This window comes from Hemitrygon akajei, chromosome 25 (assembly GCF_048418815.1).
Source record: "Hemitrygon akajei chromosome 25, sHemAka1.3, whole genome shotgun sequence".
NCBI classification, from domain to species: domain Eukaryota; kingdom Metazoa; phylum Chordata; class Chondrichthyes; order Myliobatiformes; family Dasyatidae; genus Hemitrygon; species Hemitrygon akajei.
In genome coordinates this window covers 44,743,216-44,815,304 of record NC_133148.1, presented here as the reverse complement: position 1 = coordinate 44,815,304, position 72,089 = coordinate 44,743,216, and the positions used below count along the sequence as shown (strand labels likewise).

At 55.5% G+C, this 72,089-nt stretch overlaps 2 protein-coding genes and 1 pseudogene across 3 annotated transcripts in view; all 3 read left to right on the top strand.

Annotated features, from left to right (window-relative positions):
- thtpa (thiamine triphosphatase) overlaps positions 1-9 on the top strand; it is a 6,291-nt gene extending 6,282 nt beyond the window's left edge. For both annotated transcript variants that reach the window (XM_073029437.1, XM_073029438.1), the window contains exon 3: positions 1-9. This exon is cut by the window's left edge and continues 581 nt beyond it. The gene's annotated coding sequence lies outside the window, so the exon portion shown is untranslated.
- Positions 10-724: 715 nt separating this feature from the next.
- LOC140716279 (CCAAT/enhancer-binding protein epsilon-like) lies at positions 725-9,969 on the top strand (annotated as a pseudogene).
- A 27,675-nt stretch (positions 9,970-37,644) lies between these two features.
- On the top strand, positions 37,645-64,994 carry pck2 (phosphoenolpyruvate carboxykinase 2 (mitochondrial)). The gene is made up of 10 exons (XM_073029436.1): positions 37,645-37,802; positions 39,382-39,651; positions 43,551-43,735; positions 46,693-46,899; positions 50,779-50,969; positions 56,487-56,649; positions 57,326-57,544; positions 59,606-59,743; positions 59,986-60,081; positions 64,333-64,994. The coding sequence occupies exons 1-10, from the start codon at positions 37,780-37,782 to the stop codon at positions 64,782-64,784; spliced, it is 1,944 nt and encodes a 647-aa protein (XP_072885537.1). The 5' UTR covers positions 37,645-37,779; the 3' UTR covers positions 64,785-64,994.
- The last annotated feature ends 7,095 nt before the right edge of the window (positions 64,995-72,089 follow it).

Below are 72,089 nucleotides of genomic sequence, written 5' to 3'. Positions count from 1 at the left end.
CGATGACTAGTCCGTATCTTTTGTGTCATGTTCTTGTTAGTGGCTCTCCTGCTGATGGAAACAACCCAGCCTCTTCTCCTCCCCTCACCTTCTGTTCCTGCTGAAATACAAGCCCCAGTCTATCTGGTAGGACAACTTCGTCGTCACAGTGAACTTGTGTTTCTACTTTCTCCGGTCATCGGGCTACCAGCCTGGTACAACACTGATTTTAACTGGTTGATTTGATGACGAACTCTGCCATCTTCACTGGGGATGATGCCTTCGATGTCTAGTCCGGTGCTCCTGCCGTCCGTCCCACCTGATTGGGCAGTGAAATAGAACTGGAGGAGAAGAATTTTAACAAAGATGAAAGTCTCGCTCTAACTAAGAACTGGAATTTGATTGTAAACTAGGTGAGAGAGTGGAAACCTGATTGGTTGGGGACTAACCAATCAGGAGGGACGGATGAGAGGAGTTACGTATACATACCACCTGACTAGACATGCAGTGGCATCATCCCTGGTGAAGATGGCATCGAAACGTTGGTTAAAATCGATACCTGTACCCAGCTGGAAGCCCGAGGAGAGTTTATTTGTCATATACGAAGGGAAAGCACTTGATCCTTGTCCAGTTTCGTTTTGTAGGTAAGGGGACCAAACTGGCTGTCTGTATGTCTGCACAACTGCAGCTAAACATCCCTAATTTTAAACTCCAACCCCCTTTGAGATGCAGGCCAAACTACGACATGCCTCCCGAATTCCTTCCTGCTAACTTCTGTGATCTGTGCACGGACACACCCAGATCTGGTGATCTCACCCAGATCAGAGATCTCTCTGTACCTCACGCGCTGGTGGGCTCGGGCAATAAATCTACTTTGATTCCTCTACCCAAAGTTCATGGAAGGGCGATGCTGAAAGCTCTCGCTAAGCTGGGGTGCAAAGACTGGGAGATTGTGTTGCAGTTGGTAAGGCCGCACCAGAGTTATGTTCAGTTTTGGTCTGCCAGCTGCCGTTGTGCTGGAATTTGTGCGGTGGAGACCTATGAGAATGTTGCCAGGACTTGAGGAACTGAGCTACAAAGTCAAGTTATGCACGGGTTACTTGCCACAGCATCACAGACCCAGGGCATCACATGATCCTCATTCACAAAAGAGACAAAAATTAATCATAAATCGTTCACAATTTTTACGAGAAAACAAATTGGAGCCAAAGGAAGTCCAGATGAGTGCAAGGTGGTCCCAGTGGTGCTGAACTCCAGTGATTGTGGTCAAAGCAACACACACAAAACACTGGAGGAACTCAGCAGGCCAGGAAAAGGGTCAACAGTTGACGTTTTGGGCCGAAACCCTTCAGCAGGACTGGAGAATAAAAAAGATGAGGAGTAGAGTTAAAAAGTAGTCTTTTTTTTTTACCTCCAGTCCTGCTGAAGGGTCTCGGCCTGGGACGATCGGCGTTGCCTGCCCTGCCGAGGATTTTGTGTGTGTGTCGCTTGGATTTCCAGCATCTGCAGATCTGTCAGTGATCAGGGTCGTTCCGGTTGGTTTGAGCACTGAATAGCCGGCGGTGTGGGAGGTGATGCTGGACCTCGGCATCTTGAGCCGGTGCCACTGTCGGTGGGGGGAGATGGTTTGGGGTGAGTCCACTACTCCCTGCAGCTTCTCACCATACCAGACCGTGATGCAACCAGTACACCTGCTTTCAACAACACACCTGTAGCCGCGTGTAGTCCTACAGAGAGTTTTCACTGCACCTTGGTACAAACCAATTTACCACGTTAGAACATAGAACAGTGCAATACAGCAACAGGCCATTCGGCCCACAATGTTGTACTGACCCAGCTAAAAAGCAAATCAAAACCACCCAAACACTGACCCTTCCCACCTACACAATATGCATATCCCTCCACCTTCCTCAGACTGATGTGCCTATCTAGACGTCTCTTAAAAGCCTCTAATATATTTGCCTCTACCACCATACCAGGCATCCACGACCCTCTGAGTAAAAAAAATCCCTCTTGAACCTACCCTCTCTGGTAATAGATATTTCAACCCTGGGAAACAGATACTCCATGTCCACTCTATCTCTGCTTCTCATAATCTTGTAAATCTCCGTCAGATCTGCCCTCAGCCACCAAAGCTCCAGAGAACACAACCCGTTTACCCAGCCTCTCATGATAGCACATGCCCTCTAAACCAGGCAGCAGCCTGGTAAACCTCTTCTACACCCTCTCCAAAGCCTCAACATCCTTCCTGTAGTAGGGCAACAAGAACCATACACAATACTCCAGGTGTGACCTAACGTTGAGTTTCCAGGCAGCATCCTCACTTTTGAATGCAATGCCTTGACTAATAAAAGCAAGAATTCCATAAACTTTGTTAGCCACCTTATTGACCACTGCAGCCAGTTTCAAGAGTCTGAACTTGGATCCCAAGATCTCTCTGCACAGCAACACTGTTGAGGACCTTGCCCTGTACTGTCTCCTTGCATTTTCCCTCCGGAGGTGTCACACCTCACATTTATCTGTGTTAAACTCCATCTGCCATTTCTCAGCCCATATCTGCAACAGATCTATATCATGCTGTATTCTTTGCCAGTCTTCTACATTATCCACAACTCCACCAATCTTGGAATCATCCACAAATTTACTAACCCACCCACGTGCATTTTCATCCAGATCATTTCTATACATTACAAACCACAGAGATCTCTATAGAACGGCACTAATCATCCTTCGGAGTGTTGGAGGCGAGGGCCACAGATCGGGTGCACGCACTCAAGTCATCTTCTCCCCCCCAGCGTTGGTGAATCAGTTTAAGGCGAGAGGGGAGAGATTTACAGGAATCTGAGAGGCAAACTTTCCCCCCAGACGGTGGTCCGTATTTGGAACGAGCTGCCAGAGGACGTGGCTGAGGCAGGAACATTAACGATGTTTAAAAGACACTTGGGTGGGTGCACAGATAGGAAAGGTGTCAAGGTTCAAGTGTATTTTGTTATGTGTATGTGGAAACACACAGTGGAATGCACTGTTTGTGTTACCAACCAGCAGAAGCTGAGGATGTGCTGGGGGCCGCCCGCAGGTCTTGTGGCCATGCTTTCCACTGCCAACATTGTGGACCCACAGGGCAGAAAACATTACTAAGAAACAAACAAGCTCCTTTCCTCCCTCCCGTGCACAATACACACAGTCCTTTAACAACACCCCCCACCCCAGCTCCAGACTCCAACGGACACGGACCAGGGACTGCACACACCAGGCTTCGACCTCCCCGCCCGAATGGCAGAGGTGCACGGGCCTCGGCCACCGATTTGTTCCCGGGCCTCGATCCTCAGCATCGGGCACCAAACTCCAGTCCCACCGATCTGCAAACCTGGGGGCGGGGGTCCACCACACACCTCGTTCCTCCGACTCCAAAGCTCACCGGCAACTCTCTGGCCTCGGGAGGAGGGAGGCTCGACCGCGCGGGTCTGCTGGACGATGTCCGACCTCTGACCACGGGTGCCATTCATCTAATGCTGAGCCGAGCTTTAGACCCCGGACTGACCTCGATTTCCCCACAAATCCCAATACCACTCTCTGTACCTATAACAATACGAATCTGAGTTTACAGAGGTGCGGACCAATGGACTATCTTAGAAGGAATCGCAGTTGAGCAGCCTGTTCCTGTAACTTCACAGTTGCCACTTACTCATACTGTTATATCCCTTGCAGAATCTCAGAGTCTGTGTTACGACAGTTCTCTACCCGGTCTAACGCACTTCCTCCCATCTCGTGGGGTCTTGGTTTACGCAACAGCCTCTAATGTTGTTTAAGAGGCTCTCAGAGAATGGAGTGACATGGGCACAGTGCCAGAAGAAGGGATTAGTTCATTAGCAGCTTGTTTCTTGGGCCGAACGGCCTGTTCCTGTGCTGTACTCTTGTCTCCTTGCTGGAAACCTAAATACCCTACGTCAATAGGTACACCCCAGTTGATGCTCTCTGCCACTTCATCAGCGGTCTTCATAGAACACGCTTATTAACCTTCTCTTCCCCAATCCCCTGACCCCCGCAAATGCCCCCTGTAATCTCCCACCCTCCCCTCCAGTATTTCCCCATTCTCCATCTACCACCCCCACCTCTCTCGGCTCCTCTGCAAACCCTCCCTCTCTCCCCCTCCCCTTCCCTTTTCCTCTCACTGTGTCTGGCCCCTCCCCCTCATATCCCCCCAAACCCCCTTCTACCTCTGCCCCACCCCTCTCACTCCCTCCCTCTCTTCCACATTCCCTCACTCCCACCTCTCTGCGGTCCCTCTTGCTCCCAGCTCCCCTCGTCCCATTCGCTCCCTCCCCTTCGTCCCCCTCCGCATCCTCCTCTCTCTCTCTCTCCTCCCTCCCTTCCTCTTTCTCCCTCCCGCCCTCCCTCTCTTGGCTTTCTGTTGAACAGGAAGGTGTAGGAGGGGTTTGGACGATGGGTGGGGTGTTGACGTGGGTCAGTCACCCTCTCTCTGTTGGATGCTCCCCTGCAGGACCCTGCTGACCGCAGCCCCAGGGGGATCCCGCTCCCATCGCCGGACCCGGCCGGTTGTAGCTCGCAGGGACCCACGGGTGGGACGGGGCGACAGCCCCCCTCGAGAGCTCCTGGCCGCAGCCCCAGCCCTCGCCATCAGCAGCAAGTTCCCCTTCCTGGGGCGTTGGAGGAGGTGAGCGAGTGGTGGGGTGTCGCAAGACGCCTCGCCGGATAGAGAAGGAAGGACGGGGGCTTGATACTGACCGATGTCCCAGAGAAGAAATCACACTGCCTGTTGTTAACTCAGCTGGTGCCCGACTGGAGAGTAAAATAGGACAGAGAAACAAAGAGAGATTGAGACATTGGCAAAAGAAAGAAAGCAGGAGATTAGACAGCAGATCGCAATAGAAAGAGAAGTAGAGGGGGGAGAGTGAGAGAGAGGACAGGAGACAGTGAGTGAGACAGAAGGAGGGAGAGGGGTAGAGAGTGACAGATTGGTCTGGGCCCTGCCCCCACCCGTGTGACCTTTGCACCAAGGAAGGGAGTGTTGAGCCCCACACGGGACAGGGCACGAGGGCAGGGGACAGGATGTCCACCTCCGAGCCCCACCTATACAACTGCAGCCGGGGGCCTGGGACACCCCAGCATCCCTTTGGGACGAGGGGGGCGAGGCAGGGCTGGGCGAGGCCGAGGCCTCCATCGACTTGGCGGGCTACGTGATGGAGGGCAGCGAGGAGTTCCTGTCCGACCTCTTCTCCAAGCAGGAGCGGCTGAAGGCTGAGGTCCCCCCCTTCCACTACCCATTCTCCTCAGCCCCTCAGCCCTACTACGCCCAGCCCTACGGCGCCGAGCGCAAGGCAGGGGGTCGCTTGGCCTACGAAGCAGGCCACCCCCCGTGAAGGAGGAGCCGGCTGACGGGGGTGCACACAGCCTGACACCGGCCTACCAGGCCCTGCACTACCAGGTGGCCCATGTGGGGCAGACCAATGTTCAACTAGGCCCAGGATCCATGATGAGCCATTCAGCCAACCGGCTTTACAAGGTGAGGCTCCTTTCTTCCCTCCTCAATCCTCCTCCCTCCTTCCAACTGTCCGACTTTACAAGGTGAGGCTCCTCACCCCTCATTTTCAACACCTCCCTGCTCACCACACACCTTCCCATTTCCCCAACCTACTCACCACACACTCCCACCCTCACTCCTACTAGCCCCTACTCTCCTCACACCCTCATTCCCTCAGCTCCAACACCTCTACCCCTCAGCACCTCCACTCCCCACCTGCCACTCTCCCCTCCCCTCATTCTCCCAATTCCTCTCCATTCCCCCTCTACCTGCACACCATTCCCATTTACTCTCCTTTCCCTCTTCCCACCCTCATACCCCTCCTCTGTTCTGTCCCTCACACCCCTCACCTGTCCACCCCTTCCTTCTCCTATCCTCCCCCTCACTTTCCATCCTCACCTCATCACCCTCTTTCTCTCTCCCTGTCTCCCTCCCCATCCCCCTATCCTCCCCTTCCCTTCCCCCTCACCGTCCCCTTCCTCTACTCCTTACCACCCTCCCCTCCCTCCGCTATGCTCCTCTTTCCCTATTATTCCCCATCCTCCTCCCCTATCCTTTCCCCTCCCTGTACCCTCCTTGTCCCTCCCATCACCCTCTCACTCCTTTCCTCCCTCCCCTATCATTCCCTTTCCCTATTCTTCCCCATCCTCCTCCCCTCCCATCCCCTCCTCCCCTTCCCCATCCCCTTCTCCCCTTCCCATCCCCTCCTCCCCTCCCCTTCCCAACCCCTCCCTCCCCACCCCATCCCCTCCCCACCCCCATCCCCTCCCCACCCCATCCCCTCCTCCCCTCCCCAACCCATCCCCTCCCTTCCCACCCCCATCCCCTCCTCCCCTCCCCTCCTCCCCCCTCCTCCCCTCCTCCCCCTCCCCTCCTCCCCCTCCCCTCCCTATCCCCTCCTCCCCTCCCCTCCCCTTCCCATCCCCCCTCCTCCCCTCCCCTTCCCATCCCTCCTCCCCTCCCTTCCCATCCCCTCCTCCCCACCCCCATCCCCTCCCCTTCCCACCCCATCCCACCCCCTCCCCTCCCCACCCCCATCCCCTCCCCCTCCTCCCCAACCCATCCCCTCCCCTTCCCACCCCATCCCCTCCTCCCCTCCCCACCCCATCCCCTCCTCCCCTCCCCTCCCCATCCCCTCCTCCCCTCCCCTCCTCCCCCTCCCCCTCCCCTCCTCCCCCTCCCCTCCCTATCCCCTCCCCTCCCTATCCCCTCCCCTCCCCCTCCCCTCCTCCCCTCCCCTCCCCCTATCCCCTCCCCCTCCTCCCTATCCCCTCCCCCTCCTCCCTATCCCCTCCCCCTCCTCCCTATCCCCTCCCCCTCCTCCCTATCCCCTATCCCGCTCATTCCCCTCCCACTCACTCCACCACCCTCTCCCACCTCCTCTCCCCTCTCTCAGCTCCCCTCCCCTCACCCTCTTCCCCTCCTGCACCTCACTGTCTTCTCCCTCCCTCCCCCTTTCAACCCTCCCTGTCCCCCTCATCACCTCCTTCTCGTTCCCCTCTCTCTCTCTCCCTCCCACCTCCCCCACTCCATCTCCCCCTCCCTCGCCCCTCAATGTAAAGTGGGTAAAACCCATCGCCGTCTCTCTCATGGCTCCCGTGCGCCTCCTCTCCACAGGCTCCGGTGTCGGTCAGCAGCGCGGTGGGTCACTGTCCCCCGGGCCTGCGGGAGCGCTTGCCGCTCGGCGGTAAGACGAAGAAGGCGGTGAACAAGGATAGCATGGAGTACCGTCTCCGCCGGGAGCGCAACAACATCGCGGTGCGCAAGAGCCGCGACAAGGCGAAGCGCCGGAACCTGGAGACGCAGCAGAAAGCGCTGGAGTTCATGTCGGAGAACGAGCGGCTGCGGAGCCGGGTCGAGCAGCTGACCCAGGAACTGGAGACCCTGCGCGGTCTCTTCCGCCAGCTGCCCGAGGCTGGGGCCACCCATTCCCGGCCCTAGGCTCCGCCGTGGCGGCGGAGCAGGGGCGCAGGGCGGGGAAGGGGTGGGTGGGTTTATCCGGGTCGGGGTTCCCCCGAAGGGTGTTTGCGAGCTGCTGGGGTGGGTGGGTGCGGGTCCCCCGGCAGCCGGGACGGGGCCCCCTCCTGGGTTTCTGTGACCGCGGTCTGGCTCGGCGGTTCATCGTGGCGACTCCGCTGGGCTGCGGCGGATTTCGGTGGACGAGGTGCGGTTTGTGATATAGCTTCGGTGGGGTTCGGGAGTTCGAACGGTTTTTCATTTGTGGTGCTGCGGTTCGGTAGTCGAGAAGGATGATATTTGGTTAACGATTGACACATTTACCAAGGTACAGTGAGAAAAGCTTGTCTTGCAGATTGTGCAAAAGCTTGTTGGTGCAGATCAGATCATTACTCGCACTTTGAGGCAGAGCGAGGGCAAAGAGTAACAATGCAGAATGAAGTGTGAAAGTCACAAGCTGGAGGTAAGGATCATAACGAGGTAGACCGTGAGGTCAGGAGTCTGTCTGAAGTACAGGTCCCGATGACAGCGGGGGTAGAAGCTGCCCATGAGCCTGGTGGGACCTGCTTCGGGCCTTTGTGTCTTCAGTGGGGAGAGGAGCGAATGTCCTGTGTGGCTGAGATCTTCCAGGAAGCAGAGGTGTTGGCGGAGTCAGAGGCTGGTTTCCAAGTGGCCCCGAGTCACGGCCACGGTTTCTTGTGGTGTTGGATTTGCGTTGGGCTCTGGTTGCGTTTTGGCAGTGCCTTTTTTTGGGGGGGGGCGGTGGTTTGGTAGGTGGGGTGGACTTGTGGCTCACTGGCTCCGTAGATGGTTTGTTGAGTTCAGTCATTAGAAGGTTTACTTCAGTGATCAAGTTTGGTGGAGTATTTTGTTGGGTCGTGGTTGTGTTTGGTAATTAGAATAGTTTTGCATAATGGTTGGTTTCCATAGGTGGTTGTGTTGGGTTATGCTTGGTTCGGTAGTTGGAATGGTTGTGTTGGGTTATGGTTGGTTTCGGTAGTTGAATGGTTTTGTTGGGTTGTGGTTGGTTTCCATAGTTGGTTTTGTTGGGTTATGGTTGGTTCGGTAGTTGGAATTGTTCTGTTGGGTTATGATTGGTTTCCATAGTTGGTTTTGTTGGGTTATGGTTGGTTTCGGTAGTTGGAATGGTTGGGTTGGGTTATGGTTGGTTTTTGTAGTTGGAATGGTTTTGTTGGGTTATGGTTGAATGGTTTTGTTGGGTTATGGTTGGTTTCGGCAGTTGGATTGGTTTTGTTGGGTTACCACACAAACACGAGGGTCTGAGTCCTGACGAAGGGTCTCGGCCCGAAACGTCGACAGCGCTTCTTCCTATAGATGCTGCCTGGCCTCTGTGTTCCACCAGCATTTTGTGTGTGTTGTTGGATTACGGTTGGTTTCGGTAGTTGGAGTGGTTTTGTTGGATTATGGTTGGTTTCGGTAGTTGGAATGGTTTTGTTGGGTTATGGTTGGTTTCAGTAGTTGGAATGGTTTTGTTGGGTTATGGTTGGTTTCGGTAGTTGGAATGGTTTCGTTGGGTTACCACGCAAACACGAGGGTCTGAGTCCTGACAAAGGGTCTTGGCCCGAAACGTCAACAGCGTTTCTCCCTATAGAAGCTGCCTGGCCTGCTGTGTTCCACCAGCATTTTGTGTGTATTGTTGGATTACAGTTGGTTTCGGTAGTTGGAGTGGTTGTATTGGGTTGTGGTTGGTTTCGGTAGTTGGAATGGTTCTGTTGGGTTATGGCTGGTTTCGGTAGTTGGAATGGTTGTATTGGGTTGTGGTTGGTTTCGGTAGTGGAAGGGTTCTGTTGGGTTATGGTTGGTTTCGGTAGTTGGAGTGGTTTTGGGCTGTGGTTGGTTTCAGTAGTTGGAATGGTTGTGTTGGGTTGTGGTTGGTTTCGGTGGTTGGAATGGTTGTGTTGGGTTATGGTTGGTTTTCGTAGTTGGAATGGTTGTGTTGGGTTGTGGTTGGTTTCGGTAGTTGGAATGGTTGTGTTGGGTTGTGGTTGGTTTCGGTAGTTGGAATGGTTGTGTTGGTTTCGGTAGTTGGAATGGTTGTGTTTGGTTATGGTTGGTTTCGGTGGTTGGAATGGTTGTGTTGGGTTATGGTTGGTTTTCGTAGTTGGAATGGTTGTGTTGGGTTGTGGTTGGTTTCGGTAGTTGGAATGGTTGTGTTGGTTTCGGTAGTTGGAATGGTTGTGTTGGGCTGCGGTTGGTTTGGAGGGACTGAGGTGGGCACTGGTCAGTCAGTAGCTGATTGCCCTGTGGATCAGGCTGACCTCACTGGGAGGAGGCTTGGAGCTGTGCCTACCTCCTCCCAATAATTAAACGGTTAATTCTTAGCTTGGATTGGAGATGCTCTCTCTCAATTCAGCTGCCAGGGTCCCCGGGAGTGGTGCTGCCCGCAGGGTGGGGACCCGTGGCAGCAGACTGGCAAACGGTTTTAATCTTTCACCTTTGACCTCGGGCGCCGGTTGGGTGGGGAGGAGAGGTCACGGGGAGGGGTGGGGGGGTTGTCACAACATAACTGAAGCTGTGAAATAAACAATGTCATTGTTCGAAGATTGTGCCCAAGGCTTGTGACTTCCATAGCGCCAGGCGGCTTTGAGGGTGACAGAGCAAAGCTCCCTCTCCTCCCAACCCTTCCCTTCACATCCTGCCCCTGTGCTGGGCTGACCTCAAGGCAAGGGCCAAAACTGCTGACCCTTCACCTCCCCGCTTGCTTCATTGATCACACAGTTGACCCGTGACCTACCAAGCTTTGTGAGCGTTCTCTGGTACAGCTACACAGATAGAAACTTCACCACAACACAGGGGGACTGCTCTCTGGACTGTGTGGGGGGGGGGAGTACCAAGCAAGCGACCCTCCAGCTCCTCGCTGGCAATATAGGAAGAAGGGCAGCCCTCTTGCGCAGGAAAGTGTTGGGGAGATCAACTGGCCCAGTTCCCAATCCTCGGTGCATTGTGGGAAGAAGGGCAAGTGGCCGCCGGCATGAGGTGAGGGCAACAGGCCCAGTTTCTAATCCCTCCCCACTGCATTGTGGGCAGAAGGGCACACCTGGTGAGGCAACTGAACCATGGGCACAGCGTGCATCCCTGTCTCCCTGTCCTTCCCACGGCTCAGAGCATCAGGGTGCCAAGAGATTAAGTTAATTGGTTTCCTACTAATGGGCACCTAGTGCATTTGCAAAGAAGGGCACCAACTAATTGGCCTGGTTTACTATCCATCCCATAGGTACCAGGGTGCATTGTGGGAAGAAGGTCATTCACATTGGGTGCCCACATCAGGAGGGGGGGCATCCCCACGGCAAGAGAAGATGTTATTGTAGTGGAAGTGGGGAGAGGGATACCAGAGAGTTACCAGAGAGGTGGGGGCTGAGGGGAGGGAAGAACACAGCCTATTTATTGTACTCACACAGGGATGTTCTCTGAATTGTCTCAACATGGTGGCCTCTTCCTCCTTTCAGCTCAGCTTTCTGTGATTGGCTTTCTACCCCCCCCCCCCCCTGCAAACAGCCTCGTGCTCCAAGACCTCTTCCCGGGGCCATGACCTGCCACCTGTCCCCCTCTGCCGGTCTCTCCCCATGACAGGGCCCCTAGCACCCCGACCAGACGTTGCTCAGGGAACCCTGCGTTCTGCTTTCCGCACACTCGATCCTCGTCCCAGTGAACACCCTCTCCTCGTTCCACCGACTTGTCGTGGTTGCTGTAATTCCATCGCTCTGCCAGCCATCCCTGTTGGCGGCGGGGATCGAATCGAATTAGAGTGGGGTTGGCGTATCGTCACCCGTGGGGAGGTTCAGTGAAAATCTTTTGTCTTGGCTGAAATCATTTCAACGGTGTTTCATTGCAGAATGAAGTGTGACCGTAAGATATAGGAGCAGAATTAGGCCCGTCGAGAAAGTGCAGGTAGAGAAGGGTCTCGATGAAGTAGATTTGAGAGTTTGTCTTGTCCTACGAGAGCCCAATAGCAGTGGAGAGGAGGCCGCTCGAGCCTGGTGGTACGTGCTCCTGCCGGCCTGCCTGACGGGACGGAGGGAGGGAGGGAGAGTGGTTTGATCATGCTGGCCGGGGCAGTGAAAGGTCCGCAGAGGGGAGGCTGGTTTCCGTGCTCTGCCGAGCTGCGTCCACAACGTCCCCTCGCGGTTGTCCTTCCAGGCCAGGATGCTTCCTGTGACGCCCGGGTAAAAGTTGGGGAGGGTCCATTGGGCCGTCCCGAACTCGGTCAGCCTCCCGGGGAAGTGCTGAGCTGACTCGGTGGTTGGTCCCGGTCAGGCTGTGGTGAGCCTGTGGGCTCAGGGCTGAGGGGGCAGATGCTGAGCCAGAGGTACGGCCGGGACAGCAACTGCCCTGCAGCTGACCCTCGCCCCACTTGCTACTGGGCACCTGGGGCAGGAATCAAACCGGCGTCCCTGAACATGTTTCCTCCCCTTCCTGAGGCCCTACCCTATCTGGGGAGGGCGAGGCAGAGGCTGCTTTTGCAGTGAGTGGTGAGGTGGGGTTGTGGGCGATGAGTCTCTTCGTGTTGTTACATCAACAGGAGAGAGTGGGGTGAGGGAGAGTGGAGGAAGGGGGTAGAGAGGAAGGGAAAGAGGGGCGGAGGGAGGGAAGGGGTGAGCAGAGAAGGGAAGAAGGCAGACAGAGAGGAAGAGAGATGGCGGGTGGTGAGGTTCTGTGTTTGGGGAGATGAGCGAGTGGTGGAGAGGGGAGGGATGTGGAAAGAAAGGGGTAAAGGGCAGAGGGAGATGGAGGCAGAACATGAGGGCAAGGAGAGTCTTGGGGGGGGGGAATACTTTCCTCATTCCACTCACCCCACGTTCCTCCGTGACCCTCCAGCTCCCCCACCCACTCCTGTTCAATGCTCCAGGACCCCTCACCCAGCCCCCACCACCTGAGGCTTGGACAGCGTCAGTTGGAGGGGAGGCTAACATCCCGATCACATATCACTCTCTCCCTCCAGAGTGAAGGTCCCTCCACACCGTCCCATCACACACTCCCGGGGTCAGACACAGAGTGAATCTCCCTCCGCACCGACCATTCACACACTCCCGGGGTCGGACACAGAGTGAATCTCCCTCCACACCGTCCCATCACACACTCCCGGGGTCAGACACAGAGTGAATCTCCCTCCGCACCGACCATTCACACACTCCCGGGGTCGGACACAGAGTGGAACTCCCTCCGCACCGTCCCATCACACACTCCCGGGGTCAGACACAGAGTGAATCTCCCTCCACACCATCCCATCACACACTCCCGGGGTCAGACACAGAGTGAAACTCCCTCCACACCGTCCCATCACACACTCCCGGGGTCAGACACAGAGTGAATCTCCCTCCACACCATCCCATCACACACTCCCGGGGTCAGACACAGAGTGAAACTCCCTCCACACCGTCCCATCACACACTCCCGGGGTCAGACACAGAGTGAATCTCCCTCCACACTGCCCCATCACACACACCCGGGGTCAGACACTGAGTGAATCTCCCCCCACACCGTCCCATCACACACTCCCGGGGTCAGACACAGAGTGGAACTCCCTCCGCACCGTCCCATCACACACTCCCGGGGTCAGAAACAGAGTGAATCTCCTCCACACCATCCCATCACACACACCCGGGGTCAGACACAGAGTGAAACTCCCTCCACACCGTCCCATCACACACTCCCGGGGTCAGACACAGAGTGAATCTCCCTCCACACCATCCCATCACACACTCCCGGGGTCAGACACAGAGTGAAACTCCCTCCACACCGTCCCATCACACACTCCCGGGGTCAGACACAGAGTGAATCTCCCTCCACACCGTCCCATCACACACTCCCGGGGTCAGACACAGAGTGAAACTCCCTCCACACTGCCCCATCACACACACCCGGGGTCAGACACTGAGTGAATCTCCCTCCACACCGTCCCATCACACATTCCCGGGGTCAGACACAGAGTGAATCTCCCTCCACACCATCCCATCACACACTCCCGGGGTCAGACACACAGTGAAACTCCCTCCACACCGTCCCATCACACACTCCCGGGGTCAGACACAGAGTGAATCTCCCTCCACACCGTCCCATCACACACTCCCGGGGTCAGACACAGAGTGAAGCTCCCTCCACACCGTCCAATCACACACTCCCGGGGTCAGACACAGAGTGAATCTCCCTCCGCACCGACCATTCACACACTCCCGGGGTCGGACACAGAGTGAATCTCCCTCCGCACCGACCCTTCACACACTCCCGGGGTCAGACACAGAGTGAATCTCCCTCCGCATCGACCATTCACACACTCCCAGGGTCGGACACAGAGTGAATCTCCCTCCACACCGTCCCATCACACACTCCTGGGGTCAGACACAGAGTGAATCTCCCTCCACACCATCCCATCACACACTCCCGGGGTCAGACACACAGTGAAACTCCCTCCACACCGTCCCATCACACACTCCCGGGGTCAGACACAGAGTGAATCTCCCTCCACACCGTCCCATCACACACTCCCGGGGTCAGACACAGAGTGAAGCTCCCTCCACACCGTCCCATCACACACTCCCGGGGTCAGACACAGAGTGAAGCTCCCTCCACTCCGTCCCATCACACACTCCCGGGGTCAGACACAGAGTGAATCTCCCTCCACACCGTCCCGTCACACACTCCCGGGGTCAGACACAGTGGAACTCCCTCCACACAGTCCCATCACACTCTCCCGGGGTCAGATGCAGAGTGAATCTCCCTCCACAACATCCCATCACACACTCCCGGGGTCAGACACAGAGTGAATCTCCCTCCACACCGTCCCGTCACACACTCCCGGGGTCAGACACAGTGGAACTCCCTCCACACAGTCCCTTCACACTCTCCCGGGGTCAGATGCAGAGTGAATCTCCCTCCACAACATCCCATCACACACTCCCGGGGTCAGACACAGAGTGAAGCTCCCTCCACGCCGTCCCATCACACACTCCCGGGGTCAGACACAGAGTGAATCTCCCTCCACGCCGTCCCATCACACACTCCCGGGGTCAGACACAGAGTGAAACTCCCTCCACACTGTCCCATCACACACTCCCGGGGTAGGACACAGAGTGAAGCTCCCTCCACACCGTCCCATCACACACTCCCGGGGTCAGACACAGAGTGAATCTCCCTCCACACTGTCCATCACACACTCCCGGGGTCAGACGCAGAGTGAAGCTCCCTCCACATCATCTCATCACACACTCCCGGGGTCAGACACAGAGTGAATCTCCCTCCACACCGTCCCATCACACACTCCCAGGGTCGGACACAGAGTAAAACTCCCTCCACACCGTCCCATCACACACTCCCGGGGTCAGACACAGAGTGAATCTCCCTCCACACCGTCCCATCACACACTCCCAGGGTCGGACACAGAGTAAAACTCCCTCCACACAGTCCCATCACACACTCCCGGGGTCAGACGCAGAGTGACTCTCCCTCCACAACATCCCATCACACACTCCCGGAGTCAGTCACAGAGTGAATCTCAATCCACACTGTCCATCACACAGTCCCGGGGTCAGACACAAAGTGAATCTCCCTCCACACCGTCCCATCACACACTCCCGGGATGAGACACAGAGTGAATCTCCCTCCACACTGTCCCATCACACACTCCCGTGGTCAGACACAGAGTGAAACTCCCTCCACACCATCCCATCACACACTCCCGGGGTCAGACACAGAGTGAAACTCCCTCTACACCGTCCCATCACACACTCCCGGGGTCAGACACAGAGTGAAACTCCCTCCACACCGTCCCATCACACACTCCCGGGGTCAGACACAGAGTGAAGCTCCCTCCACACCGTCCCATCACACACTCCCGGGGTCAGACACAGAGTGAAGCTCCCTCCACACCGTCCCATCACACACTCCCGGGGTCAGACACAGAGTGAAGCTCCCTCCACACCGTCCCATCACACACTCCCGGGGTCAGACACAGAGTGAAACTCCCTCCACACCGTCCCATCACACACTCCCGGGGTCAGACACAGAGTGAATCTCACTCCACACCGTCCCATCACACACACCCGGGGTCAGACACAGAGTGAAACTCCCTCCACACCGTCCCATCACACACTCCCGGGGTCAGACACAGAGTGAAGCTCCCTCCACACCATCCCATCACACACTCCCAGGGTCAGACACAGAGTGAAGCTCCCTCCACACCGTCCCATCACACACTCCCGGGGTCAGACACAGAGTGAATCTCCCTCCACACCGTCCCATCACACACTCCCGGGGTCAGACACAGAGTGAAGCTCCCTCCACACTGTCCATCACACACTCCCGGGGTCAGACACAGAGTGAATCTCCCTCCACACCGTCCCATCACACACTCCCGGGGTCAGACGCAGAGTGAATCTCCCTCCACATCATCTCATCACACACTCCCGGGGTCAGACACAGAGTGAATCTCCCTCCACTTGCTCCCATCACACTTCCGGGGTCAGACAGAGTGAAACCCCCTCCACACCGTCCCATCACACACTCCCGGGGGTCAGACACAGAGTGGATCTCTCTCCATACCGTCCCATCACACACTCCCGGGGTCAGACACAGAGTGAAACTCCCTCCACACCATCCCATCACACGCTCCCGGGGTCAGACACAGTGTGAAACTCCCTCCACACCGTCCCATCACACACTCCTAGGGTCAGACACAGTGTGAATCTCCCTCCACACCGTCCCATCACACACTCCCGGGGTCAGACACAGAGTGAATCTCCCTCCACACCGTCCCATCACACACCCCCGGGGTCAGACACAGAGTGAATCTCCCTCCACACCGTCCCATCACACACTCCCGGGGTCAGACACAGAGTGAAACTCCCTCCACACCGTCCCATCACACACTCCCGGGGTCAGACACAGAGTGAATCTCCCTCCACACCGTCCCATCACACACTCCCGGGGTCAGACACAGAGTGAATCTCCCTCCACACCGTCCCATCACACACTCCCAGGGTGAGACACAGAGTGAAGCTCCCTCTCTACTGTCCTGTCACGTGTGTGGGGCAGTCAGTGTGTCTGTTAGAGTTCAGGAAACTGCCGACCACAGGAGGCCGATTGAGAAATCTCTGACCATCCTGAACTGCTCTGGCAGGCGGATGTTTATCAACGGACTGGCAGGGAGTGGGGGGTGGGGGTGACCTAGAAGGGCACAGGCTCCCCACACCCACCCGATAGAAAGCAGGCCCTTCATCCGCCCCCGGACTGTGGAGGCAGAAACAGCAGCATTGTGCACCAGCTCTGTGGGTCTAAATTGCTAAATAGTTCTCGGGTTCCCTCCTCCCACACTCCCTCAACGCAGAGCCCCACCCCCACACCATCCCTACATGCCTCTGTCTCCAACCCCTGCTCCATCCCAACTCCAACGTGTTTCTGCTGCTGCCTCTAATCCCCTCCCTACCCCATTCCACCCCCCCGTCTCTATCCCCACCCCCACCCAGTCTCCACATCCCACCACCTCCCTACCCCATCCCACACCTGCCCCCACCCCCACCCAGTCCCTACCCTTTGCTCTACCTAGTCTGTAACGCCAGCCCCACCCCATTCCTGTCTCTCCCCCTCCCCATCCCCGTCTGCACCCTACCACGTCAGCACTACCACCACGGCTCTGACCCTGCCCCATCCTGTCCCTGTCTCTACCCTCATCCCATCTCCACCGTCACTAGCACCCACACCACCGCCTTCTTCCCCAAACCCTGCCCCTTCTCTACCCCACCATCACTAAACCGACCCCACCTGTCCCTGTCTCTACCCCATCCCACCCCTCTCTACCCCATCCCACCCCTGCCCCCACCCAGGCTCCGCATCCCACGCCCTCTCGACCCCATCCCACTCCTGCCCTCACCCTGTCTCCACATCCCACCCCCTCCCTACCCCATCCCACTCCTGCCCCCACCCAGTCTCCGCATCCCACCCCCTCTCGACCCCATCCCACTCCTGCCCCCACCCAGTCTCCACATCCCACCCCCTCCCTACCCCATCCCACACCTGCCCCCACCCTGTCTCCACATCCCACCCCCTCCCTACCCCATCCCACTCCTGCCCCCACCCAGTCTCCACATCCCACCCCTCTCTACACCATCCCACTCCTTCCCCCACCCAGTCTCCATATTCCACCCCTGTCTACCCCATCCCACTCCTGCCCCCACCCCCTCTCTACCCCATCCCACTCCTGCCCCCACCCAGTCTCCACATCCCACCCCCTCCCTACCCCATCCCACACCTGCCCCCACCCCCTCTCTACCCCATCCCACCCCTCTCTACCACATCCCACTCCTGCCCCCACCCAGTCTCCACATCCCACCCCCTCTCTACCCCATCCCACCCCCTCTCTACCACATCCCACTCTTGCCCCCACCCTGTCTCCACATCCCACCCACCTTTCTACCCCATCCCACTCCTGCCCCCACCCTGTCTCCACATCCCACCCCCTCTCGACCCCATCCCACCTGCCCCCACCCTGATTCCACATCCCACCCCCCTCTCTAACCCATCCCACTCCTGCCCCCACCCAGTCTCCACATCCCTCCCCTCTCTACCACATCCCACTCCTGCCCCCACCCTGTCTCCACATCCAACCCCTTTCTACCCCATCCCACTCCTGCCCCCACCCTGTCTCCACATCCCACCCCCTCTACCCCATCCCACTCCTGCCCCCACTGTCTCCACATCCCACCTCCTCTCGACCCCATCCCACTCCTGCCCCCACCCTGTCTCCACATCCCACCACTCTCGACCCCATCCCATTCCTGCCCCCACCCTGTCTCCACATCCCACCCCTCTCTACCACATCCCACCTGTCCCCACCCTGTCTCCACATCCCACCCCTCTCTACCCCATCCCACTCCTGCCCCCACCCTGTTTCCACATCCCACCCCCTCTCTACCACATCCCACTCCTGCCCCCACCCTGTCTCCACATCCCACCCCTTTCTACCCCATCCCACTCCTGCCCCCACCCTGTCTCCACATCCCACCCCCTCTACCCCATCCCACTCCTGCCCCCACTGTCTCCACATCCCACCTCCTCTCGACCCCATCCCACTCCTGCCCCCACCCTGTCTCCACATCCCACCACTCTCGACCCCATCCCATTCCTGCCCCCACCCTGTCTCCACATCCCACCCCTCTCTACCACATCCCACCTGTCCCCACCCTGTCTCCACATCCCACCCCCTCTCGACTCCATCCCACTCCTGCCCCCACCCTGTCTCCACAACCAACCCCTCTCTACCCCATCCCACTACTGCCCCCAACCTGTCTCCACATCCCACCCCCTCTCTACCCCATCCCACTCCTGCCCCCACTGTCTCCACATCCCACCTCCTCTCGACCCCTTCCCACTCCTGCCCCCACATCCCACCACTCTCGACCCCATCCCATTCCTGCCCCCACCCTGTCTCCACATCCCACCCCTCTCTACCCCATACCACCCCCTCTACCCCATCCCACTCCTGCCCCCACCCAGTCTCCACATCCCACCCCCTCTCGACCCCATCCCACTCCTGCCCCCACCCTGTCTCCACAACCAACCCCTCTCTACCCCATCCCACTCCTGCCCCCACTGTCTCCACATCCCACCTCCTCTCGACCCCATCCCACTCCTGCCCCCACCCAGTCTCCACATACCACCCCTCTCTACCCCATCCCACTCCTGCCCCCACCCTGTCTCCACATCCCACCCCTTTCTACCCCATCCCATTCCTGCCCCCACCCTGTCTCCACATCCCACCCCTCTCTACCCCATCCCACTCCTGCCCCCACCCTGTTTCCACATCCCACCCCCTCTCTACCCCATCCCACTCCTGCCCCCACCCTGTCTCCACATCCCACCCCTTTCTACCCCATCCCACTCCTGCCCCCACCCTGTCTCCACATCCCACCCCCTCTACCCCATCCCACTCCTGCCCCCACTGTCTCCACATCCCACCTCCTCTCGACCCCATCCCACTCCTGCCCCCACCCTGTCTCCACATCCCACCACTCTCGACCCCATCCCATTCCTGCCCCCACCCTGTCTCCACATCCCACCCCTCTCTACCACATCCCACCTGTCCCCACCCTGTCTCCACATCCCACCCCCTCTCGACTCCATCCCACTCCTGCCCCCACCCTGTCTCCACAACCAACCCCTCTCTACCCCATCCCACTCCTGCCCCCAACCTGTCTCCACATCCCACCCCCTCTCTACCCCATCCCACTCCTGCCCCCACTGTCTCCACATCCCACCTCCTCTCGACCCCTTCCCACTCCTGCCCCCACATCCCACCACTCTCGACCCCATCCCATTCCTGCCCCCACCCTGTCTCCACATCCCACCCCTCTCTACCCCATACCACCCCCTCTACCCCATCCCACTCCTGCCCCCACCCTGTCTCCACATCCCACACCTCCCTACCCCATCCCACACCTGCCCCCACCCTGTCTCCACATCCCACCCCCTCTCTACCCCATCCCACTCCTGCCCCCACCCTGTTTCCACATCCCACCCCCTCTCTACCCCATCCCACTCCTGCCCCCACCCTGTCTCCACATCCCACCCCTTTCTACCCCATCCCACTCCTGCCCCCAACCTGTCTCCACATCCCACCCCCTCTCTACCCCATCCCACTCCTGCCCCCACTGTCTCCACATCCCACCTCCTCTCGACCCCTTCCCACTCCTGCCCCCACATCCCACCACTCTCGACCCCATCCCACTCCTGCCCCCACTGTCTCCACATCCCACCTCCTCTCGACCCCTTCCCACTCCTGCCCCCACATCCCACCACTCTCGACCCCATCCCATTCCTGCCCCCACCCTGTCTCCACATCCCACCCCTCTCTACCCCATACCACCCCCTCTACCCCATCCCACTCCTGCCCCCACCCTGTCTCCACATCCCACCACTCTCGACCCCATCCCATTCCTGCCCCCACCCTGTCTCCACATCCCACCCCTCTCTACCACATCCCACCTGTCCCCACCCTGTCTCCACATCCCACCCCCTCTCGACTCCATCCCACTCCTGCCCCCACCCTGTCTCCACAACCAACCCCTCTCTACCCCATCCCACTCCTGCCCCCAACCTGTCTCCACATCCCACCCCCTCTCTACCCCATCCCACTCCTGCCCCCACTGTCTCCACATCCCACCTCCTCTCGACCCCTTCCCACTCCTGCCCCCACATCCCACCACTCTCGACCCCATCCCATTCCTGCCCCCACCCTGTCTCCACATCCCACCCCTCTCTACCCCATACCACCCCCTCTACCCCATCCCACTCCTGCCCCCACCCTGTCTCCACATCCCACACCTCCCTACCCCATCCCACACCTGCCCCCACCCTGTCTCCACATCCCACCCCCTCTCTACCCCATCCCACTCCTGCCCCCACCCTGTTTCCACATCCCACCCCCTCTCTACCCCATCCCACTCCTGCCCCCACCCTGTCTCCACATCCCACCCCTTTCTACCCCATCCCACTCCTGCCCCCAACCTGTCTCCACATCCCACCCCCTCTCTACCCCATCCCACTCCTGCCCCCACTGTCTCCACATCCCACCTCCTCTCGACCCCTTCCCACTCCTGCCCCCACATCCCACCACTCTCGACCCCATCCCATTCCTGCCCCCACCCTGTCTCCACATCCCACCCCTCTCTACCCCATACCACCCCCTCTACCCCATCCCACTCCTGCCCCCACCCTGTCTCCACATCCCACACCTCCCTACCCCATCCCACACCTGCCCCCACCCTGTCTCCACATCCCACCCCCTCTCGACCCCATCCCACTCCTGCCCCCACCCTGTCTCCACATCCCACACCTCCCTACCCCATCCCACACCTGCCCCCACCCTGTCTCCACATCCCACCCCCTCTCGACCCCATCCCACTCCTGCCCCCACCTCCTCTCTACCCCATCCCACCCCCTCTCTACCCCATCCAACTCCTGCCCCCACCCTGTCTCTACATCCCACCCCTCTCTACCCCATCCCACTCCTGCCCCCACCCTGTCTCCACATCCCACCCCCATCTACCCCATCCCACTCCTGCCCCCACCCCCTCTCTACCCCTTCCCACTGCTGCCCCCACCCAGTCTCCACATCCCAACCCCTCTCGACCCCATCCCACTCCTGCCCCCACCCTGTCTCCGCATCCCACCCCCTCTCGACCCACCCCTTTTCTACACCCACCCTGACCGTACCACCACCCAGTCTCTCCAACCCCACCACATCACTGCCCCCACCGTCCTCTTCCCCAACCCCGCCACCTCTCTACCCAACCCCCGCTTGTCTCTCTCACCACCACATCTCTGTCTCTTTGCCCATCCCATCTCTGCTCCTCTCCCACCCGGTCTCTGCCTCCAGGTTGCCTCCCCCCCCCCGTCTCTGCCCCCACCCCCACCCAGTCCCTACCCTTTGCTCTACCTAGTCTGTAACGCCAGCCCCACCACATCCCCGTCTCTCCCCCTCCACATCCCCGTCTGCACCCTACCGCGTCAGCAATACCACCACGGCTCTGACCCTGCCCCATCCTGTCCCTGTCTCTACCCTCATCCCATCTCCACCGTCTCTAGCACCCACACCACCGCCTTCTTCCCCAAACCCTGCCCCTTCTCTACCCCGCCGTCACTAAACCCGACCCCACCTGTCCCTGTCTCTACCCCATCCCACCCTTGCCCCCACCCAGTCTCTGCATCCCACCCCCTCTCGACCCCATCCCACCCCTGCCCCCACCCAGTCTCTGCATCCCACCCCCTCTCGACCCCATCCCACTCCTGCCCCCACCCAGTCTCCACATCCCACCCCCTCTCGACCCCATCCCACTCCTGCCCCCACCCAGTCTCCACATCCCACCCCCTCTCGACCCCATCCCACACTTGCCCCTACCCAGTCTCCACATCCCACCCCCTCTCGACCCCATCCCACACCTGCCCCCACCCTGTTTCCACATCCCACCCCTCTCTACCCCATCCCACTCCTGCCCCCACCGTCTCCACATCCCACCCCCTCTCTACCCCATCCCACTCCTGCCCCCACCCAGTCTCCACATCCCACCCCCTCTCTACCCCATCCCACTCCTGCCCCCACCCTGTCTCTGCATCCCACCCCCTCTCAACCCCACCCCTTTTCTACCCCCACCCTGACCATACCACCACCCAGTCTCTCCAACCCCACCACATCACTGCCCCCACCGTCCTCTTCCCCAACCCCCCCACCTCTCTACCCAACCCCCGCTTGTCTCTCTCACCACCACATCTCTGTCTCTTTGCCCATCCCATCTCTGCTCCTCTCCCACCCGGTCTCTGCCTCCAGGATGCCTCCCCCTTCCGTCTCTGCCCCTGCCCCCACCCCCACCCCCAGCCTGTCTCTAACCCACCCCCACCCAGTCCCTACCCTTTGCTCTACCTAGTCTGTAACCCCAGCCCCACCCCATCCCCGTCTCTCCCCCTCCCCATCTCCACGCTACCCCCGTCAGCACTACCACCACGGCTCTGACCCTGCCCCATCCTGTCCCTGTCTCTACCCTCATCCCATCTCCACCGTCTCTAGCCCCCACACCACCGCCTTCTTCCCCAAACCCTGCCCCTTCTCTACCCCGCCGTCACTAAACCCGACCCCACCTGTCCGTCTCTACCCCACACTGTCCTTGACCCAACCCATTTCAAACCCCACACATCTCTATCCCCCAATGAGTATCCACTCCCACCCCTTCTGTATCCCATTCCTACCGCAGTTTCTGCCCCTAATCAGCCCATCTCTGTCCCACCCTACCTTGGCCCTAACCAAACACCACAAACCCCACCCCTTCTGTATCCCATTCCTACCGCAGTTTCTGCCCCTAATCAGCCCATCTCTGTCCCACCCTACCTTGGCCCTAACCAAACACCACAAACCCCACCCCTTCTGTATCCCATTCCTACCGCAGTTTCTGCCCCTAATCAGCCCATCTCTGTCCCACCCTACCTTGGCCCTAACCAAACACCACAAACCCCACCCCTTCTGTATCCCATTCCTACCACAGTTTCTGCCCCAAACCTAGCCCATCTCTGTCCCACCCAACCTCCACCCTAACCAAACACCTCAAACTCCACCCAGTCTCTGCCCCACCTCGTCTGTCTCTGACCCCGTCTATTCACCCCACCCCGCTCTGTCACACCCTGTCGCCGTCTCTACCCCCCCGCTGTCTCTACCCTCCACTGTCTCTACCTGCCACGCTGTCTCTACCCACCTCGCCATCTCCATCTCCCCCATGCCGTCTCTACCCTCCACTATCTCTACCCCCCCTCGCCATCTCCATCCCCCGCTGTCTCTACCCTCCACTGTCTCTACCCCCCTTCGCCATCTCCATCCCCCCTTCGCCGTCTCCATCCCCCCTTCGCCGTCTCTACCCTCCACTGTCTCTACCCCGCCCCCCATAGTCTCTAGCCAACCCTATCCCATTTCTGTCCCACCTGTCACTGTCTCCACATACATCCCATCTCCAACCTAAACCTCACCCTGTCTCTAACCCACCTCTACCCGGTCTCTGCCCTACCCCGCCTGTAAACCCAGCCCCACCCCATCCTCGTCTCTATGCCCATTCCATCTCCACCCACAAACCCCACCCCGTCACGACCCTCGCCCCATCTCTAACCCCTCCCCGTCAGCACCACCACCACGTCTCTAACCCTGCCCCATCCTGTCCCTGTCTCTAGCCCCCTCTGCCCCAGACCCCACCCCAAACCCTGCCCCATCTCCACCCCCCACCATGTCTCTGTCTCTACCCCACTCCCCACCCCGTCTCTAGCCCACATAGCTTGTGACCCCACCCATCTCTGTCCCACCCCGTCTCTGCCTCACCTGTCCCTGTCTCGAGCCCCCTCTGCCCCAGACCCCACCCCAAACCCTGCCCCATCTCTACCCCCACCATGTCTCTGTCTCTACCTCACTCCCCACCCCATCTCCACCCTTCACCTGTCCCTGTCTCTACTCCCAACCCATCTTGACCATTTATACCCCACACCTCTCTACCCCACGTATCTATCCCCACCTCTTCTGCACCACATTTCTACCCTCACCCTGTGTCTACCCCATTCAATTCCAAACCCTACCCTGACCTACCACCAGCCAGTGTCCACCCTGCCCCTCTCTACCCCTAGCCCACATTACTTCTGCCCCCACCTGTCCTTGTCTCTTCCCCATTCCATCTCCACCCCACCCAGTCTCTACCCCACATTGTTCCTGACTCCCATTTCAAACCTCACACCTCTCTACCCCAACCCCATCTCTGTCTCTACACACATCCCACCTCCACCTCAAACCCCACCTCATCTCCAACTCCCACAATGTCTCTACCCCAACCCCATCTCTGTCTCTACACACATCCCACCTCCACCTCAAACCCCACCTCATCTCCAACTCCCACAATGTCTCTACCCAACCCCATCTCTGTCTCTACACACATCCCACCTCCACCTCAAACCCCACCTCATCTCCAACTCCCACAATGTCTCTACCCCAACCCCATCTCTGTCTCTACACACATCCCACCTCCACCTCAAACCCCACCTCATCTCCAACTCCCACAATGTCTCTACCCCACCCCCATCTCTGTCTCTACACACATCCCACCTCCACCTCAAACCCCACCTCATCTCCAACTCCCACAATGTCTCTACCCCACCCCGACTTTAACCCTACACCCTTCTGCACCCCGGTCTCAACCCCAAACCTAGTCCATCTCTGCCCCAAACCTAGTCCATCTCTACCCCAACCCCATCTCTGTCTCTACACACATCCCACCTCCACCTCAAACCCCACCTCATCTCCAACTCCCACAATGTCTCTACCCCAACCCCATCTCTGTCTCTACACACATCCCACCTCCACCTCAAACCCCACCTCATCTCCAACTCCCACAATGTCTCTACCCCACCCCCATCTCTGTCTCTACACACATCCCACCTCCACCTCAAACCCCACCTCATCTCCAACTCCCACAATGTCTCTACCCCACCCCGACTTTAACCCTACACCCTTCTGCACCCCGGTCTCAACCCCAAACCTAGTCCATCTCTGCCCCAAACCTAGTCCATCTCTACCCCAACCCCATCTCTGTCTCTACACACATCCCACCTCCACCTCAAACCCCACCTCATCTCCAACTCCCACAATGTCTCTACCCCACCCCGACTTTAACCCTACACCCTTCTGCACCCCGGTCTCAACCCCAAACCTAGTCCATCTCTGCCCCAAACCTAGTCCATCTCTGTCCCAAACCTAGTCCATCTCTGCCCCAAACCTAGTCCATCTCTGCCCCAAACCTAGTCCATCTCTGTCCCAAACCTAGTCCATCTCTGCCCCAAACCTAGTCCATCTCTGCCCCAAACCTAGTCCATCTCTGCCCCAAACCTAGTCCATCTCTGTCCCAAACCTAGTCCATCTCTGCCCCAAACCTAGTCCATCTCTGCCCCAGTCCCACCTCTGCCCACCCTAAACGCCAACCAAACACCACCCTGTCTCCACCCGGTCTCTGCCCCACCCCATTGACAACACACCTCATCTGTGCCCCCACCTCGTCTCTGAGCCCAACCAATATCTGTTCCACGCTCACCCCGTCTCTGCCCTATCTTGGTTTGACCCCACCCTGCTTCTTTCACCCTGTCATCATCTACACCCATCCAATTCACCCCCTACACCCTCTACCCCCCACAGCATCTCTAGCTCCCCACACCTTCTTTGCTCTACTCTTTTGCCACCCCACCCCCACTTTATCTCTGCCCCACCTGTCACTGTCTCTACTCCCACCCCCAGCCCATTCCCAGCCATCTCTGCCCCCAACCTGTCCTCACCCCACCCCCTCTCTAACCCCACACACACCCTGTTTCACCCCCTCCCCACCCATCTCTGCCCCCATCCTGTTTTTTTGGCCATCCCACTTCTGTCCCACCCTGTCGTTGTCTGTATGCCCATTCCATCTCTACCCCACTCCACCCTGTCTTTATGCCACTTGAACCTGCCCCACCCTTTGCCACCCCACCCCTCACCCCATTTCTGCCCCACCTGTCACTGTCTCTGCACCCATCTCTATCCCCAACCTGTCACCATCCCCATCCTGTCTCTGACCCCACCCCCCGGCTCTGTCCCACCCTGTTCCTGTCTCTAGACTCTTCCCGTCTCCAGCCTAAACCCTATCCCAACCTCATCTCTAAATCTCTAACCCTGCCCCCATCCTGTCCCTGTCTTTACCCCACATTGATCCTGATCCTAACCCTTTCACACCTCTCTACCCCCACCCCACCTCTACTCGAAACGCCGCCCCAAACCGTTGCTCATCTCCACCCCAAACCCCATCCCATCTCTGCCCCACCCCCTCTCATGCCCTGTCCTCGTCACCACCCAATCTCCGCCTGCGCCCCTTCTCTACCCTCGTCCCCACATCCCCTCTGGTTCACCCAACCCCACCCCATCTGTCTCTCTGCCCATCTGAACTCTACCCCGTCTGTGCCCCCTTCTTGTTAATACTGCACCCTGCTTCTGTCTCACCATCATTGTCTCTACCCCCACCACGTCTCTACCACACCATCCCCACTGTCTCTGTCCCACCCCTACCCGTCTCTACACCCATCCAATCTCTAACTCTACCCCGCCCCATCTCTACCTCAAGTCAAGTCATTTTTATTGTCATTTCGACCATAACTGCTGGTACAGTACACAGTAAAAATGAGACACTGTTTTTCAGGACCATGGTGTTACATGACACAGTACAAAAAACTAGACTGAACTACGTAAAAAAAACAACACGGAGAAAGTTACACTAGACTACAGACCTACCCAGGACTGCATAAAGTACACAAAAGCAGTGCAGGCATTACAATAAATAATAAACAGGACAATAGGGCAGTAAGGTGTCAGTCCAGGCTCTGGGTATTGAGGAGTCTGATAGCTTGGGGGAAGAAACTGTTACATAGTCTGGTCGTGAGAGCCCGAATGCTTCGGAGCCTTTTCCCAGATGGCAGGAGGGAGAAGAGATTGTATGAGGGGTGCGTGGGGTCCTTCATAATGCTGTTTGCTTTGCGGATGCAGCATGTAGTGTAAATGTCTGTGATGGTGTAAAGAGATGATCTCCTCAGCTGACCTCACTATCCGCTGCAGGGTCTTGCGATCCGAGATGGTGCAATTTCCGAACCAGGCAGTGATGCAGCTGCTCAGGATGCTCTCAATACAACCCCTGTAGAATGTGATGGGGATGGAGGGTGGGAGATGGACTTTCCTCAGCCTTCGCAGAAAGGAGAGACGCTGCTGGGCTTTCTTTGCTATGGAGCTGGTGTTGAGGGACCAGGTGAGATTCTCCATCAGGTGAACACCAAGAAATTTGGTGCTCTTTACGATCTCTACAGAGGAGCCATCGATGTTCAGCGGGGAGTGGTCGCTCCGTGCCCTCCTGAAGTCAACAACCATCTCTTTTGTTTTGTTCACGTTAAGTGACAGGTTGTTGGCTCTGCACCAGACCCTGCCCACATCTGTACGCCCATCCCATCTCCACCCCACCCCCACCCCATCTCCGCCCCATCCTGTCTCTTCCCCAAACTTACCCCGTCTCTACCCACACTTACCCCGTCTGCACCTGCACATTGTCTCTGACCCCAGCCCATCTCTGCCCACCCCCAACCAACTCCAACACCTCCCCGTCTTTAATCCCATCCTCACCCTGTCACCACCCACAGCCCATCACCAACCCCACCCTGCCTCCTACCCCTACCTCTCCCAAGCCCCACCCCTCTCTGCCCCAACCCCTACCCTGCCTCTGGCCCCATGTTGTCTCTATCCCCCAACCTGTCTCCACCTCCACTCCCTCTCTGCCCCACCCTCTCTCCAACCCACCGTGTCTCCACCCCCACTCTCTCTTCCCTACAGTTTCTACCCCACTCCCCACCCCCTCTACCACCATCCAAGCCCCCACCCCATCCTCACCTCGTCTCTACCCCCCGTCCCACCCCATCTCTCCCGTGCTGGTCACTGCTGCCCCCTGCTGGTGTCACCTCAGACTGTCGTTCAGACTCTGTCACGGCACCGCTGTCTCGCTTCCCACCCCCACCATGTTCCCGTGTCTCCCCCTCCCGTCTCCCTCCTTTCCCCCTCCATGTCAGGTGTTCAATCCTCCTAGCACCTGCTCCTGACCCCGGAAGCTTTCATCACCATCCTCACCTGACCCCCACAGACTGAGAGTGGGGACACAGCTCTCTATCTGAGCCCAGACTTGCATTCCGCCGGGGATCTGCCACGTTTTTCACTCACATCCAGACCCATCCACGATCTGCCACGGGAGTGGCCACGTGTTTCACTCACATCCAGACCCAAACATGAAGCCAAGGACAATGTGGAGACGTCGTTTAGGAGTTTCTGCAGCTCGTCTTCAACCATAAGACGTAGGAGCAGAATTTAGGGCATTTGGTCCATCACATCTAGTCCTGCATGCCCCATTTCCCCCTCAACCCCATTCTTCTGCCTTCTCCCTATAACCTTTCACACCCTGACATCAAGATTCTATCATCCACCCTAATTACACCCAATGACGTTCACCTGTGGCAATGAATTCCACCAATTCTCAGGTCAGGCTAAAGGAATTCCTGCTATCTCCTTTCTAAATGGACAGCCCTGTATTCTGAGGCTGCGCCCTCTAGTCCTAGATTCCCCCGCCATAGGAAACATCCTCTCCATGTCCACTCTATCAAAGCCTTTCAACATTCAATAAGTTTCAATGAGATCCCCTCTTAATCTTCTAAATTCCAGCGAGTAGAGGCCCAGAGCCATCAATCGTTCCTCATACGATAGGCCTTTCATTCCTGGGAAATGGTCCTTCTACCAAAGTGCATGACCACACACTTCCTGACGCATTCCATGGGCCACTTCTTTGCCCAGATTCTCCTGATCTGTCCAAGTCCTTCTGCAGCCTCCCTGCTTCCTCACCACCACCTGCCCCTCCACCTCTCTCATATCGTCTGCAAACTTGGCCACAAGCCACCAATGCAAAGTTCACAACTCTGAAATTCTCCTCCTCCAGGTAGACACGGAACCAAGAAAAGAACGACAGCACTATCGTCAGCCCCGAAATCTTTCCTCCCCGCACAAAAAAACGAACAAAAACGGGACAAGCACTTTGTGACCCCCAAACCCCCCATCCCCCACACACAAAAAAAGAGAAAGATCGGGCGATTTAAAAAAAAAATCTATAAGACTGAAAAAAAATGTCCATTGTCCATGATCTATATCAAAAACGTAGAAAGCGTGTGTTATTCATCATCCAAATCAGTGACGTACAATGTGAAAAGGATTCTAAGACCTCATCATGTGGGGAAAAGTTTGAGTGACCTGGAATTTTTCTCTTTGGAGTGCAGGAAGATGAGAGGTGCCTCGATAGAGGCGTGTAAGATGATCAGAGGCATAGATAGAGTTAACTTTCTCTCAGGGTGGGAAATAGATAGAGTGGACAGCCAGTGCCCTTTTCTCAGAGTGGAAATCGCTAATTCAAGGGGGCATAATTTTAAAGTGGGGGCTGTGGAAAGTATTGGGGGGGCGTCAGAGATTTTTGTTACACAGGGTGGCCGGGTGTAGTGGTAGAGACTGACACACTAGGGGTCAGACCTTACGAGACCTTTAGGCAGGACCATGGAAACAAAGACAACAGCCGGCCTTTCACTTGGGCTGACAAGTGGCAAGTAACATTCGAGCCAGGCAATAATCGTCTCCAGCAAGACGGGCTCTCACCATCGTCCCTTGACATTCAGTGGCTTCGCCATCACTGAATCCCCTACTGTCAACATCCTGGGGGGTTACCATTGACAGGAAACTGAACTGCTCTAGCCATATAAACACCGTGGCTACCAGAGCAGGTGAAAGGCTAGGAATCCTGCGCTGTGTAACTCACCTCCTGACTCCCCAAAGCCTGTCCACCATCGACAAGGCTCAGGTCAGGAGTGTAATGGAATACTCGCCCCTCGCCTGGATGAGTGAAGCTCCAGCAACACTCAACAAGTTTGACACCACCCGGTACGAGGCAGCCCACTCGACTGGTACCCCTTCCCCAAGCATCCAATCCCCCCACCATCGACGGACAGTTGCCACAGTGTGTACTGTCTACAAGATGCACTACAGCAACACACCAGGCAGCCCCTTCCAGACCCACAACCAGCACCATCTAGAAGGATGAGAACAGCAGATCCCTGGGAACACCACCACTTGGAAATCCCCCTCCGAGTCACTCACTATCCTGACTTGGAAACGTATCGCCGTTCCTTCATCGTCGCTCGGTCAAAATCACGGAATCCCCTCCCTAACAGCACCGTGGGTGTACCTACACCTCAGGGACTGCAGTGGTTCAAAAGGCAGCTCATCACCACCTTCTCAAGGGCAACTGGGGAATACAAGGGGTAATTGATAAGTTTGTGGTCTAAGGTAGAAGGAGATGAGTTATTAACTTCAAACTTTCTGCATAATCACTCAAAGAGTTGAACTGCATGTGCATGTAACGAGGGCTGTATAACTCATCTCCTTCTACCTCAGGCCACGAACTTATCAATCACTCATCTGTGGACACTTTCTGGAGGTCCAAGATCCGTTTGCTCCACAACCGCTGGACTAAGTGTGTAAATGTAGGAGGGGACTATGTTGAAAAATAAATGCGCTAGGTTATTAAAAATTGACTCCTTCTACCTTAGGCCATGAACTTATCAATCAGCCCTCATAAATGCCATCTTAGCTGGTGATGCCTACATCCCATACATGAATGAGTTTTTAAAAAACAACTTCAGGAAGACTTTGCGCTCTTCCCCATGTCAACCAACGGTAAGGATGTCGAGAGGGTTGAGAACTTCAAGTGAAGAGCTCCAGTCACCTGCCCTTGCCCAACCACACAGATGCCACTGCCAAGAATGCTCACTGGCGCCTCTGGTCCCTCAGGACGCCACAGAAATCCAGCAGGTCCCCGTCTCGTACAGGTGCACCACGGACCGTATCCGACCCGGGCGCGGCAACTGCTCTGCCTGTGACGGCCAGGGAAACCAGCCTCCCCTCGGAGGACTCTGCCTCCCCTTCTCTGATCAAACACCCCAATCATCCCGGGCATTCCCTCTCCCCACCCATCGGGCAGAAGGTACAAAAGCCTGAAAGGACGGACCACCAGGTTCAAGGGCAGTTTCTGTCCTGCTGTTTTCAGATGGGCTCCTGACCTCACAATCTACCTTGTCGGGGCTCTTGCACCTTCCCCTCTGCCTGTACCGCACTTTTCCCTTGTCTGTGGCAGCTTTCCCTTGTACCGCCTCCCTGAATTAGTATGCGAGATGCGGCGGTGCGAAACAAACTTTTCAATGTACCCCGTCCCTGTATACGTGTCAGCAATAAACCAGACCCGATTACCGAAACCAGCTGGTTCTGTTTGTCCATGGAAGCTGACACCCTCCAGGAGTTAATTACAATGAAATGGAACGATGCTGACGAAACCGGTTTTACAACTGACAGGTTTATTTCGAGAGGACTAATTATAAAAGCCAAGATACAATTCTGTGGCTCTATCAGGCGTTGGTCAGAACACGCTGGGCTGCTGTGAGCGGGTTTCAGCCCCGTATCGGAGGAGGGGGTCCGCGAATGAAAGGGTTAACGCCCGAGGAGGGTTGGCTCCGGAATTTGGAATGTGTGCCGAAGCTTGCGGGCTGCCCTCGGAGCATCTTCGGGCTGGTTTGGCGCACACGGCGTGTCTCACTGCTCATTTCCACGTGTGATTAAATAATCTCTCGGCTGATCCAGTGAGAGCTCTCCAGTCAGGTGGGGGGGATGCCTGACTCCAGCCGGGAGCATCACCAAGGCCCGACAACAAGTGAACAGGGGATAAAGGTTGGTGGTGATGTGTGCAGAGTAAACAGATCAGACAGACAATCTGTCAGCGGGGGCAGGGATCAGAGATATGCTTAACAAGGCTGAACCCAGCCACACATACACGCCCTCTCCCTCTCCTCCCCCTCGCCTCCCTTCCCCTCCTCTCCCTCACCTCCCTTCCCCTCCTCTCTCTCCCCTCCCCTTCCCCTCCTCTCCCTCAGCCCTCCCCCTCCTCTCCCTCGCCTCCCTTCCCCTCCTTCCCTCTCCCTCGCCTCCCTTCCCCTCCTTCCCTCTCCCTCCTCTTCCTCTCCCTTTTCTCCCTCCCCTTCCCCTCCTCTCCCTCCCCTTCCTCACCTCCCTTCCCCTCCTCTCCCTCCCCTTCCCCTTCCTCTCCCTCCCCTCCCCTCCCCTCCTCTCCCTCGCCTCCCTTCCCCTCCTCTCCCTCCCCTTCCTCTCCCTCCCCTTCCTCTCCCTCCCCTTCCTCTCCCTCCCCTTCCTCTCCCTCCCCTTCCCCTCCTCTCCCTCCCACTCCTCTCCCTCCCCTTCCTCTCCTCCCTTCCCCTCCTCTCCCTCCCCTTCCTCTCCCTCACCTCCCTTCCCCTCCTCTCCCTCCCCTTCCTCTCCTCCCTTCCCCTCCTCTCCCTCACCTCCCTTCCCCTCCTCTCCCTCACCTCCCTTCCCCTCCTCTCCCTCACCTCCCTTCCCCTCCTCTCCATCCCCCTCCTCTCCCTCCCCTTCCTCTCCTCCCCCCTCCTCCCTTGCCTCCCTCCCCCTCCTCTCCCTTGCCTCCCTCCCCTTCCTCTCCCTCCCTTCCCCTCCTCTCCCTCACCTCCCTCCCCCTCCCCTCCCTCTCTCTCCCCTTCTCCTCCTCTCCCTCCCCTTACTCTCCCTTGCCTCCCTTCCCCTCCTCCCTCTCTCTCCTTCCCCTTCCTCTCCCTCCCTTCCCCTTCCTCTCCCTCCCTTCCCCTCCTCTCCCTCTCCTTCCCTTCCTCTCCCTCACCTCCCTCCCCTCTTCTCCCCCCTCTCCCCTTCCCCTCCCTTCCCTCTCCCCCTCTCTCCTCCTCCCCTCTCTGTCACATAGAAATTCTCTCACACACACACACACTCAGCCACACTATCACACTTATACATACACACTTTCCCTCACACTCAGCCGCACTCTCACTCTCACACTCACCCAGGAGCTACGGAGACAAAGAGCCTCTCTGCCTTTATCACTTGAGGCCCTGAGCTTTAGAGTTGGGAAGTTATGTGTCAGCTTTATAAAAATCAGCTTTGGCAGCATCTGCAGTATTGCGCTCAGTTCTGGGCGTCCCATTACAGGAAGGTGTGGAGAGGGTGGGGAAGAGGCTCACCGGGATACTGCCTGGATTGGAGGGCAGGAGAGGCTGGACAAACTTGGGTTGCTTTCTCTCGAGTGGCAGAGACCTGAGAGAAGTTTATAAGATTTGAGAGGCACAGATAGAGTTAACAGTCGGTATCTTTTCCGACTACCAGAGTCCATACACTTAGGGTGAGGGGGGTAATTTCAAAGGGGATGTGTGGGGCAGGTTTTTAATACAGAGTGCTGGGTGCCTGAGTTGTGGTGGTGGGGGAGGCTGATACGATAGCACGTGGAAGTGCCAGGAATGGAGGGGAAAGGAAATTGAGTCGGCAGGAGGGATTGGTCTGAAGGGTCTGTGCTGGTCTATGTTCCTGATTGTGGACACCAGGAAGGGGGAGTCCGGAGATCACACACCAGACCTCATTGAGTGGCCGGTGGTGGAGAGGAGAGCAGCTTCAAGAACCCTGGCACCAACATCTCAGCAGAACAGGAGTTGGAGAAGATTCGGCACGCTGTTGATGACTCTGACAGACCTCTGCTGGCGGGAAGCACTCTGACTGTCACCTGGTATGGAATCGTGAGGCGCCGCAGACGTTTGTACAAACAGCCAGCTCCATCACCCTCGCCTCCCTCCACCCCACCATCGAGGACATCCTCGAGAGGAGGGATCTCAGGTACGCGACGCCGATGCTCAGGGACCCCCGTCGGCTGGACCAGATCCTCTTCTCGATGCTACCATCGCGTAGCCAGAAGACCCACACCTCCATGTTCAACAACAGCTTCTTCACACACACTCACACTCACTCTCTCTTATACCCATACATAAAGACACTCACACTCACACTCACTCTCTCTTATACCCATACACAAAGACACTCACTGATAGAGATACACAGACATAGGTTACACACACGTTCCCATGGCACAGCACTCATAAAACACACTCACATTCTCACATAGACCCACACACACACTCACATAGACCCACATACACACTCACACACACTCACATACACCCACACAAGCGTACAGACCCACACACAATCACACACTCACATAGACCCACACACAAACACACACTCACATAGACCCACACACACATACAGACCCACACACACTCACATAGACCCACACACACATACAGACCTACACACACTCACATAGACTCACACACACACATACAGACCTACACACACTCACATAGACCCACACACACACATACAGACCTACACACACACACATACAGACCTACACACACTCACATAGACCCACACACACTCACATAGACCCACACACACATACAGACCTACACACACTCACATAGACCTACACACACTCACATAGACCCTCACACACACCCACATAGACCCACACACACACACACAGACCCACACACACACTCACATAGACCCACACACACACATAGACCCACACACACATACAGACCTACACACACTCACATAGACTCACACACACATACAGACCTACACACACTCACATAGACCCACACACACACATACAGACCTACACACACTCACATAGACCCACACACACACATACAGACCTACACACACACAGACCCACACACACTCACATAGACCCACACACGCACACATAGACCCACACACACACAGACCCACACACACTCACATAGACCCACACACACACACATAGACCCACACACACATAGACCCACATACACACTCACATAGACCCACACACACACATAGACCTACACACACTCACATAGACCCACACACACACACACATAGACCCACACACACACTCACACACAATCTCACATAGACCCACACACGCATACACATACACACACACACACAATCTCACATACACCCACACACACACTCACAGACCCACACACGCACACACCCACACACTCACATAGACCCACACACACACACACACACTCACATAGACTCACACACACATACAGACCTACACACACTCACATAGACCCACAAACACACATACAGACCTACACACACTCACATAGACCCACACACACTCACATAGACCCACACACACATACAGACCTACACGCACTCACATAGACCCACACACACTCACATAGACCCACACACACACATACAGACCTACACACACACACATACAGACCCACACACACTCACATAGACCCACACACACATAGACCCACACACACACAGACCCACACACACTCACATAGACCCACACACACACACACATAGACCCACACACACACAGACCCACACACACTCACATAGACCCACACACACTCACATAGACCCACACACACACACATAGACCCACACACACACACATAGACCCACATACACACTCACATAGACCCACACACACACATAGACCCACACACACACACATAGACCCACACACACACACACACATAGACCCACACACACACAGACCCACACACACACACACAGACCCACACACACTCACATAGACCCACACACACACACATAGACCCACACACACACACATAGACCCACATACACACTCACATAGACCCACACACACACATAGACCTACACACACTCACATAGACCCACACACACACACACATAGACCCACACACACACACATAGACCCACACACACACACAATCTCACATAGACCCACACACGCATACACATACACACACACAATCTCACATACACCCACACACACACTCACATAGACCCACACACACACATAGACCTACACACACTCATAGACCCACACACACTCACATAGACCCACACACACACACACACAATCTCACATACACCCACACACAATCTCACATAGACCCACACACGCATACACATACACACACACACACAATCTCACATACACCCACACACACACTCACATAGACCCACACACGCACACACCCACACACTCACATAGACCCACACACATACACTCACATAGACCCACACACACACACAGACCCACACACACACAGACCCACACACACTCACATAGACCCACACACACACACACACACACAGCTGCACTGTAGTGTAGTGGTTAGCACAATGGTTTATAGTACGGGCAACCCCGGTTTGATGCCCGACACTGCCTGTAAGGAGTTTGTACGTGACCCGTGACGATGTGGGTTTCCTCCGGGTGCTCCGGTTTCCTCCGACCGTCCAAGGACAGACAGTTTGGTAGGTTAATTGCACAGTGTAACTTGCCCTGTGAGTCAGCTGGGATGAAATGGGGGGGGAGGGGGGCTGGGCACTGGCGTGGCTCAAAGGGCCATTTTTGCATTTTATCTCAGCAAATAAACACAATCTCTCCCTCACACTCACTGAGGTACAGACACACCTACCCTCTCCCCTCCCTCTCCCATTGCGTTTCCAGGGAGGGGAGGGTAGTGAGAGAGAGTGAGGAATGGAGGAGGAGGCAGAGGGAAACAGGGAAGGGAAGGGGAGGGGGAACGAAGTACAGGAGCCTCAGGTCCCACACCACCGGGTTCAGGAATAGTTATTACCCTTCAACCAGAGGGGGTAACTTCACACAACCCGTGGACTCACTTCCAAGGACCGAAACTCGGTGATTTTAGCTTTGCACAGATTCACTGGTGGACCCGCTGGGACAGAGTTTGCCAAATGTGTTCAGAAGTACTTCCTTAATACAAAGGCCCGAACTAGAGGGGGTGGGACACTGGAGTTCCTGTTCAGGAACCAGGCAGGGTGTGTGGGGTGATCAGAATGACATTAGTTTCGAGATTATTACGGAAAAGGTTAGGTCCGGCTCCTCGACTGAGATTCTAAGTTGGAAAAAGGCCAGTTCTGATGGTATCAGAAAGAGTGGATTGAAACAGGTTGCTGACTGGCGAACGTGTGCTTGTGTGCTCCCGGCAGAACAAGACGGGGGAGGGAGGGAGAGGGTTAGAAGGTGGGAGGGAGACCGTGAGGAGGGTCCCAGGGACGGGGCGGGAATGGGGAGTGTCTCGGCCGTCCTATAACCGGACTCCGGGCCGGAGGTAGGAGGGACTGGGGGAGGGACGGGGAGTGTCGCCCCTGCCGTCCTATAACCGTGCTCCGGGCCGACTCGGGCCGCAGGGAGACTCCAACCTCCGCGTACTCCTGAGCCACCATGTCCCCAGCCCGGATCCTCCGGTAAGTCCGTCGCGCTCGGCGGGATGCTGGGCACACCGAGAATCAGCCCACCCCCAGCCGTGTCTCGGCGGTCCGGAACCGGCGTCTCGATTCCGGATCTCCTCAGTCACACGCAGGGGATCCTCAACCCGAACCTGCCCTTACACCCTCCGACTCGCTCTCCCTATCCCCCCAACTTGCCTACCCTCCCGCCTCACTCATCAGTGTCTATCCTTCTCTCGCCGTCTTTCCCTTTCTACCCCCACTCACTCCCTAACTTCACCCCTCACTACTCACTGTTATCACTCCTCTCGTCTGCACCACCCCTCACTCTTTCAGCTCTCCCCCTCCCCCCGGCCATTTCTTCCTCGGCGACGTCAAACCCTCCCTCCCCTCGCCCTGAGTGATGCAACTGTGGCTCCGCTCCTAAGTTCAGCTCTTCCCCTCTCCTCACACACACAGACACTCACTCACACAAACAACACTCAAACACACTCACTCACACACTCGCTCACACAAACAAACACTCACTCACTCACACAAACAAACACTCACACAAACACACTCTCACAAACAACACTCAAACACACACTCGCTCACACAAACACTCACTCACACACTCGCTCACACAAACACTCACTCACACACTCGCTCACACAAACAAACACACACTCACTCACTCACTCACACAAACACTCATTCACACAAACACACACTCACTCACACAAACACTCACTCACACAAACAAACACACACTCACTCACTCACACAAACACTCATTCACACACAATCACTCACACAAACACAAACTCACTCACACACAAACTCACTCACTCACAAACTCACTCACACAAACTCACTCACACACACACACACAAACACACACTCACACAAATACACACTCACATGCATACACATACACTCACACAAACACACACTCACACAAATACACACTCACATGCATACACATACACTCACACAAACACACACTCACACGTGTACACACACTTATGCATGTGCTCAAACACACACATGCATGCGCACAAATACACACTCATACACATTTACAGACACACAACATACACGCACACACACATATATATACTCACACTCAAACGTCAACACTCACACAAATATACACAGACCCACACACACACAGACCCCCTCTCTCCCTGTCACTCACTCCCTCTCCAGGTAAGACCTCAATGATAGGCACAGGGGATGGGTATCAGTGAGGGAGACCCAACCACAGGCTCTCTTCATAGCCCGGTGTCTCTCCCTCACTCTCTCCCCCCTCCCCACACACTCTCTCCATCACCCACACTCCCCACCCTGCACCATGCTGACCCCCACCACAGACATTCCACCCCACCTTCAACGCTCTCCCCTGCATCCATCCGGGGTGGGAGGAGGAAGTGAGGGAGCCTGCGGAAGGGGCGGTGTTGGAGGAGGGAGAGGGACTGTAAGGCCAAGGACACTGAGGCAGGCTGCCTGAGTCACTCCCCCTCCCTCGATGCCCATGGGATCACCCTGTGCACATGCCGCCCGCGCTCTGACCAGACACTGCAGAACTGACATCTCTCTCTCTCTCCCCATCCAGGTGGTACCAGGCCCCCGTCTGCCGTCTGGCCGCCCCCATCTGCCGTCTGGCCGCTCCTGGCTCCAGCCGCTGGGTGCACCGGGAGGCGGGGTTGCCAGAAGGGGTGGGGGCGCTCCCCGGGGGCGTGCGGGAGTTTGTGGAGAGCAGCGCACGCCTGTGCCAGCCGCGGGATGTGCACCTCTGCACGGGTAGCGTCCGTGAGAGAGATGACATCGTCGAGCTGCTCGAGAGCAGGGGGCAGCTCCAGCGGCTCAGCAAGTACCACAACTGGTAGGTTGAGGGATCTCCCCCTCACGATCCCCACCACTGAGGGATCTCCCCCTCACGATCCCCGCCACTGAGGGATCTCCCCCTCACGATCCCCGCCACTGAGGGATCTCTCCGTACACGATCCCCGCCACTGAGGGATCTCCCCCTCACGATCCCCGCCACTGAGGGATCTCCCCCTCACGATCCCCGCCACTGAGGGATCTCCCCGTACACGATCCCCGCCACTGAGGGATCTCCCCCTCACGATCCCCGCCACTGAGGGATCTCCCCGTACACGATCCCCGCCACTGAGGGATCTCCCCCACACGATCCCCGCCACTGAGGGATCTCCCCGTACACGATCCCCGCCACTGAGGGATCTCCCCGTACACGATCCCCGCCACTGAGGGATCTCCCCCCACACGATCCCCGCCACTGAGGGATCTCCCCAACCAACCCAGCACCGTGAGCTCAGCAAGTACCACAACTGGAAGGTTAAGGGATCTCCCCCACCCCAAGGGATCCCATCCTACTGAATGCCCACTACTGAGGGATCTCCACCTCCTCCTCAACCCGCATGGAGGGATCTGCCCATCTTCTCTCCACCCCACCTTGAGGGATCTCACCCCAGCCCAATCAAAAGCCAGCTCTGGTGGCTAACTAAATACCCTCTAGTAGATTGAGGGATCTTTCCCAGCTGAAGGATCTCATCTATCCTCGCACTGAGGGATCTCACTCTGCCCAATATTCACCGCCAAGGATTGTTCCAAACTGATACAGGCCTGGCATCGATCAGCAAGTACTGCAACTGGTCGGCTGGGGAATCTCCCTGTCCCCCTGATGAACCTTCCTGTCCCCCGATGAATCTCCCTGTCCCCCTGCCCGGGAAACCTTCCTGTCCCCCTGATGAATCTCCCTGTCCCCCTGATGAATCTCCCTGTCCCCCTGATGAACCTTCCTGTCCCCCTGATGAATCTCCCTGTCCCCCTGATGAACCTTCCTGTCCCCCTGCCCGGGGAACCTTCCTGTCCCCCGATGAATCTCCCTGTCCCCCTGCCCGGGGAATCTCCCTGTCCCCCTGATGAATCTCCCTGTCCCCCTGATGAACCTTCCTGTCCCCCGATGAATCTCCCTGTCCCAATGATGAACCTTCCTGTCCCCCGATGAATCTCCCTGTCCCCCTGATGAACCTTCCTGTCCCCCTGATGAATCTCCCTGTCCCCCTGCCCGGGGAACCTACCTGTCCCCCGATGAATCTCCCTGTCCCCCTGCCCGGGGAACCTACCTGTCCCCCGATGAATCTCCCTGTCCCCTGCCCGGGGAATCTCCCTGTCCCCCGATGAATCTCCCTGTCCCCCGATGAACCTTCCTGTCCCCCGATGAATCTCCCTGTCCCCCTGATGAATCTCCCTGTCCGCCTGCCCAGGGAATCTCCCTGTCCCCCTGATGAATCTCCCTGTCCCCCTGCCTGGGGAATCTCCCTGTCCCCCTGATGAATCTCCCTGTCCCCCTGCCCGGGGAACCTTCCTGTCCCCCGATGAATCTCCCTGTCCCCCTGCCCGGGGAATCTCCCTGTCCCCCTGTCCCCCTGATGAATCTCCCTGTCCCCTGCCCGGGGAATCTCCCTGTCCCCCTGATGAATCTCCCTGTCCCCCTGCCCGGGGATCTCTCTCAATCCCAAGTCAGCTACCCTGTGTCAGACACCCTGAGCCAATAGGCTGGTCCTGGACTTATTTCCACTTGGAATCATTTACCTATTATTATTTAATTATTTATGCTTTTATATTGCTATATTTCTACACTATTCTTGGTTGGTGCGACTGTAACAAAACCCAATTTCCCTCGTAAAGTATGTCTGTCTGTCTACCAAAACTGGTAGGTTGTGGGACCCACAAGCTGAGAGAAATCCCCTCTCTCCATGTATAACCATATAACAATTACAGCACGGAAACAGACCATCTCGGCCCTTCTAGTCCGTGCCAAACGCTTACTCTCACCTAGTCCCACTGACCTGCACTCAGCCCATAATCCTCCATTCCTTTCCTGTCCATATACCTATCCATTTTTTTTAAAATGACAATATCGAACCTTCCTCTACCACTTCTACTGGAAGTTCATTCCACACAACTACCACACTCTGAGTAAAGAAGTTCCCCCTCATGTTACCCCTAAATTTTTGCCCCCTAACTCTCAACTCATGTCCTCTTGTTTGAATCTCCCCTACTCTCAATGGAAAAAGCCTATCTACGTCAACTCTATCTATTCCCCTCATAATTTTAAATACCTCTATCAAGTCCCCCCTCAATCTTCCTCGCTCCAAAGAATAAAAACCTAACTTCTTCAACCTTTCCCTGTAACTTCCAGTAAATCTTCTCTGTACTCTCTCTATTTTGTTGACATCTTTCCTATAATTCGGTGACCTGAACTGTACACAATGCTCCAAATTTGGCCTTACCAATGCCTTGTACAATTTTAACATTACATCCCAACTCCGATACTCAATGCTCTGATTTATAAAGGCCAGCATACCAAAAGCTTTCTTCACCACCCTATCCACATGAGATTCCACCTTCAGTGAACTATGCACCATTATTCCTAGATCACTCTGTTCTACTGCATTCCTCAATGCCCTACCATTTACCATGTATGTCCTTTTTGATTTGTCCTACCAAAATGTAGCACCTCACACTCATCAGCATTAAACTCCATCTGCCATCATTCAGCCCACTCTTCTAACTGGCCTAAATCTCTCTGCAAACTCTGAAAACCTACTTCGTTATCCACAACGCCACCTATCTTAGTCTCATCTGCATACGTACTAATCCAATTTACACCCCATCATCCAGATCATTAATGTATATGGCAAACAACATTGGACCCAGTACAGATCCCTGAGGCACACCACCAGTCACCGGCCTCCAACCTGACAAACAGTTATCCACCACTACTCTCTGGCATCTCCCATCCAGCCACTGTTGAATCCACCTTTCTTACAATGCTCCTAGCATTAAAATAAATGCATTTAAGAAATTCTCCACCTCTTACTCTCTGTTTATCCCTAACGATGCAAACAACTTTACTATCTTCTTTTTCTTCCTTCTCCCCTACATCTGTTCCTACACTTTGGTTCCCCTCCCCCCTCGTATCTAGTTTAAATCCACTGGAGCCTCTCTAACAAACCTACCTGCAAGAATATTTGTCCCCCTCCAGTTCAGATGTAAACCGTCCCGCCAGAACAGGTCCCACCTTCCCTGGAAAACTGCCCAATTATCTATAAATCTCCACCGAGAGATCTCCCCAACCCAACCTATCGTACATTTGCAAAAGGGCCACAACTGGTGAGGTTCACCCTGTCCTGCCAAGGGATCTCCCCATCCTATCCCAACCCAGGTCATCCAGCTCCACCAGGAACCTCAACTGGCAGGCCCTCCCCCATGACTGGGAGGGAACTTCCTCTCACATCCCTAACAGGGTAGATCCCTGCCCAACGCTGAGCGATCTGCTTTGTCCAACAGCAACTCCTGAGGGATCTCCCCAGCCCAAAGTCACACCCTCCAACTGACAAACCTACTACTCCTCATCCTGGCTGGTGAGGGGGGTTCTTCCTTGCTCTACCTGGTTGAGGGATCTCCTGTGCCCATCCCATCACCTGCCAAAGGGATCTCACTGACATACTGAAGGATCTCCTGCTGACTACCCTCACCACTGAGGGATCTCCAGCTCATCTTGCCAGTGGCTCTCCCCTGGCATTACTCATTCACACTGGTATGGGTGGGTGGGGAGGGAAGAGAGGTTGGGGGCTGCGGTTATCGGGCAGGGAGGGCGAGGGTGTGGGGTCACAATTGATGAGATGTTCCACATTTAATCTCCCCCCCCCCCACCCCGTCTTCATTCCCGCTCTCCCGCTCTCCCCCCCGCAGCTGGCTGGCGCGGACAGATCCGCGGGACGTGGCCCGCGTGGAGAACCGGACGGTGGTGGTGACAGAGACCCAGAGGGAGACGGTTCCCATCCCCACTGACGGCAGCCCCTCCCAGCTCGGCAACTGGATGTCCCCCCGAGACTTCGAGCGGGAGATGGGCCTGAGGTTCCCTGGCTGCATGAAGGGTGAGGCCCCTCTCCCTCCCCCACCCCACAGGACCTCTCCACGTCTCCCCTTCCGGCCCGACCCCGTTTCTGCCCTCCCGAACCCTGGGCAACGCCTATCTGCGTACCACAGCCAGGGCGGAGGGTGGGGGGGTGGAATTCTGGCGGTTCCCCTTACCCCCTCCCTCGAAGCCTGTCTTGCTCTCCCAGAGTCACAAGAAACTGCAGAGGGTTGTGGGCAATGCTCCGCACATCATCTCCTCCGCGGACTGCCTCAGTAAATCAGGTAGCATTATTTAACGTAGAGACAACACCCTCCCGATATTCCCTCCCCTCTCGTCAGGCAGAACCAGAAAAGCCTGAAAGCACATCCCACCGAGGACAGCTTCTAACCGGCTGTTATCAGACTCCTGATCGTCCCCCGATATGATATGATGAGCTCCTGACCTCACAGTCCACCCCAGGACATGTTCAATAATAAAGCATTAAAAATGTCTTTGTACATCTGCCACAGACGGCCATGGAGGCCAAGTCACTAAGTATGGGTCCTCGATTAGTCAGGGCGCCAAAGATCACGGGCAGAATGGGGTTCAGAGACAGAGTCAGCCATGATCCAATGGTGCAGCGGACTTGATGGGCCAAATGGCCTAATTCTGGCTGGGAGACTCCCTGTCCTTCCCAATTTCCCTGGGAGGTTGGGGCTGGGCTGTATTGACCGCTGAACAGTCTGGTCCTGGGAGGTGAATGTGGGACGGGATTACATGCGGGAGGTGAACGCGGGAGGGGAATACATGTGGGAGGGGATTACATGCGGGAGGTGAACATGGGAGGGGATTACACGCGGGAGGGGATTACATGCGGGAGGTGAACGCGGGAGGGGATTACATGCGGGAGGTGAACATGGGAGGGGATTACATGCGGGAGGGGAACGCGGGAGGGGATTACATGTGGGAGGTGAACGCGGGAGGGGATTACATGCGGGAGGTGAACGCGGGAGGGGAATACATGCGGGAGGGGATTACATGCGGGACGGGATTACATGTGGGAGGTGAACGCGGGAGGGGAATACAGGCGGGAGGGGATTACATGCAGGAGGTGAACATGGGAGGGGATTACATGCGGGAGGGGATTACATGCGGGAGGTGAACGCGGGAGGGGATTACATGCGGGAGGTGAACGCGGGAGGGGATTACATGTGGGAGGTGAACGCGGGAGGGGATTACATGTGGGAGGGGATTACATGTGGGAGGTGAACGCGGGAGGGGATTACATGTGGGAGGGGAACGCGGGAGGGGATTACATGTGGGAGGTGTACGCGGAAGGGGATTACACGCGGGAGGGGATTACATGCGGGAGGTGAACGCGGGAGGGGATTACACGCGGGAGGGGATTACACGTGGGAGGTGAACGCGGGAGGGGATTACACGCGGGAGGGGATTACACGTGGGAGGGGATTACATATGGGAGGTGAACGCGGGAGGGGATTACATGTGGGAGGGGATTACATGTGGGAGGGGAGTTCATGTGGGAGGGGATTACATGTGGGAGGTGAACGCGGGAGGGGATTACATGCGGGAGGTGAACATGGGAGGGGATTACATGTGGGAGGTGAACGCGGGAGGGGATTACATGCGGGAGGTGAACGCGGGAGGGGATTACATGCGGGAGGTGAACGCGGGAGGGGAATACATGCGGGAGGTGAACGTGGGAGGGGATTACATGCGGGAGGTGAACGCGGGAGGGGATTACATGCGGGAGGTGAACGCGGGAGGGGATTACATGCGGGAGTGGAACGCGGCAGGGGATTACATGCGGGAGGTGAACGCGGGAGGGGATTACATGTGGGAGGTGAATGCGGGAGGGGATTACATGCGGGAGGGGATTACATGTGGGAGGTGAACATGGGAGGGGATTACATGCGGGAGGTGAACGCGGGAGGGGATTACATGCGGGAGGGGAACGCGGGAGGGGATTACATGCGGGAGGTGAAGGCGGGAGGGGATTACACGCGGGAGGGGATTACACGCGGGAGGGGATTACACGCGGGAGGGGATTACACGTGGGAGGGGATTACATACGGGAGGGGATTACACGTGGGAGGTGAACATGGGAGGGGATTACACGCGGGAGGTGAACGCGGGAGGGGATTACATGTGGGAGGGGATTACACGCGGGAGGGGATTACATGTGGGAGGTGAACGCGGGAGGGGATTACATGCGGGAGGTGAACGCGGGAGGGGATTACATGCAGGAGGTGAACGTGGGAGGGGATTACATGCGGGAGGGGATTACACGCGGGAGGGGATTACACGTGGGAGGGGATTACATACGGGAGGGGATTACACGTGGGAGGTGAACGCGGGAGGGGATTACATGCGGGAGGGGAACGCGGGAGGGGATTACATGCGGGAGGGGATTACATGCGGGAGGTGAACGCGGGAGGGGATTACATGCAGGAGGGGATTACACGCGGGAGGGGATTACACGTGGGAGGGGATTACATACGGGAGGGGATTACACGTGGGAGGTGAACATGGGAGGGGATTACACGCGGGAGGTGAACGCGGGAGGGGATTACATGTGGGAGGGGATTACACGCGGGAGGGGATTACACGTGGGGGGGATTACACGCGGGAGGGGATTACACGTGGGAGGTGAACGCGGGAGGGGATTACATGCGGGAGGTGAACGCGGGAGGGGATTACATGCGGGAGTGGATTACACGCGGGAGGTGAACGTGGGAGGGGATTACACGCGGGAGGGGATTACATGCGGGAGGTGAACGCGGGAGGGGATTACATGTGGGAGGTGAATGCGGGAGGTGAACGCGGGAGGGGATTACATGCGGGAGGTGAACGCGGGAGGGGATTACATGCAGGAGGTGAACGTGGGAGGGGATTACACGCGGGTGGTGAACGTGGGAGGGGTGGTGGCGCTGAGATGCTGGCTCGACCCTCTGTCTTCCCCCCCTTCCCCAGGCCGCACCATGTACGTACTGCCCTTCAGCATGGGCCCGGTCAGCTCGCCACTGTCCAGACTGGGCGTGCAGCTGACAGACTCCCCGTACGTGGTGGCCAGCATGAGGATCATGACGCGGATGGGCAGCGAGGCCCTGGAGGCCCTGAATGGCGGGGCTGACTTCGTCCGGTGCCTGCACTCGGTGGGAAGCCCCCTTCCCTCGCAGGGTAAGTGACCGCGGGAACGTACGGCCTACCACCCCCCCCCCCAACCCAGCGTACACCGCTCGCTCTGTGCCTCCTCGGTCCTGTGCTTCCATCTCTCCAGTCTCCCTCCACCCCGTACCCTTCTGCCTCGTTTTGTCCCCTCCTTCTCCCGTCAATCACGTTCCCTCCATCCCGCCCCCTCTGTCACCCTATTCGTCCCCTCCCTCCATCCCGCCCCCTCTGTCACCCTATTCGTCCCCTCCCTCCATCCCGCCCCCTCTGACACCCTATTTGTCCCCTCCCTCCATCCCGCCCCCTCTGTCACCCTATTCGTCCCCTCCCTCCATCCCGCCCCCTCTGACACCCTATTTGTCCCCTCCCTCCATCCCGCCCCCTCTGTCACCCTATTCGTCCCCTCCCTCCATCCCGCCCCCTCTGTCACCCTATTCGTCCCCTCCCTCCATCCCGCCCCCTCTGTCACCCTATTCGTTCCCTCCCTCCATCCCTCCCCCTGTCACCCTATTCATCCTCCATCCCGCCCCCTCTGTCACCCTATTCGTCCCCTCCCTCCGTCCCACCCCCTCTGTCACCCTATTTGTCCCCCTCCCTCCATCCCACCCCCTCTGTCTTCACCATTCGTCCCGCCCCGCCCTCCCGTTCCAGCTGATCGCACCATCCCGAACCCTGACCCCTCCCCCTCTGGACCTCAGTCCCGTTCCCCTACACTTACCCTGCAGTGAGGAGTGTTTTTTTAAAATATAAAAGTTGATTCAAACAACCACAATATCACAATTCACCCTCTTGCAATATTCTGCATTTTATAAAACACTCTATTTACCATTTCAAGTTAAAGTGCGGCTACCCTGACCTACAGCACACTCAAGCCTCTGGGGAGGGGCGACATCCCAGGGGGAAATGCGGGAGGGGATCCACCCGCCAGCCACCTCTCACGCCTCTGCCCCGCCAGTGCTGGACGCCTCTCCAGCGGGGAAGGGGGCCGAACTGCTCTGTCTGCCTCACAACTTTGAGCCATGACCCCCCCCCCCAGCAAGAACAGAGCCGGCCCCTCGCTAGAAACACCCCCGGGGGATTCTCCTCTGCACTCTCTCCAGTGTGGTCAACCCCTTCCTCTAGAACTGTACATCGTGGGCTCGACCACGCTCGTGAATTTGGAGCATAACCACCCCCCCCCCAGCATTTCGGTTCAATCCCACAGCTAACGAAGGCAAGCCCCCCCCCCCCCGTGTGTGTACTACCCTCGTACACCAAGGTCCCTCTGTTCCTCAGTACTCCCCAACATTCAGTGCGTGTCCTACCCTTGTTTTCTGAGGAGGTTACCAGAAAAGCTGATGAAGGAAAGGCAGTGGATGATGTTGACATGGACTTTAGCAAGGCCTTTGACAAGGTCCGGCATGGAGGTTAGTCAGGAAGGCTCGGTCACTCAGGAGTGGACGTTGGCTTTGTTGGAGGATCAGAGAGTGGCCATAGATGATTGCCTATCTGACTCTGGGTCTGTTGTTGTTTGTCATATATTCAATGATCTAGATGATATTGTGGGTAACTGGATCAGAAAGTTTGAGGAGGGCACCAAGATTGGGGACCTCGAGGAGGGCTGTCAAAGCCTGCAGCAGGATCTGAACCAGACCTGCCAAAGGGTCTCGGCCTGAAACGTCGACTGTACGTTTTTCCATAGATGCTGCCCGGCCTGCTGAGTTCCTCCAGTATTTTGTGTGTGTTGTTTGGATTTCCAGCATCTGCAGATCTCTGATTTGATTGAGATAACAAGCACGAGGTTTTGCATTTTGGTAGGACCAGCCAGGGTAGGTCGTACACAGTGAACGTTAGGACACTGAGGAGTGCGGTAGAACAAAGGGATCTGGGAACACAGATCCATAATTCGTTGAAAATGGTGTCACCGGTAGATAGGGTCATAAAGAACGCTTTTGGCACACTGGCCTTCACAGATCGAAGTGCTGAGTACAGGAGATGGGATGTTTTGTTGAAGTTGTGTCGAACATCGGTGAGGCCGAACTTGGAGTATCGTGTGCAGTTTTGGTCACCTGCCTCCAGGGAAGATGTAAATAAGATTGAAAGAGCGCAGAGAAAATCTACATGGACGTTGCCGGGTCTGGAGGAGCTGAGTTACAGGGAAAAGCTGAATAGGTTAATGAGGGGAGATTTAACAGAGGTATACAACGTTATGATGGTTTAGACAGAATAAATGCAAGCAGTCTTCCACTGAGGCTGGGTGGGACTGGAACTAGGAGTCACGGGTTAAGGATGGAGGGTGAGATATCTACGGGGAACTTCTTCACTCGGAGAGTTCTGTCAGTGTGGAGTAGGCTGCCAGAAGAAGTGACTCCGACAACAGTTTGGATAAGTACGTGGATGGGGGGTGTGGGGAGGTGTGATCCAAGTGCAGGTTGATGGGACCAGCCAGAATTATAGCTCAGCACATTCTAGATGGGCAGAAGGGCCTGTTTCTGTGCTGCAGTGCTCTGTGACTTTACAACTCTCCCCACCATTCACAGTGTGTGTCCTACCCTCATACACCGAGGTCCCCCGTCCCTCGACACTCCTCACATTCACAGTGTGTGTCCTACCCTCATACACCGAGGTCCCCTTGTCCCTTGACACACCCCACATTCACAGTGTGTCCTACCCTCATACACCGAGGTCCCTCTGTCCCTCGACACTCCCCACCGTTCACAGTGTGTTTCCTACCCTCGTACACCGAGGTCCCCCTGTCCCTCGACACACCCCACATTCACAGTGTGTGTCCTACCCTCGTACACCGAGGTCCCTCTGTCCCTCGACACTCCCCATTCACAGTGTGTTCTACCCTTGTACACCGAGGTCCCCCGTCCCTCGACACTCCCCACCGTTCAGTGTGTTTCCTACCCTCGTACACCGAGGTCCCCCTGTCCCTCGACACACCCCACATTCACAGTGTGTGTCCTACCCTTGTACACTGAGGTCCCTTGACACTCCTCACCATTCACGGTGTGTTTCCTACCCTCGTACACCGAGGTCCCCGTCCCTCGACACTCCCCACCGTTCACGGTGTGTGTCCTACCCTCGTACACCGAGGTCCCCCTGTCCCTCGACACTCCCCACCGTTCACGGTGTGTGTCCTACCCTCGTACACCGAGGTCCCCGTCCCTCGACACTCCCCACCATTCACGGTGTGTGTCCTACCCTCGTACACCGAGGTCCCCGTCCCTCGACACTCCCCACCATTCACAGTGTGTGTCCTACCCTCGTACACCGAGGTCCCCGTCCCTCAACACTCCTCACCATTCACAGTGTGTGTCCTACCCTCGTACACCGAGGTCCCTCGACACTCCTTACCGTTCAGTGTGTGTCCTACCCTCGTACACCGAGGTCCCCGTCCCTCGACACTCCCCACCGTTCAGTGTGTGTCCTACCCTCGTACACCGAGGTCCCCGTCCCTCGACACTCCCCACCGTTCACGGTGTGCATCCTACCCTCGTACACCGAGGTCCCCCTGTCCCTCGACACTCTCCACCATTCACAGTGTGTGTCCTACCCTCGTACACCGAGGTCCCCGTCCCTCGACACTCCCCACCGTTCACGGTGTGTGTCCTACCCTCGTACACCGAGGTCCCCGTCCCTCGACACTCCCCACCGTTCACGGTGTGCGTCCTACAGTGGGACAGACAGATGGGAATGGTTCTTCCCGTCTCCCTGCAGGTCTGGGACATAAAGGAACGCCTGTGGCGTTAGGGTTAGAGTTTCACCATCCACCACATTGCCCACGCTTGCCCTCCCCGTCCTCGAACTGGGCGGGCAGTTCTCCCCTCAGCGACGGGGTGGGGGGGGCACCATGACCCTGGCCCCTGACTGAGGTCTGATGCGCTGTCCCTCCGCCCTGCCCAGGGGGGGCCGACTCTAGCCTGTGGCCCTGCAACCCCGAGAAGACGCTGATTGGCCACGTGCCGGACCGGAGGGAGATCCTCAGCTTCGGCAGCGGCTACGGTGGCAACTCGCTGCTGGGCAAGAAGTGCTTTGCCCTCAGGATCGCCTCGCGCATTGCCAGGGACGAGGGCTGGCTGGCCGAACACATGTTGGTGAGTGGGGGCTAGTGGGGGAGACCAGGGCAGATGGGGGAGGGGGGGTCCTCTGCTGAACCGGTCCTTGTCTGGATAGGCCTTGGAGCCAATCACAGTCCCCACCCTGCTAGTCCCAATTCCCAGCATTGCCCCCCCCCCCAAAAAATTCTGCCCTTCTCCTGTCCAAATAATATTACACCTGCCTCAACCCCTTTCTCTGGCAGCTCGTTCCATACCCCCAGCAACCCCAGCGTGGAAGAAATTGCCCCTTGGGTCCCTTTCAAATCTTTCCCTAAAACTCTGTCCCCTTGGTGTGGAATCCCCCACTCTGGAGAAAAGCCCCCAGAGATCTAGACCCCTTAAGATCTAGGAGTAGAATGAGGCCATTTGGCCCATCGAGTCTGTTCCACCATTTCATCATGACTGATCCACTCTCCCTCTCAGCCCCAATCTCAGGCCTTCATCCCGTATCCCTTCATGCCCCGTCCAAACAAGAATCTATCAGCCTCTGCCTTAAATATCCATAAAGTCTTGGCCTCCACAGCTGCCTGCGGCAATGATTTCCACAGATTCATCACTCTCTGGCTAAAGAAATTCCACCTCACCTGCATTCTAAATGGACGCCCCTCTATTCTGAGGCTGTGTCCACCGGTCTTGGACTCGCCACATTCACCATTCAATAGATTTCTATTAGGTCACCCCTCGTTCTTCTGAATTGTAGTGAGTACAGGGCCCAGGGGCATCAGACGCTCTTCACATGACAAGCTGTTCAATCCTGGAATCATTTTCGTGAACCTCCTTTGAACCCTCTCCAGTTTCAGCACATCCTTTCTAAGATAAGGGGCCCAAAACTGCTCCCAATACTCCAAGCGGGACCTCACCAGGGCTTTATAAAGTCTCAACATTACATCCTTGCTTTTATATCCCAGTCCTCTTGAACGTTGCATTTGCTCCCTCACCACAAATTTGTCCTGCAAATTATCTACGCCCCTCACAACACTTCTATGAGTTCACCCCTCAAAGGAATGAAGTCCTCGCCTTGACAGTCTTGCCCCATCACTCAAACCCTCTAGCCCTGGCAAATTTCTTGTAAATCTCATCTGTACGCCTTCCATCTGAAGCAAGCATTTCCATTAACAGTTTGACTAAAGCTGAACACGGTACTCCAAGTGTGGCCTCAGTAACATCTTGTGCAATGTAACCTCCTGGCTCCAAGCCCTGACTGATGATAGCCAGCGTGCCCACCCTGCCTGCCTGTGACGGTCCGAGGTTAGGGCTGTCCAGGGAGCAGTGGGGAAGAGGCTATTGATGAATCTGGAGGTGTGGGTCTTCCTGTACCTCCTCCCTGATTGTAGTGATGAGCAGCTGGCATGCCCCAGATGGTGAGGGTCCTCAGTGATGGATGCTGTCTTCTTGAGGTACCACCTCTTCAAGTTGTGCTGGAAGGTAGAGAGGTTTGTGTCTATGATGGAGCTGGCTAAGTCTACAAGCTTTCTGCGGCTTTGGGCAGACCTGGTCATCAGATCCTCCATACCAGACGGTAATGCTCTCCACTGCGCATCTGTAGAAATTTGTCAGGCTCTTTGACAACATGTTGAATTTCCTCAAGCTCTTAATGGACTAGGCCTTCTTCCTGGTTGTATCAATGTATTGGGCCTAGGATAGATCCTCACGGTGTTGACGCCCAGGAACCTGAAGCTGCCTCCCTTTTCCACCATTGATCCCTCGATGAGCGCTATTGGGTGTGTTCCTGACATTCCCAATGGTGACTGGTGAAGGAGGAGGAGGCACCGGTAATTGTCACACCCCCCCACTTCTCCTTCACCATTCCCATTTCCCCTTCTCACTTCATCTCTTCTCCAGCCCATCACCTCCCTCTGGTGCCCCTCCCCATCTCCCATGGCCTTCTGTCCTCTCCTATCAGATTCCCCCTTCTCCAACCTTTATCTCTATCACCAATCAACTTCCCAGCTCTTACTTCACCCCTCCCCCTCCCATTTTACCAATCACCTACCACCTTGTATTTCTTCCTGTCTTCCCCTTACTTTGACTTCCCATCTCTCTATTCCAGTCCCGAAACATCCCGTTTACTCTTTTCCACAGATGCTGCCTGGCCTGCTGAGTTCCTCCAGCATTTTGTGTGTGTTACTTTGATTTCCAGCATCTGCAGATTTTCTCCTGTTTGTGAGCATCTTAGTAAATCTGCCTCGCACCCTCTCTAAACCTTTCACAGCCTTCCTGTAACAGGGCGATCAGAACTGAGTACGATATTTCAGGTGTGGTCTAACCAGCGTTTTGTCGAGCTGCAACGTTACCTCACAGCTCTTGAACTCAATCCCCTGACTAATGAAGGCCAACACACCGTACACTTTCTTAAAAACCCTATCAAGTTGCAGGACAACTTTGGGGGATCTGTGGACATGGAGGCCAAGATCCCTCTGTTCCTCCACACTTTAAGACCCCTGCCGTTAGCCCTGTACTCTGCCGGTGAATCTCTTCGCACTTTTCCGCACTAAACTCCACCTGCCGCTTCTCAGCCCGACTCGGCATGTTGTCAATGGCCCTGTTGTCACCTACAACCTTCTACACTTCCCACGCCACTCACTTTAGTGTTATCTGCAAACTTACTGAGCTCCCCCCCCCACCCACAGCCCTCCTCGCCTCCACTTCCCCGTGCATTTACAAAAATCGCAAACCGCAGGGGTCCCAGAGCATATGGTCCGGTAGTATTCCATTGCTTAGGTTGTGAATAGAGTTGTGCCAGTTGATTCAAGAAGTGAATGGTCAAAGGGAAGTCGCTGTTCCTGACATTGGTGGTGAGGGACTTCAGGCTGCTGGACCTCCTGCCCGATGGGAGGATGGCCTGGCCTGGATTGTGGGGGTCTTTGACCATGGGTACTGTCTTCTTGAGGCAGAGCCTCCTGCGGTGGGGAGGGGTGTGGGTGTGATGAGTGGGAGGGCTGAGACCACTACTGTCTATAGCTTCTCACGTTCCAGCTCTTTCGGACTGCTGTACCAGACCCTGATGCAGCAAGTCAGGATGCTTTCAACAGGACTTCGGTAGTAGTTTGTCGGTGTCCGACGACGAGCCAAACCTCTTTAACCCCCTGAGAAAGTAAAGACGCTGGTGTGCTGGGCCGGGACAGGTCGTCCGAGATGTTAATGTCCAGGAGTGTAAAGCTGTTGACCCTCCACCTCTGACCCACCAACGCTTCCCCCTCTTATCATTGCACACTGCAGTCAGGTCACCCCCTCGATATCCCACCTCTCTTAGTCACTGAGACGCGCTGTCCCGGGCCACACAACCAATTCCAGAATTTCCAGCCATTTGCAGAGATTTCTTCACCTTGAAATTGGTGAAACTTTTGAAATCGGAAGCACTGGCTTAAATTTTCAGTTTGTATGTTAGAAAAATTACACAGTTAAACACAACATATTAATGAATTTAAAAGGTATTTTTATCACAAATCTACAAGCAAAGATCATCAGATACCTCAGCCTCATGTGAAATGAATTTGTAGATGCAGGTTTGAATGTTTTGTGAAATTAACTAGGTTTACATAACTTGAGGTGTATCACCACAAACTGGGAGTGTGTAGCTGGGAGGGGGTCAGCGAGACGGGAAGGGAGGGGATTACAGAGATGGAACTGGGTGGAGCAGAGGGAAGGGTTTAAGGCGATGGGAAGGGAGGGGGTTTAAGGCGATGGGAAGGGAGGGGGTTTAGGGTGATGGGATGGGAGGGGGTTTAAGGCGATGGGAAGGGAGGGAGTTTAGGGTGATGGGATGGTAGGGGGTTTAGGGAGATGGGAAGGGAGGGGGTTTAAGGTGGGATGGTAGTGGGTTTAGGGAGATGGGGTGGGGGTTTAAGGCGATGGGAAGGGAGGGGGTTTAGGGCGATGGGATGGTAGGGGGTTTAGGGAGATGGGGAGGGGGTTTAAGGCGATGGGAAGGGAGGGGGTTTAGGGTGATGGGATGGTAGGGGGTTTAGGGAGATGGGGAGGGGGTTTAGGGCGATGGGAAGGGAGGGAGTTTAGGGTGATGGGATGGTAGGGGGTTTAGGGAGATGGGAAGGGAGGGGGTTTAAGGTGATGGGATGGTAGTGGGTTTAGGGAGATGGGGTGGGGGTTTAGGGAGATGGGGTGGGGGTTTAAGGCGATGGGAAGGGAGGGGGTTTAGGGTGATGGGATGGTAGGGGGTTTAGGGAGATGGGGAGGGGGTTTAGGGCGATGGGAAGGGAGGGGGTTTAGGGCGATGGGATGGTAGTGGGTTTAGGGAGATGGGGTGGGGGTTTAAGGTGATGGGAAGGGGGGTTTAGGGCGATGGGATGGTAGGGGGTTTAGGGAGATGGGGTGGGGGTTTAAGGCGAAGGGAGGGGGTTTAGGGCGATGGGATGGTAGGGGGTTTAGGGAGATGGGGAGGGGGTTTAGGGAGATGGGAAGGGAGGGGGGGTTTAAGGCGATGGGAAGGGAGGGGGTTTAGGGGGATGGTAGGGGGTTTAGGGAGATGGGAAGTGAGGGGGTTTAGGGAGATGGGATGGTAGGGGGTTTAGGGAGATGGGGTGGGGGTTTAGGGAGATGGAATGGGAGGGGGTTTAGGGAGATGGGATGGTAGGGGGTTTAGCGAGATGGGAGGGGGTTTAGGGAGATGGGATGGTAGGGGGTTTAGGGAGATGGGGAGGGGGTTTAGGATGATGGGATGGTAGGGGGTTTAGGGAGATGGGGTGGGGGTTTAAGGCGATGGGAAGGGGTTTAGGGGGAAGGGAGGGGGTTTAGGGTGATGGGATGGGAGGGGGTTTAAGGCGATGGGAAGGGAGGGGGTTTAGGGTGATGGGATGGTAGGGGGTTTAGGGAGATGGGGTGGGGGTTTAAGGCGATGGGAAGGGAGGGGGTTTAGGGCGATGGGATGGTAGGGGGTTTAGGGAGATGGGGAGGGGGTTTAGGGAGATGGGATGGTAGGGGGTTTAGGGAGATGGGGTGGGGGTTTAAGGCGATGGGAAGGGAGGGGGTTTAGGGGGATGGTAGGGGGTTTAGGGAGATGGAAAGTGAGGGGGTTTAGGGAGATGGGATGGTAGGGGGTTTAGGGAGATGGGGTGGGGGTTTAGGGAGATGGAATGGGAGGGGGTTAAGAGAGATGGGATGGTAGGGGGTTTAGCGAGATGGGAGGGGGTTTAGGGAGATGGGATGGTAGGGGGTTTAGGGAGATGGGGTGGGAGGGGGTTTATGGCGATGGGATGGTAGGGGGTTTAGGGAGATGGGGAGGGGGTTTAGGGAGATGGAATAGGAGGGGGTTTAGGGAGATGGAATGGGAGGGGGTTTAGGGTGATGGGGAGGGGGTTTAGGGAGATGGGGTAGGGGTTTAAGGAGATGGGAAGGGAGGGGGTTTAGGGAGATGGAATGGGAGGGGGTTTAGGGAGATGGGGAGGGGGTTTATGGAGATGGGGAGGGGCAGAGGGAGTCACGGACAGTATGAGGGGGCGCACTGAGTTGCTGTCACTGACTGTGGAATTCCCCCCACCCCACCCCGCCCCGCCTCAGATCCTTGGCGTGACCAATCCTGCAGGCGTGAAGAAGTACGTGGCGGCCGCCTTCCCCAGTGCCTGTGGGAAGACCAACCTGGCCATGTTGAGGCCTTCTTTGCCCGGCTGGAAAGTGGAGTGCGTGGGGGACGACATCGCATGGATGCGGTTCGACGATGAAGGTGAGGCCCGGGCGGGGAACGGAGGCAGAGGGAGGGATGGGGAGAGTGGCGAGGAGAAGAGGGAGGGAGGGGAGGGGGAAGAGGGAGTGAGAAGGGGAAGGGGAAGGAGGAGGAGAAATGGTAGGGGAAAAGGAGTGGGTGAGAGAGATGGAGGGAGGGCAGGATAGGGAGAAGGGGATGGAGGGAGAGGGGCGCAGAATGGAGGAGTGGGAGAGAGGGAGGGTGGGAAAGGAAAGGGGGGAGGGAGGGTGGGAATAGAGAGAAGGAGGGAGAGAGGAGCGAGTGTCCAGCACTGGGGATTGAGTGATGGAGGGATTTGGGAAAAGTTGGGAGATAGAGGGATATAGCTAGGGACAGAAAGGAGGGAGGGAGGTAGTGTGGAGAGAGCAGAGGGAGTTTAAGGATAAGAGAAAGGAGGGATGCAGAGCGAATATTCAGTGAAACTTCTCTCCTTTCTTCCCCCTGCCCTCTTCCTTTTCCCCTCTTCCCCTTCCCCTCTAATTCCTTCCCCTTTCTCCTCTCCTCCCCTCCACCTCTCCCCTTCCTCTTCCCTCACTTGACACTGTCACACACCCCTCCTCATCTCCCTTCCCACCCTTCACATCCACCCTCTCTCCCCTCAACCCCACATTTCACCCACTCCCTCACGCCCCTCCTCTCCCCGACCCCCTCCCAGGACGCCTGCGGGCCATTAATCCGGAGTCTGGGTTCTTCGGTGTGGCGCCGGGCACGTCCCACGCCACCAACCCCAATGCCATGGAAACCATCTCCCGCAACACCATCTTCACCAACGTGGGGCTCACCAGCGAAGGGGGCGTCTACTGGGAGGGGATGGACCAGAAGCCCCCTCCAGGCGTCACCATCACCTCCTGGAAGGGCAAACCCTGGACGCCAGGTGAGATGGGGGAAGGGTAGAGGGAAGGAGGGGGGCAATCAGACCATAAGTCCATGAGTCACAGGAGCAGAATTTGACCATTCGGTGCGTTGACCACCCCGCCATTTAATATCAATAACATTTTCCCTCTCAACCCCATTCTCCTGCCTTCTTCTGTAACCTTTGACACCCTTACTAATCAAGAACCTATCAATCTCTGTTTAGGCCTCCACAGGCCGTCTGTGGAAATGAATCTCACAGATTCACCACCCTCCAGCTAATGAAATCCGTCCTCATCTCTGTTCCAAAGGGACGTCCTTCTCTTCCGAGGCTCTGCCCCCTGGTGCTGGACTTAACCACGTCCACTGTATCCAGGCCTTTCAATATTTGATGGGGTTCAATGGGCTATCTCCTCATTCGGAACTCCCTCGTATATTAACCCTTTCGTTCCCAGCATCATCCTCGTGAGCTTCCTGTGGACCCTCTCTAACGCCAGCACACCCTTTTTTAGGAAAGGGACCCAGAACTGCTCTCAGTACTCCAAGCTCCTCATCAAGCCTCAGCACTACATCCTTGCTTTTATGTTCCAGTCCTCTCACCGCCCCTGCCCTCCGTACCACCGACTCAACCTGCAAGTTAATCTTTAGGGAACTCTGCCCCAGAACTCCCAAGTGCCTTTGCAACTCTGATTTCTGAATTTGCGGCCTGTTTAGAAAATAGGGGGCAAGGCTCCTCTTATTCATATGCACTGGGCTTGTCCGAGTCTAGAGAAATACTGGAGAGAAGTCTTTTTAATTTTATCCCATATTCTGAATTGCCACTTAGAACCTAACCCTCTGATTGCCCGTTTTGGCACCTTCGGTGAAGTAGACATGCATTTGAGTCCGACTAAACGTCGAACATGATCTTTTGCCTCTCTTTTGGCTAGACGCTTAGCTCTCAGGTGGAGAAATGTTGCCCCACCCACTCATGCTCAATGGCTCAGAGACATTATGTCCTGCTTAGACCTTGCAGAGATTCATTATTCACTTCTCAATTCAGACATAAAGTTTCATAAGGTGTAGCAACCTTTTCTTGAATACTTTCTTAACTCTTTAGATTAAGTTTATCCTTTGTACTATAATCCTCTACTTCCAGCTTTTTTTTCCTGTAAGTTTTACGTTTTTTTTATGTGAATTACATTATAGTTTTGGTAGTGGGCATTATTTTTTTTAAATATATATATATATTTACAGCTCTGTGGGGTCGAACGCTCCGATTAATTTTTCTTTTACACATTGAAATGGTTGGCCTGGAGTTTTGTAATGGGAGGGTGGGGGAGGACATTAACTTTATATGATTTTATTTTGGGTGCTTTTTCCTTATTGTTATGTATTATATATTAAACACGTTTGTTTTGCACTGTATAAATCTCCATTTTGTTTGTGGGTTTTTTGTTGTATTGTAAAAACTCATTTCAAAAAAAAAAGGAAAATAGTCCATAGCTTTAATGCTTCTACAAAGTGCATGACCATGCCCTCTCTTTGCTTTAATGCTGCCTTTGGTTTCCTTCGTTAGCCATAGTTGCCTCATCATTTGTTTAGAATACTATTCTGTGGGATGATTCTATCCAGCGCCTTCTGAATTGCTCGCAGAAACTCTAGCCATTGCTGCCCTGCCGCCATCCCTGATGGTGTCCCCTTCCAATCAACTCTGGCCAGTTTCTCTCTCACGCCTCTGCAATTCCCTTTACTCCACTGTAACATCTGACTTCAGCATCTCACTGTCAAACTGCAGGGTGAATTCTATCATATTATGATCACTGACTCCTGAAGGTTCCTTTACCTTAAGCTCCCTAATCGAACCGGACTCATTACACAACACCCAATCCAGAACTGTTTTTAACCAGGTGGGCTCGAGCACAAGCGGCTCTAAGAGGGAGGAAAGGGTGGTGAGGCAGAGGGAGGGTTGAGGAGGCGAGTGCTGAAGTGAGGAAGGGGAGAAAGGGGCAGCGAGGTGGGAGGTTGCTGGTCGTGCTGTACCTGTGGGGGACCTTGCTGTGCTTGCCCGTGTCCCCAGCTGACGGTTTGCCCCCACCCACAGGAGACCAGGAGCCCTGTGCCCACCCCAACTCCCGGTTCTGTACGCCGGCCAGCCAGTGCCCCACCATGGACCCCGAGTGGGAGTCTCCCCTTGGGGTCCCCATCGACGCCATCATCTTCGGGGGGAGGAGGCCTGAAGGTAGGTGTGGGACGGGGATGGGGAGGGGGAGTCATGGAGACGGTGGGGGGGGGCGGGGGGAAGAGGGTATCACGGAAATGGAGATGGGCGTAAGGGAGTGAGGAAGTCACCGGGAAGGGGAGGGGGTAGATGGTGGAGTTTATAGGGGAGGGGGTGGAAGTGTGTGCAGTGGGTGGGATGGGTACCTGTGGGTGTGCTTGCTGTGTCTGATTGATCTCCACACCCCCCACCATCTTGGGCAGGTGTCCCACTGGTGTACGAGGCCTTTAACTGGAATCACGGAGTCTTTGTCGGGGCCGCCATGAGGTCAGAGGCCACTGCAGCCGCTGAGCACAAAGGTGGGTGTCTATTCCCTCTTCACACCGCCATTGTTCTATCACCCCGTTCCCCCTCTTCATGTTCTCTCCATCTCTCCTGTCACTCACTGTTGGCACGTCCCCTCATCACTTCCTCCCGAATATTTCCCCCTCGACGTTCCACCCAGCCCTGCCTCAATGATCTGCCCCCACGACGCTCGACTCCACCCCACCCCGCGCCCTCCCCCCGCATCCCACGACACTCGCTCCTCCTCCGCCACTACACCCTCTCGGTGCTTTCCACCACCACAGCAAAGTTTCAGAGAGTCAGATGGGTCAGCACAGACACAGTGGGCTGAAGGGCCTGTTCCAGTGCTGTACTGTCCTACTTCCTGGGCTGTGCTAGGTTTAAGGGCAGTGCCCTGTGTTCTGGAATCTGCCCTCAGCACTTGCCCCCTCTGTTCACTCATTCTGTACCAAGATACTGTGAGAGGCTTCTGTTTACCGGCCGTCCAGACTGACCGATGGGGTAGAAAACGTTCAAGCTGGCTGCTGAATACAGCGTTACCGTTCCAGACGAGGTGCAGTTCAGGCCCACAGTAAGGTGCCAGGCCACAACAAGGTAGATTCTAATGTCTAGAGTCCATCTTTATCGTACAAGAGGTCCGTCTATAGTCCTATAAGCCCCGCACGGTAGGTTGATTCAGGAGGTAAAGATGCATGGGTCCAGGGTGAGTTACAAGTTTATGTTTGGAACTGTCTTGTCCATTGAAGACAAGGAGTGGGGATGAGAGGGTTAGTTTGGCTGGAGGTCTGTGACCAGTGGTGTTTTTATAGTAGTCGGCAGCCATTGATCCCAAGGATCATGGGTTTGTGCCTCCGCTGGACCGTGTCCTCTCCAGGGCACAAGCCTGGGTGGGAAGATTTGAAGAACCGGCTGTTGCCCACGCAGCGGGTCCCCCTCTCCACGTCACTGATGTGTCCAGGGGAAGGGTAAGTGCCGATACAGCCTGGCACCAGTGTCGTCGCAGAGGTTGCCGGAGTGAAGTTGTAAACAACATCAAACTGTCTCAGGGACCCCGGCTCCGGATTTCTTCCTCGGGGTTTACTCCTGAAGCCTTTCCCATTGGTGGGTATGGCCACAAGGCAGCGGAGGTTTAAAATCAGAGTTTTCCTTCTCCTAGACGGGCTGCCGTCCAGGGCTGACGAGCCCCACCTGCCTGAAGCAACTGGTTTTGAGGTGCCAGTGGTCCACCTTTGCCCCTTCTCTTGTCAGTAGAAACAGTTCCACCGGGCCTAGTAGCTGAGCCACATGTGAAGGCCGAGAGTTGGACTTGTTTTGTCAGAGGCTGTTACTGTCACACGCCATTCGGAACACTTTACAGGTAGTGGGAGCTTATCCCCTCTACCACCCTGGCTATGACAACCTTAAGGTAAAAGGATCAGCATCATTGAATGGTGTAGCAGACTCGACGGGCCAAATGGCCTAATTCTACTCCTACGCCTTATGGTTTTGCAGGGATCGGTGTTGATACCCCTGTTGTTCGCACTTTCACCAGTGATTTGGGTGAAAGTGTAGGTGGGTGGGTCAGCGTTCGCGGACCGCACCCAGATCGGTGCTGCGGACTGTGTAAAGGACTAACGAAGGATACAGCCGGAAGTACAGAGTTACAGAGAGGGGCAGATGGACTTTAATCCAGGCAAGAGTGAGACTTTGCACTTTGAGAGGTCAAATGAAAGGGACGCAGTTAATGGTAGTCCCCTTAACAGCACTGGGGTGCAGCGGAATCTCGGGGCCCAGGTCCGTAGTTCACTGAAAGTGGCGATGCAAGTGGGATAAGGTGGTAAAGAGGGCAGATAAAATGCTTCCCTTCATTGGTAGGGTACAGTGTGTAACAGTAAGGAAGTCACGTTGAGGCCAAATCAACCTTTCGTCAGACCACACTTGGAGTCCTGGTCTCTCTATTGTAGAAAGGATGTGAAGGGGTGCAGAAGAGGTTCCACTGACTCAGAGGGTACGAGCTATAGAGAGAGGGTGGACAAACTTGGGCTGCTCTTCCTAGAGTGTCAAAGGCTGAGGGGAGACATGATGGAGGTTGAAAGGCAGAGACAGTTAGAATCCTTTTGTCAGGGTAGGGATGTCAAACACCAAAGGATCGGCTTTAAGGTCGGAGGGGGAAGAAGTTATTTTTATGCAGAGAGCTTTAGATGCCTGTAATCAGAGTTAGGCTTAATATCACTGGCGTACCACATGTACTGAAATTTGTTGTCCTTGCTGCTGCACAACATTACAATACATAATAATAGAAAAAAAAATGTGACTGATGTATATATAAATAGTTAAACTAAATTCGTAGTGTAAAATTAGAAATAAAGAAGTAGTGAGGTATTGTTCATGGGTTCAATGTCCATTCAGAAATCAGATGGCAGAGGGGAAGAAGCTGTTTGTGAGTTGCTGAGTGTGTGCCTTCAGGCTTCTGTACCTCCATCCTGACAATAACGAGGAGAAGAGGGCATGACCTGGGTGGCGGAGGTCCTTAATGGGTGCTGTCTTTTTGAGGCATCATTCCTTGAAGATGTCTCGGATACCATGGAGGCCAGTGTCCATGATGGAACTGACTAAGTTTACAACTCTCTTCAGCTCCTTTGATCCTGTGCAGTAGCCTCCCCAATCCCCCACCGCACACCAGAGGTAATTCAGCCAGATAGGTGGCTCTCCGCAGTACATCTATAGAAGTTTTCAAGTGTTTTAGGTGACAAACCAAATCTCGTCAGACTCCTGATGAAATGTAGCTGCTGTCGCGCCGTCTTTGTAGATGCATCGATGTGCTGGGACCGGGTTAGATCCTCAGCAATACCTACACCCAGGGCCATGAAATTGCTCACTCTCCACTTCCGATCCCTCGAAGAGGATTGGTGTGCTTTCCCTCATCTTACCCTTTCTGGCTTCCTCGGCAAGCAAGCAGTTTCATGTGAGACTACTGGACGGTATCGTTGATATGCAGGAGGAGGACATTTGATATAAATTGGCATCAAGATCAGGACAACATGGTGGGCGAGATGAGCTGTCCAGAGCTGTGATGTTCTACGTTTATATCAGTGGGGTACAAGCTGTTCTTGAGCCTGGTGGTACAGGCAGAAGAGAGAGTGTCCAGGGTGGGTGGGACGGGAGGGGGGCCTTCCCCAACCCTGGAGAAAAGGCTGTGCACGTTGCCCCCATCTCTGCCCTCAGGGTCAGAATCAGGTTCAATGTCACTGCCTTATCTGGTGTTAAAATCGCTGTTTTGTGGCAGCAGACGTACAAATCACCAGCAATTCTAAAAGTAATTGAAGAGGGCAAAAGCAGGGAATCAGAAGTTGGTGTTCACAGACCATTTGGAAACGTGACAGTGGAGGGGAAGAAGCTGCTCCTGGATCGTTGAGTTTGGGTCTCCAGGCTCCCTGAGGGTGGTAACGAGAAGAGGACATGTCCCTGAGGGTGAGGGTGAGGCACCGTCTCTTGAAGATGCCCCCGATGGTGGGGAGTGCAGTGCTGAGCCTGTAACCCTTTCAGAATCAGAGTTATTATCACTGACCGATGTTTTGAAGTCTTGCTGGCCTCTTGGGACCCCCCTGCATCGGTGATGAAGGGTGACTATGAGGTCTCCTGTGAACACAGGTCCTGACCTGCCCGACCTCACTCAGTCCCTCGAGTCCCGACAACACTCCGGGGCGGCACAGTATCACGGCAGTCAGAGTAACACTATTACAGTGGAAACAACCGAATTCGATTCCTGCCGCTGTCTGTAAATTCTCCCCATGACCATATAACAACTACAGCACGGAAACAGGCCATCTCGGCCCTCCCAGCCCTCCCAGTCCGTGCCGACTGCTTACTTTCACTTAGTCCCACCTACCCTCACTCAGCCCATAACCCTCCATTCCTTTCCTATCCATATACCTATCCAATTTTTCTTTAAATGACAAAATCGAACCTGCCTCTACCACTTCTACTGGAAGCTCGTTCCACACAGCTACCACTCTGAGTAAAGAAGTTCCCCCTCAACTTTTGCCCCTTAACTCTCAACTCATGTCCTCGTTTGAATCTCCCCTACTCTCAATGGAAAAAGCCTATCCACGTCAACTCTATCTATCCCCCTCATAATTTTAAATAGCTCTATCAAGTCCCCCCTCAACCTTCTATGCTCCAAAGAACTAGAAATAAAAGAAACCGTCCTTGTAAGTTTCCTTCATACCCTTTCCAGCGTAATGCATCCAGTGGACTAACTTTCTCTGTCTCTCCCCCTCCCCCAGGCAAGGTGATCATGCACGACCCATTTGCCATGCGCCCCTTCCTGGGCTACAACTTTGGCCGGTACCTGGAGCACTGGCTGAGCATGGAGCGGCCGGGGCGGGTCCTGCCCAGGATCTTCCACGTCAACTGGTTCCGCCGGGGGGAGGACGGGGCCTTCCTGTGGCCGGGCTTCGGACAGAACTGCCGGGTGCTGGACTGGATCTGCCGCAGGGTGGACGGCCGTGCCGAGGCCCGGGAGACGCCGGTGGGGCTGGTGCCCACTGAGGGCTCGCTGGACGTGGACGGGCTGCCGGGCGTCCGGCCGCAGGCCCTCTTCTCTCTGCCCCGGGACTTTTGGCAGCGGGAGGCCGCCCAGGTCCACCAGTACCTGACGGTGCAGGTCAACCGCGACCTGCCGCCCTCCATCCTCCGCGAGGCCGAGGACCTGCAGCGCAGAGTGGCTCAGCTGTGAGTGGCCATTTCCCTTCCCCCTCCTCCACTCCTCGAGGCAGGGGAGAGTGTGAGAGAGAGAGGGGGAGTGAGGCAGTGTATGTGCTATAAAGAGTGTGCACAAGAGAGAGGGGATGGTGCGCATGAAAGAAAGATAGAGAGGGTGGGGGTACGTGTGTGTGAGAGAGAAATGGGGTGTGTGTGAGGGGTGGGGGTACATGTGTGTGAGAGAGAGGTGTGGGGGATGTGTGTGCGAGAGAGGGGTGGGGGTACGTGTGTGCGAGAGAGAAATGGGGGTGTGTGTGAGGGGTGGGGGTGTGTGTGCGCGAGAGAGAGAGTGATAGGGTGTGTGAGAGAGGGGTGGGGGTAAGTGTGTGTGAGAGAGAAATGGGGTGTGTGTGAGGGGTGGGGGTACGTGAGAGAGAGAGGGGTGGGGTATGTGTGAGAGAGAGAGAAATGGGGGTGTGTGTGAGGGGTGGGGGTATGTGTGCGCAAGAGAGAGAGTGATAGGGTGTGTGAGAGAAGGGTGGGGGTAAGTGTGTGAGAGAGAAATGGGGTGTGTGTGAGGGGTGGGGGTACATGTGTGTGAGAGAGAGGTGTGGGGGATGTGTGTGCGAGAGAGGGGTGGGGGTACGTGTGTGCGAGAGAGAAATGGGGGTGTGTGTGAGGGGTGGGGGTGTGTGCGCGCGAGAGAGAGAGTGATAGGGTGTGTGAGAGAGGGGTGGGGGTAAGTGTGTGTGAGAGAAATGGGGTGTGTGTGAGGGGTGGGGGTACATGTGTGTGAGAGAGAGGTGTGGGGGATGTGTGTGCGAGAGAGGGGTGGGGGTACGTGTGTGCGAGAGAGAAATGGGGGTGTGTGTGAGGGGTGGGGGTGTGTGCGCGCGAGAGAGAGAGTGATAGGGTGTGTGAGAGAGGGGTGGGGGTAAGTGTGTGTGAGAGAGAAATGGGGTGTGTGTGAGGGGTGGGGGTACGTGAGAGAGAGAGGGGTGGGGTATGTGTGAGAGAGAGAGAAATGGGGGTGTGTGTGAGGGGTGGGGGTATGTGTGCGCAAGAGAGAGAGTGATAGGGTGTGTGAGAGAAGGGTGGGGGTAAGTGTGTGAGAGAGAAATGGGGTGTGTGTGAGGGGTGGGGGTACATGTGTGAGAGAGCAAGGTGGGGTGTGTGCGAGAGGGAGGGTGGAGGTGCATGCCAGTGAGGCAGAGGGGTAGTGCGTGTGAGAGAGAGGGGTGAGGGTACGTGAGAGAGAGAGAAATGGGGAGTGTGTGAGGGGTGGGGTATGTGTGTGTGAGACAGAGAGAGGGGTGGGGTGTGTGTGTGAGGGAGGGTGGAGGTGCATGCCAGTGAGGCAGAGGGGTAGTGCGTGTGAGAGGGAGAGAGAGTGGTTGTGTAAGTGGGAAGAGAGAGAAAGATAGAAATCTGTAGAGGTGGGCAAGGCACAGGACCTGGGGGAGGGGAGAAAGGCTGGTAGGTTCTGTGACGGTGGGGATGGTGATGTTATGTACTGTGTAAACCCCTGGGGCTCTGGCTCCCCACGTCAGACTGTGACGGCGAATAAATCAAGGTGCAATCTTGCCGAGTCTGTGCTTGGATTCTTTGTGGAACCCACCACATGGGCTCCCCTCAGAGATGCGAACTTCAGGGATCATGTTACCGGATATTATGCAGGGAACCCCTCTCCCTCGCCCCTCACCCCGCCAATAGGGCCTTAGGAGTTTCAACACCAACCTCTCCTTCCCTACCCCCCCATGGGACCTTAGAATGTAACCAGTCACTCCCAACCTCCCCTCCCTTCCTCCCTTGGGTGTTCTGTCACCAGACACTGGTTTCAAGTATATTTATTATCAAAGTATATGTTAGCAAATACCAGAGATTAATTTCTTTCAGCAAAATAAATAAATACAATGTATGTTATGAAAAACTCTATGTAACAAAGACTGATTCACAACCAATGTGCAGAAGGTGATAAATGATGCAAATAACTTTAAGAAAAAGTGAATACCTAATACTGAGAATATTAGTTGCAGAGGGAGAGTGTAGCTGAGCTCTCGTGTCAGGGTAACCCCTCTCCTTCCCTCCCTACCCCTCAATGGCACCTCCGGTCCTGTCACCACTGTGTGGGTGACCCCTCCTTTGCCTTTTCCAGCCCCCTCCTCTTTTCCCACCATTGAGACCTTAGAGGGTCCCAACACAAATTGTTTGGGGAACCCCTCCTCTCCAGAAACCCTCCGTTCAATAGGATTGTGGTGGGGTCCCGTGACCCATCAGCCTCTCCTTCCTCAACGGGACCTTGGACGGTTCCATCCTGGACATGGTGTGAAGGGTCCCTGGATGAGTGGGATCTCCCCCGCCCGCTGGGATGGGCGTTGTGGACTCTGGTGCAGAATCAGCCTGCCCTCTGCACCCAGCAGCCTGGGGTTGTTGCCTCCCAGCACACATCACTGGGTTAATATTTGAGCAGCACCTGCCTCGGGGTGGCTGGGCTGGGCAGTGACCGGGGGAAGGGAGCAAGGGTCTCTCTCCAACGCCACAAGCATTTGTGCAACCCAGCACTCGGAAACGTGGACTGGACCCGGATCGATTGTCCCCAAAATCAATCGTGGGAAACTAGCTGTTTGACGGCAGCAGAACAGCACAGACATAGAATCACTACAAATTATAAAAACAAATATATACTCTGTGTGTGTGTGTGCGTGTGTGTTCACGCCTTGTGACACATCGGCAACAGGCTCAATGGGTTCAAAGCAGATGCAAGGAGGGAGGGTCTGCATACACGTCCTGACCACGTTGACTGTTTACTCATTTCCATAGATGCCTGGGCTGCTGCGTTACTCCAGCACTTTGTGTGTTTTGCTTTGGATTTATTTCCAGCATCTTCAGACTTTCTCGTGTTAGTGTGTATATATACATGGGGGGTGATTGATAAGTTCGTGGCCTAAGGTAGAAGGAGTCAATTTTAGAAAACCTAGCTCATTTATTTTACAACATAGTCCCCTCCTACATTTACACACTTAGTCCAGTGGTCGTGGAGCATATGGATCTCGGACCTCCAGAAAGTGTCCACAGCAGGGGTGATTGATAAGTTCATGGCCTAAGGTAGAAGGAGATGAGTTATTAACTTCAAACTTTCTGCATAATCACTCAAAGAGTTGAGCTGCCTGTGCATGTAACGAGAGCTGTATAACTCATCTCCTTCTACCTTAGGCCACAAACTTATACGAACAAGGAAATGTGTCATTTTATGCGGCTGTGTCTGCCTGTGTTTCTGTGTGTAGGTGCGGCTCTGTATACACCCTGTACGCCCACGTGTGACTGAGTGCAAACGTGTGTGTGTGACTGTGTATATCTGTGCAACTGTGTGTGTGTGTGCGAGTTAGGCGGCCGGTGGTACGGAGACATCTGCACCAGAGTTCGAGGTGAGTGTGCCGGGTTCGAATCTGGCCGGCTCCTTCCACACTTTCCATCTGTGCTGGGTGGAGTGTCGAGCTGGCAACTCGCCTCGTAAAAAAACAAACATAAATGCTGAAGAAATGGCAAGGGTGCTGCCCGAGGAACAACGTGTGTGTGTGTGTGTGAGAGACTTGTAGCTATACACCTATATACAGTGTGTGTCACACTGTGAGAGAGAGACTTGTAGTTATATACAGTGTGAGAGAGAGAGACTTGTAGCTATGTACCTATATACAGTGAGTGTGTGTCACACTGTGTGAGAGAGAGACTTGTAGCTATGTACCTATATACAGTGAGTGTGTGTCACACTGTGTGAGAGAGAGACTTGTAGCTATATACCTATATACAGTGAGTGTGTGTCACACTGTGTGAGAGAGACTTGTAGCTGTATACCTATATACAGTGTGTGTCACACTGTGAGAGAGACTTGTAGTTATATACCTATATACAGTGTGAGAGAGAGAGACTTGTAGCTATGTACCTATATACAGTGAGTGTGTGTCACACTGTGTGTGAGAGAGAGACTTGTAGCTATACACCTATATACAGTGTGTGTCACACTGTGAGAGAGAGAGACTTGTAGCTATACACCTATATACAGTGTGTGTCACACTGTGAGAGACTTGTAGCTATACACCTATATACAGTGTGTGTCACACTGAGAGAGAGACTTGTAGCTATACACCTATATACAGTGTGTGTCACACTCTGTGAGAGAGAGACGTAGCTATATACCTATATACAGTGTGTGTCACACTCTGTGAGAGAGAGACTTGTACCTATATACAGTGAGTGTGTGTGAGAGAGACAGAGACTTGTAGCCTTGTGCCCTCTGATGTGCCCAGTGGGGGTGAGTGAGAGATGTGTGTTTGAGTTAACAGCGTAGCAAAGTGTTCACAGCACCCTCGCTCCACCCTCCCCCACTGACTCCAAACACTCTCTGGGCTGATTTGGGAGGGAGGTTGGGAAATAGGAACTTAGTGACCTTGTGCCTCGTCAGGGAATGGGAGGCCGGCCTCCTTGAACACGCACGCACCAGATGTACACAGACTGCATTGTTAGTGACTGTAACATCCCTCTGTTGCTGATAAACAGGTCAGATTACATTAAACTATTGCCAGCACATCATATGACACCAGTTGAAACCTCACCGCCCTGTAGAATGTTCAGTGTGGCACAGGTTGGCTGGGAGGGAGGGAGGGGATGGTGAGGAGGGAGGAAGTGCCATTGGAGGCATGAATGCACACACAAACACACTAATTATCTGTCATGGATAGTAATTTCTAAGGTGGGGCACGTTGGGTTTGTGAGCTGAAGGGCCTGTATTGTGCTGTAGGTTTTCTATGGACTGGGGTTAGTGAAGAGGAGGGGAAGGCAGAGGCCTAATGCAGGGGAGGGTTTAATTCAGTGCAGTAATAAAGATGTAAGTTGGTTTAGTATTGTTACGTACTGAGATATGATGAAACAGTGCTTTGCTGGCCATCCATACAGGCCGATTGATTGAGGTATCGTATGTATGGGCCCCTGTGGGTCAGGGTCGACCACAGATGTTGCGCCCTAGCCTGGGCGGTACGATATGGAGAGCAAGCAGCAATCTCCCCCCGCGTCTGATGTACCCAAAGGAACGGCGGAGACCCGATACAGTTCCGCCCCAGCGGCGTCGCAGGAGTGTTCAGCTCAACGTCAAACTCTCTTCGGTACTCCAGCTCTGGATTTTCCCCTCGGGGTTTACTCCCGAAGCCCTCCCCATGAGTGGGTACAGCCGCGAGGCAGTGACGGTTTGAGGTCAGAGTTTTCCTTCTCCTAGATGAGCTGCTGGCACGGCTGACAGGCCCCATCTGCCCAAAGCGACTGGTTTTAAGGTGCCAGTAACCCACCTTTGCCCCTTCTGTCAGTAGAAATGGCTCAACCGGGCTTAGGGGCTAAGCCACACGTGAAGGCTGGGAGCTAGACTTGGTAGTCAGAGGCTATTTGAGTCGCACACCATTGGGAGCATTTGATAGGTACATCGAGGTAGTGCAGGGGAAAACGACAGAATGCAGAAGAAAGAGCAGTACTGGCAGACAATAAGGTTCCTCCATGGTGAGAGGCACTGCAAGGTTAACAGTCCAGCTTATCCTCCTGTCCGTGAGCCCGGTGGGTCGTGCTTTCAGTCTCTTGTATCTTCTGCCCAGTGGGAGGGGCGAAGAGAGAGAATGTCTCGGGTGGGTGGTGTCCTTGATTCTCCACTAGACAGAGTCCATGGGGGAGAGGAGGCTGACGTGCTGAGCTGTGTCCACAACTCAGTGGTTTCCTGTGGTCATGGGCAGAGCTGTTGACATGCCAAACTGTGAAGCATCCAGATCGTTCAACAATAAAAACTGGTGAGGGTCAATCTTAGCTTCCCGAAGAAGTGGAAGTCCTTTCTTGGCCAAAGCGTCTCAGTGGCTGGATCAGGACGGGCTGTTATAAGAACATGAGAAATGGCAGCAGGAGTCGGCCATCTGGCCCATTGAGCCTGCTCCACCATTCAATAAGATCATGGCTCCAACTACCTCCTTTTCCCCATAACCCTTAATTCCCCTACTGTGCAAAAATCTATCCAACCTATAATTACTGAGGCAGCCTCCACTGCTTCATTGGGCAGAGAATTCCACAGATTCACCACTCTCTGGGAAAAGCAGTTCCTCCTCATCTCTGTCCTAAATCTACTCCCCTGAATCTTGGGGCCATGTCCCCCTAGTTCTAGTCTCACCTACCAGTGGAAACAACTTTCCTGCCTCTATCTTATCTATCCCTTTCATAATTGTATATGTTTCCTAGCAACTTGAAGCTCCCAACCTCAGCACTGCTGGTGTAACCAGGAGTGTGTGCACTGCCCCCTTCCCTCCCAAAGTCAATGACCAGCTCTGTTGTTTTACTAGTATTAGGGAAAGGTTGTTGTCATGACACCCGCCCTTTGGCTCCCATCTCTTTCCTAACGTTCAGAACCTGGGACGTCAACAATTCTTATCTCCACTGATAGTACCTGACCAGTTTTTCCAGTGTTGTGTGGGTTTGGTTCAATCTTCCAGCGCACGTTCAGTAAACGATTTGAATTAAGGGGGATTAGTGAAAGGTGATGCAGAGTGGTGAGGTGGGCAGTGAGGGAGATGGCAACGAGGGCATTACTGTTAACATTGCTGCCGAAGGTGTTCGATAGGACACGAGAAATTATGGCACAGTACAGGCCCTTCTGCCCACGATGCTGTCTTTCAACCTACTCCAAGATAAACCTTCCACACCAGCCTCCATTTGTCTGTCATCCATGTCCCTATCTAAGAGTTTTTATTAAGTATCCCTAATATATCTGTCTTTACCATCACTCCTAGCGACTTGGCCTCTACAGCCATCTGTGGCAATGAATTCCACTGACCCGTCAGCCTCTGGCTAAAGAAATTCCTCATCTCTGTTCTAAAGGGACATCCTTCTATTCTGAACTGTGCCATTTGGTCCCAGATCCCCCCTCTATTGGTTATCATCCTCTTCACATCCGCTCTATCCAGGCCTTTCAATATTCGACAGGTTTCAATGAGATGTCTCTCATTCTTCTGAGCTCCAGCGAGTACAGGCCCAGAGCCATCAGATGCTTGTTAACTCTATCATTCCCGTGATAACTCTTGTGAACCTCCTCTGGGCTCTCTCCAATGCCAGCATATCGTTTCTTAGCTAAGGGGCCCAAACCTGCTCACCATACTCCAAGTGCGGTCTGACCAACGCCTTATAAAACCTCAGCATTATACCCTTTCTTTTACATTCTAGTCCTCTCGAAATGAATGCTCACATTGAATTTGCCTTCGTCTTAGCCATTTCCACTCTGGGGGAAAGGTGCTAGCTGTCTATCCTATCTACTGAATGTCTC

Bases quoted from the DNA above. Each gene is read 5' to 3' on its own strand.
- pck2 (XM_073029436.1), top strand. From the start codon at position 37,780: ATGTCCCCAGCCCGGATCCTCCG. The intron at 46,900-50,778 runs GTAAGTGACCGC...CGCCCTGCCCAG, and splicing joins AAGCCCCCTTCCCTCGCAGG to GGGGGGCCGACTCTAGCCTG. The intron at 59,744-59,985 runs GTAGGTGTGGGA...CATCTTGGGCAG, and splicing joins CGGGGGGAGGAGGCCTGAAG to GTGTCCCACTGGTGTACGAG.